Genomic DNA, 72,089 nt, shown 5'->3' on the forward strand with positions numbered 1-72,089 from the left:
TCCTGTCGTCTTATTTCTCTTTTTTCTCTTTATTTTCTCTTTCTGTTTTTACCAGTAGTTTCACTTTGTATTCACCTTCCCCCTTTTACCGTAATCTACTATATAATTTTATCCCGCCTATATATGCTCAACAATACGTAACCCACTTCCCACCCATAACCAAAAAATTTTATTTTCCGCTTTCAACACTACCGCTGCTATAATATCCACCGTTTCTAGTTCAATAACAGCTGCTTTCATGTATTTAACAACCATTTCGGCTAGTTCTAATAACTTTAACTTTATTTCCACTTCGTTTTTCGCACATCACTGACCATTTTAGCCGCTCCCCACAGGTTTTAACGTCATTATTTCTACAATTGTTAGCCCCATTTTCGTAATCTTTCACCACAGCACCACTCCTTTAATACGTTTTTTTCGAAATTTTCTCGAAACTTTCCCGAATTTCTCCGCCTTTTAACGTGATTTAGCGGCAACACAACCACCTAACCTTTTTGCACATCGCTGTCAACCAACCCAAGTTCACCACAGGATCAACTTAACCAACACTTTTTCGCCTTTTTTCATACCAGATCTCCAATTGCTTTCTAGTTCGCCTTCATCTCTCCCCATATATTTCTATCTTTCTTTTTCATTTCAACCTCATGTTAAACTTTCCACCTTCTAATACCATGTCACCCTCACAACACCCCCGCAATGACCCCATTAAGTTTTATTTACATTCCCTCCGCAAACATGCCTTCACCCTAGCCAGATTACGCTCACATATTTTATTTTCTCAGGCTTGTCTGACATTTGGCATAACCCCCAAAGGCCTCACACTTAAAGTTCCCATCTCTGGCTGCAACCCTTCTTTCCATCAGTCCCTATACCAGTTCCAAACTGAACAATCCATTGCCCTCACCCACCTAATCCTTCACCTACACATCAACTCAGCCAATGAACACACCCGTCAACTCCTATCCTTAATAAAAGTCCTCAATCTTTCCTCTCCCACATCCACACCGGCTATTCAAAGCATCCTCCTACAGGCCAACCGCCAATTAGAACAGCATGCCACCCTTCACCTCAAAAAACTATCCAATCTCCTGGTTTCCCACCTCCGGAAAGGCAACTCACTCACCCTTCACAACCTTTCCAGCAAACCTCAACCACCTCTCATTGCACACAAACCCAGTCTCTCCCATCTACTCAATCTCCCACTTCCAGCTCCACTCCCGCCAAAACCTCAAAATTCCGATCAACACAATCTGGCACCACAACACCCTAATTCAGTAGTCAACCTTTCCTCCAAACCTCTCTCCCAATCCGAAACCTCTGTCCTATCCAAAGGCCTCACCTTCAGCCCCACTCCCAGATTCAACCAAACAGCCCTCGTCAAAGATTTACTATCCTACACTCGTACTCTCTGCTGGAAGTATCACTTTGCCACGAAGAAAAATGATCCTAATCCTACCCCTAATGATCCAACTCCCCAAGACGCTATCAAAATTGAACCTTGCCTGGAACAGTTCCGTCCTCCGTCACAGCGGGACCCACCTCCTCTTCCTCAAAATCACCCTCTCCAAACCTTCCAGGAATTTCTGACTTCCAGCCTTGCCTCTCAATCCTTCTTAAAAAACCTTAATCCTACTCCCAACATCACCACTGCTGAAGCCCAGGCTATCCGTAATCTGAAGGCTGACCGGTCCATCGTCATTCTTCCAGCGGACAAGGGTTCCACGACCGTGGTACTTGACCGTCGGGAGTATGTGGCTGAGGGACTGCGTCAGCTTTCAGACAACACCACATACAAAGTTTGCCAAGGTAATCCCATTCCTGATGTCCAGGCAGAGCTTCAAGGAATCCTCAGAACCTTAGGCCCCCTACAAAACCTTTCACCTGACTCCATCAACCTCCTGACCCCACCGACACCCCGCACCCCTACCTTCTACCTTCTTCCTAAAATTCACAAACCCAATCATCCCGGCCGCCCCATTGTAGCTGGTTACCAAGCCCCCACAGAACGTATCTCTGCCTACGTAGATCAACACCTTCAACCCATTACATGCAGTCTCCCATCCTTCATCAAAGACACCAACCACTTTCTCGAACGCCTGGAATCCTTACCCAATCCGTTACCCCCAGAAACCATCCTTGTAACCATTGATGCCACTTCCTTATACACAAATATCCCGCACGCCCAGGGCCTCGCTGCGATGGAGCACTTCCTTTCACGCCGATCACCTGCCACCCTACCTAAAACCTCTTTCCTCATTACCTTAGCCAGCTTCATCCTGACCCACAACTTCTTCACTTTTGAAAACCAGACATACCAACAATTAAAGGGAACAGCCATGGGTACCAGGATGGCCCCCTCGTATGCCAACCTATTCATGGGTCGCTTAGAGGAAGCCTTCTTGGTTACCCAGGCCTGCCAACCCAAAGTTTGGTACAGATTTATTGATGACATTTTCATGATCTGGACTCACAGTGAAGAAGAACTCCAGAATTTCCTCTCCAACCTCAACTCCTTTGGTTCCATCAGATTCACCTGGTCCTACTCCAAATCCCATGCCACTTTCCTTGATGTTGACCTTCACCTGTCCAATGGCCAGCTTCACACGTCTGTCCACATCAAACCCACCAACAAGCAACAGTACCTCCATTACGACAGCTGCCACCCATTCCACATCAAACGGTCCCTTCCCTACAGCCTAGGTCTTCGTGGCAAACGAATCTGCTCCAGTCCGGAATCCCTGAAGCATTACACCAACAACCTGACAACAGCTTTCGCATCCCGCAACTACCCTCCCGACCTGGTACAGAAGCAAATAAACAGAGCCACTTCCTCATCCTCTCAAACCCAGAACCTCCCACAGAAGAACCACAAAAGTGCCCCACTTGTGACAGGATACTTTCCGGGACTGGATCAGATTCTGAATGTGGCTCTCCAGCAGGGATACGACTTCCTCAAATCCTGCCCTGAAATGAGATCCATCCTTCATGAAATCCTCCCCACTCCACCAAGAGTGTCTTTCCGCCGTCCACCTAACCTTCGTAACCTCTTAGTACATCCCTATGAAATCCCCAAACCACCTTCCCTACCCTCTGGCTCCTACCCTTGTAACCGCCCTCGGTGTAAAACCTGTCCCATGCACCCTCCCACCACCACCTACTCCAGTCCTGTAACCCGGAAGGTGTACACAATCAAAGGCAGAGCCACGTGTGAAAGCACCCACGTGATCTACCAACTGACCTGCCTACACTGTGATGCATTCTATGTGGGAATGACCAGCAACAAACTGTCCATTCGCATGAATGGACACAGGCAGACAGTGTTTGTTGGTAATGAGGATCACCCTGTGGCTAAACATGCCTTGGTGCACAACCAGCACATCTTGGCGCAGTGTTACACCGTCCGGGTTATCTGGATACTTCCTACTAACACCAACCTATCCGAACTCCGGAGATGGGAACTTGCTCTTCAATATATCCTCTCTTCCCGTTATCCACCAGGCCTCAATCTCCGCTAATTTCAAATTTCCGCCACTCATACCTCACCTGTCATTCATCAACATCTTTGCCTCTGCACTTCTGCCTCGACTGACATCTCTGCCCAAACTCTTTGTCTTTAAATATGTCTGCTTGTGTCTGTATATGTGTGGATGGATATGTGTGTGTGTGCGAGTGTATACCCGTCCTTTTTTTCCCCTAAGGTAAGTCTTTCCGCTCCCGGGACTGGAATGACTCCTTACCCTCTCCCTTAAAACCCACATCCTTTCGTCTTTCCCTCTCCTTCCCTCTTTCCTGATGAGGCAACAGTTTGTTGCGAAAGCTTGAATTTTGTGTGTATGTTTGTGTTCGTTTGTGTGTCTGTCGACCTGCCAGCACTTTCATTTGGTAAGTCACATCATCTTTGTTTTTAGGTATATTTTTCCTTCATGGAATGTTTCCTTCTATTATAACCATATATATATATATATATATATATATATATATATATATATATATATATATATATATATATATATATATATATATATATATATATATATATATATTACTAATGCAGGCTGTCAGAGCCAGTGGCTGCTTCTTCTGGCAGAAGGGATGAAGGGGAAATAAGGGATGAAGGGAAAGGAACTGGAGAGCTTTAGGAAAAAACGGTACAGTTTGAAAAAGTCATTGAGAACCCCAGGTCACAGGAGACATACCAGACATCCCGAAGGAAGGAAAGACTGATTGTTGGGAAGGCACCAGATGAGATTTGAAAACCTAAGAGGTTAAAGATGGAAGATAGGGTAATATGCAAGAAAAAGATTATTGCTAAAACATAGTGCACAAGTTAATAAAAGTGTAAAGCTAAATGCATCGTATGCAACAGAGGTGGGAGGGGGACGGGAAAAAATAGACAGATCAGAAAATGAAAACTAAAACAGAGTATTTAATATGAGGAAATGCTGATTCAGAAGAAATTAATGTAAATTAAAGACATGGGGAGGGGGGGGGGGGGGGGCAAGAACCAAGGACATGCTGTAGCGACAGTTACCACTTGCAGAGTTCTAATGAACTCGTGGGGGGGGGGGGGCAGGAGGGGGGGGGGTAGCTAAAAAGGCACAGAGGTCATAATGGTCAAGTTTTAGAGCATGCTCTGTAACACCATATTGTGAGTTGCCAGTATACACCCTCTGCCTATGCCCACTCATCCTTACTGACAACTTGGTGGTAGTCATGCCAATGTAAAAGGCCGAATAGTGTTTACATAACAGCTGCTATATGATGTGTCATTACACAGGTGGCTCTTCCTTTGATAGCATATGTTTTGCCAGCTACTGGGTTGGTGTAGGTGGTGGTAGGAGGGTGTTTATGCCAAGACTTGCAGTGGGGACAGTCACAGGAGTAGGAACCATAGGGTAGTGAGATGGATGCAGAAGGAGCATAGGGTCCAACAAGGGTATCGCAGAGATTGGAACAACGAAAAGCTGTTCTAGGTGTGGGGACAAAGTCTCAGACAGAATGGATCTCATTTCAGGGCATGATTGTAGGTAGTCTGGCATGTTGTTGCAGTCTGTAGTTTGCTTGGCAGATAATACCATCCAAGGAAACATGAGGGGCATCTATCATCATTATCTTACCAGCAAACAAAGGTAGTACTTGACTGAAAGAAATATGTTAATGAAGGTCTACACCAGCTATCTGATAGTTCTGCATATGGAATCACCATCAAGATCCCATACCTGTGATTCAGACTGACCTGCAGTCCCTTCTTAAAACCTCAGACCTCTAACTTCAATACAAAGAACCTCTTACCCCACCCAAACCAGGCAACCCCACCTTTTTCCTCCATCTTAAAATCCACATACACAATCATCCTGGCTGTCATATCTGCTGGCTTCAATGCATGTGTGTTTTAGCTGATCAGCACCTGCAACCCATAGTACCAAGACTTCCCTCTTGTACTGACACCAACCATTTCCTTGATCATCTGGAATCCATTGCCATTTCTCTCCCACGCACACCTTGCTTGTCAACATTGATGCCACCTCTCTCTATACCAACACCCCCAAGTACACGGTCTGTCTGCTGCTGAACATTTCCTCAGTCAGCACCCACCTGATTCCAAACCTATGACACAGCAAGATGGTGGACCAAGTGAAAACACGGATTGAAAATGCTCTCGAAACGACAGTATTGCGGAAGCAGGCGGTTACCTAAAGAACAAGGAGATTCTTAAAGTGGTAAGCGATATAACAAACTCTTTTGATACAATAACAAATCTAGAGAAAGATAAGAATAAGGAAAGTAACGATCCTGGAAGTGAGGGTACGGAACCCCAAACAGAAGACACATTGGAGGAAGAATGCAGCTCTGCCTCAGGACAAGTGGCACCATCTGTTGGTCCCACTCAAGATTGCAAGCAGCAGCAGCTGCAGCCAGCTACTGCCATCTGTTGGCGGAACCCAAAGTTTCCACATTTCAGAGCAGGAAACATCGCGCACACAACAAAACGAAAACATGAACAGTGAAAACAAGGAGCTGTCAAATATGCAAAAAAGCATGAGATATACAATGGACTTCATAACTAACAAGCTAAGTACAATTATAGAGGATAAAATAAACTTGACCCTGAACAGGTCTATATACAGAGAAAATGAGGTATACAACACCGAAAATGGACAAGAAAATTACTATAGTTGCCAAATAGAACCAGACTAGAAACTGGTAACTAGAAACAGAAATAATCAATCCATTGCAGAAAAAGGATACTAGAAGACGACTTGCAAGCTGCAACCAAAATGGTCTGGCTTTACCTAGGCAACTTTAAGGGAAACGCCACAACAGAGGAGGTTAAATGGTAGTTCAAGAGAAATGGAGTTAAAAACAATGTCCAATGTTAAGAACTACTCACACTAGAGAGGAAACAAGGCCTTCAAAATAGGATTCCCATTCAAATTCCTCAAACATATAGAGTGACAAGAGTCCTGGATGATAGGAATAATCTTAAGACGTTTCCGTTTTCAGATGACGTGCTATGCCGAAGGGGAAGAATTACAATAAACTCACAAGTGTTCTTGTATGGATTATCAAATGTTTGAAAAACGCCCTGCCTCTCTTCCCAACAGAAACTTTCCTAACAGAGGAATAGAACATACAAAGACATTACGGAATACATTCATTCAGCCATCAGGCTGCAGGAAGACCAGCAGGAGGGGTCTCAATTTTTCTCAAACTGAGCATAGGAGCAATAAAACAAATAATAAAAGAAGAAAACACAACCATCATAAAGACTAACCAACTCTCAATCATCGGCATGTTCGCACGACCACACATTTCAACAGAGGACACAACTGAAAGAATTACAGAAGCACTATCACAAACAAAAACAGATGATAGGATAATTCTCACAAGGGACATCAATGCTAGGATAGATTAACTAACGTTAAAAATGGAACTGATTAAGGAGACACTAAAAGAAACTTGATACTCTCTCATTAACGATCCCAACATGAAAATTTACAGCACCATAGACCTAGTCTTCTACAGAGGAACAGACATCAAGTCCCTCAACCAAAACACACTATGGAACTCAGCCATGGCTCCAACTAAAAAGCATCTACCAAACTCGACAACCTTTGAAATCACTCGCCGAGAACAAGTGCCAGTACCACCAAAGAAGAAAATATCTAGGAAATACAATACGCAGAAACTTTGACACAACACTGAAGAAATAGACAAAGCAAAACAGTTAATACAACACGAATTAAATACAGCAGTAGAAATATGCACGAGAAATCTACAAGCCTGCCAAACTCAAAAGAAAGAAAGAAAATCGCAACCATAGTTTAATAAGGACTCCTATAACGAATGGAAAAAAAACCCTGGGATACAAATCACCCAAACAACACGTTCCAATGTGCCAAGCAAATATGGAAATGTAAGACACTAATGAAGAAGACGAGGGCAGAGTATACTGAAAAAGACACCAGGAGGCGTGAAACAAGCACCCAAACTGCCCCATTCATAGCGCTCAGGAAACCCCAAGTCCCAGTAATTGATACTATCTTAATGGAATCGTGGAAAAGCCACTTCAAAAACATCCTCAACCATCAAACTCAGCCAACAGCTTTTGGACTAACTCCAGATACAACAACGACAAATCACACCCCCATAACAAAACAGAAAATACTCGAGACAATAACAACAGCAAAAAATGGAAATGCCACAGGCCCACAGCATCTATATCTAACATTTCATGTCATGCAACACTACTGGGTTGAACTAATCATCCAATGCATCCACTCTGGGAAAATACCGGAGAAATGGAGGTCATCATTAATCAAGGTGATGTTCAAAGGGAAAGGAGATCCCTGCGATCCTGACTCACAACAAGGTATAGCACTCGAAAATACATCCTTCAAGATATTCATGAAAATGTTAAACAGACTCACAAAAATAATAGATTCACAAATACCATATAATCAATTCAGCTTCTGAAATGTAAGTAACAACAGAAAAAGTCAAAGCTCACTACCCGAAAACGATTGTAGGCATCAGGAAATCAGCACCCTCAAGGCTAACATATGTATTAACCAAGGAAAACTACTTCATCAAAGACATCAAAATGCAGTATTTGCTGCCAAATACCAAGCCCTACGAGAAAGCATGTCAAACCCTCACTGAGAAGTTCAGAACCATCTGGCTCAATTTCTACTCCACAGATGTCATAATGACAGACGAAAGGAAACAAGCAAACTACAAGCTACGACACGTAGTAACACATTACACCACGCATGGATTTCACCATAGACTCTGCCAAAACAAGAGATTTCACCAGCCGAACAAAGACTGTGTTAGTGATTTGTGTAAGAAACATTGTGAGAAATACCATGCTCAAAACTGCAAAATGAGGAAAACCTCTATTATAAAACTGGGTCTGAAATAACTATTCATTGGTAATTTATCCTTGCACATTGTGCACTTTTCAATTAATAAACTAAACTTATGACATCCTTTTTGCTCACCTTAATCAACTTTACACTTACCAACAACTACTTCACCTTTGAGGGGCAGACAAACGAACAGATATGGGGTACAGCCAGGCAACCAATATGGCTCCTTCCTAGCCAACTTTTTCGTAAGTCACTTGGAGGGGACTTTTCTGGTCTGCTTTAGATTCATTGATGACTTGCCACATGAACTCTAGGTGAGGCTGACCTGTTAAATTTCCTGGAATCTCTAAATACCTTCTGCCAATTAACTGTCACAGGATACTATTCCATGTTACTTTCCTTGATGTTGAAAAGTACAGTTTGCTATTCACCAAAAGATGATATGCTAAATTGCAGTCAAATATAATGAAAAGACTGTTACAAACTGAGATTTTGGCCAAAGCCTTCTTCAGAAAAGAAAACTCTCACATTCACACAAGGAAGCCCATGTGACCACTATCTCTGGCCAGTATGGGCAAAATGCAACTGTTGCATTGAATAAGACCAACAAACTGGAGTGGGGTCAGGAAGGGAGCGTGATAGCAGGTCAAGAGGGGGAGGGGAGAATGCTGTCTGACAGATCATGCAGGGAATAGATGGCAGCAGGACAAAACATGATAAAGCAGGAGCTGTGGGTGAGGGAGGGGAAGGGAAATTGGGAGCAGAAAAGGAGGGGAGCAGACAAGGGGAAAAACCCGATGGGTGCACTGGTGGAGGGCAGCACACATTAAGGGTTAGAGGACATGAACTGAGAATATGGGACAGGGCAGAGGGAGCAGAAACTGTTGCGTGGGGGTAGAGGGGATAGTAGGTCACCATAGCAAGTTCCCATCTGCACAGTTCAGAAAAGCTGGTGGTGGAGGGAAGGATCCAGATGATCTGGATTATGAAGCAGCCACTGAAATCAAGCATATTACACTGAAGAGCCAAACAAACTGGTAAACCTGCCTAATATCATGTAGGGCTCCCAGAGCATGCAGAAGTGCCACAACACGACTTGGCATGGACCTGACTAATGTCTAAAGTAGTGCTGTAGGGAACTGACACCATGAATCCTGCAGGGCTGTCCATAAATCCATATGAGTACGAGGGGATGGAGATATCTTCTGAACAGCACATTGCAAGCCATCCCAGATATGCTCAACATCATTCATGTCTGTGGAGTTTGGAGGCCAGCAGAAGTTCTTAAACTCAGAAGTGTGTTCCTGCAATCACTATGAAGCAGTTCTGGATGTGTGGGGTGTCGCACTGTCCTTCTGGAATTGCCCAAGCCCGACAGAATGCACAATGGACATGAATGGATGCAGGTGATCAGACAGGATGCTTATGTATGTGTCACCTGTCAGAATCATATCCAGACAAATCAAGTGTCCGATATCACTTCAACTGCACATGCCCCACACCATTACAAAACCTCTACCAGCTTGAAAAGTCCCCTGCCGACATGCAGGGTCCATGGATTCATGAGATTATCTCCATACCAGTACATGTCCATCCACTCCATACAATTTGAAAAAATGATTCAAATGGCTCTAAGCCCCATACTATGGGACTTAACATCTGAGGTCATCAGTTCCCTAGACTTAGACCTACTTAAACCCAACCAATCTAAGGACATCACAGACATTCATGCTCGAAGCAGGATTCGAACCTGCGACCATAGCAGCAGTGCAGTTCTGGACTGAAGGGCCTTGAACCGCTCAGCCACAGCAGCCGGCATACAATTTGAAATGAGACTCGTTTGAGAGGCAACATGTTTCCATTCATCAACAGTCCAATATCGGTGTTAACACCCAGGCGAGGCATAAAGCTTTGTGCCACGCAGTCATCAAGGGTACATGAGTGGTCCTTCAGCTCTGAAAGCCCTTATCGACACACACTTGCTGATGGGCAAGCAATGAAATATGCAGCAATTTGCAGAAGGGTTGCACTTCTGTCCCATTGAAAGATTCTGTTCAGTCGTCATTGGTCCTGTTCTTGCAGGATCTTTTCCCAGATACAGTGATGTCAGCGATTTGATGTTTTTCTGGATTCCTGATATTCACAGTACACTTGTGAAATGGTCATACGAGAAAATCCCCACTTCATCGCCACCTCGGAGATGCTGTGTCCCATCGCTCAGTTGCTGACTATAACACCACGTTCAAACTCACTTAAATCTTGATAACCTACTACTGTAGCAGCAGTAACTGATCTAACAACTGTGCCAGACACTTGTCTTATACAGGCATTGTTGACCAAAGCAGTGTATTCTGCCTGTTTACATATCTCTGTATTTGAATGCACATGCCTATAGCAGTTTCTTTAGCACTTCAATGTATGTTTAGCTCCATTTTGTACCACAGGATGGTCCATTTTGCTTTTGGCTGCAGTTTGGCAGTGGCCATTCATTCTGGTGGACAGTTTGTCGGTATTCATACCAATATAAATAGATGTGGAATTATTGCAGCAGGGTTGGTATATTACATACCCAGTTTCGCAAGTACCCTGGCCTCTGAGTAGGATAAGCATGTGACAGGACTGAGTGGATTGGGCAGGTCTTCAGCAGGGATATGATCCCTGTGGCAAGGGGTTGAAACTGGAAGTGGCATAGGAGTGGAATAGAATGTTGTGGAGGTTGGATGGGCATTGGAATGTCCCTTGAGGAGAGGTAGGAAAGGTCTTGGGTAGGATGTCCCTTATTTCATCCTACTGTTCACCATCAGTAAGCAGCAACAAGCCCAAAACATGGTCACGATGAATGCTGCTGAAAAATATTATCAGGAGTATGACTGGGGTATATTGTCAGCAATATTCAATTTGTATTGCTTATGTGAACACACACTAACATGTGCTGTTTGAGGCTTTCCTGGTGTTGCGTCTGCTTGATAGGCTCCTGGGAATTACACTGGATAATATTGTAAAAACCACAAATATTTCAGCGAGACAACTGCCTGCCATCTTCAGGTGCTACTGCCGTGTCACTGAGAAGCTCGCCAATTTATATGTTGGCTTTCTAGAACAGCACAGGCGCCAGCGGGGACACAACGTCATGAAAGACCAATCGTAGACAGCGTCGAATACCAGAGCCCTCTGCTGGAGAAATGGGTCAAAGTCTGCGGAAGTGCACCATGGCGCAGGAAAATGCAGCCGGGAGCGACGGAAACCGTTTGCACGCATGAGGTGTTGGCACGCGATTTAAGCATCTGCACTAAGGTTTCCCATCTGCGTTGACTCTGTGCAGTTGCTAATCTGTGGCTGACGATTCCTTAGTGCCGCCAAGTCTGACTCCCAGGCTTTGCTCAGTGCTCTGGTGAAACCCCGCGTTTCTGTTTATTAGGTCACTGATTATAAGTATTTCGACCGCCTCTTTGATGATAGAGTCCCAGTATGTGGAAGCATACAAGAGGATCTTGGTTTCTTCATAGTTCATGCTGTGTCCTGTGTCAAGGCCGTGTTCAGCAACTGCATATTTCTCTGGCTGACCCAACCTCGTGTGACGTTTATGCTCGTCGCATCTGTCTTCAATCGTACGACACGTCTGGCCAATATAAGACTTCCCACAGTGGCACACGATTTTATATATTCCTGGTCTCCTCAGGCTGAGGTTGTCTTTAACAGAGCCCAGCATTGATTGCACTCACGCTGGAGGCCAGAAAACACATTTAATTCAGTATTTCTTGAAAATTCTACCCATATTAAAAGACACGCCACCGACATACGACCCGTTTCTCCAGCAGAGGGCTCTGGTATTTGACGCTGTCTACGATTGATCTTCCATGACATTATGCCCCACTGGATCCTGCACTGTTCTAGAAAGCCAACGTATAAATTGGCGAGCTTCTCAGCGAAGCAACAGTAGCACCTGAAGATGAAGGCAGTTGCCTCGCTGAAATATTGTGCGGTTCTTACAATATTATTCGGCGTAATTCTCAGGAACCTATCAAGCAGATGTAGCGCTGGGAAAGCCTCAAACAGCACATCTGGTACCTCTAAGGGCAGGAGATGGTTAACACAGTACGTGAGTTCGATAAACTTTGCAACAAAAGGGAGAGACTGTTGTGCTCTCTCGGGTTCATACTGAGATATCGGGACCAGCAAACTACACCGACTTTTGCCAAGTTTACCCATTACGTGGACTCTGCAGCGGCCAGGAGAATTAAACAATGAGCAAGCAGGGCACTGGTGAGAGAAAGAATATGTTATACTAGATGAGTATTAGATCAAGTCTCCAGAAGCCTGTTCTCATTTCACCTGAAGATCTCGTCGTGTCTCTCAGCAGATTCCTGGGAGTGGGTGGACAGCTCTACCTGAGTGCGGCAGCAAATCGTGGTGCGTCATACAACTTACACACCGGTAATTGCAAGAAGAGAAATTTTGCCGTTGAACAAGGTGTTTTAAAACTTCCAAATGATGCTGCTGAAGAAATAAGGCGAGAGGCTTGCAGATCAATAACCAGGATACCTGCACCCAAGCAGAACGTCACCATTGAAGAAAGAAGAGTGCTCCTTTCTTTAAAAGAAAACAATGATATAGTAATTTTACCAGCTGACAAGGGTAACGCCACTGTTCTTCTGCCTGCTACATCTTATTTTGGCAAGATGATGGACTTACTACAGGATACAGCATATCGTCGTCTTCAGAAAGATCCGATGGATGCCGTACGATGGAAGACATCCCCTCTCCTAAAATCCAGCCAACGTCCTGACCATATGAGGAAGAGTTTAAGAGAACGAGCACCAGTTCTGCCACGACTTTATGGCCTGCCAAAGATATATAAGGAGAATGTTCCGCTTCGCCCTATCATCAGTAATATAAGTGCCCCAACATACCACCTAGCTAAACATCTGGCTTCTCTTCTGAGTCCCATGGTGGGGAAATGTGAACACCATATTCGAAACTCAGAAGATATTATACGGCGACTGGAGAACCTGCACCTTGAATCTACCGATTTACTAGTGAGTTTCGATGTGGTTTCTTTGTTCACACGAGTGCCTCTGATGGACTCATTACAACTCATAGGACCTAAGCTGGAAGAGGACACCTTACACCTTTTCAATGACCAGTATTTTGAGCAGACTGACGGTGTTGCTATGGGTAGCCCTCTGTCTCCCATAGTAGCTAATCTTCTTATGGAAGATTTCGAGGACAAAGCATTTCAGATGCCTGTTTTGAAACCCAAATGTTTTTGGAGACATGTAGATGATACGTTTGTGGTATGGCCGCATGGGACAGCAACACTTCCTTCTTTTCTGGAACACCTGAACTCCCTCCATCCAAGCATCTGTTTCACCATGGAGGTAGAGAAAGATGGTGAGCTCCCGTTTCTGGAGGTTTTGGTTCGTAGAAAAGGAGACTGCTCCTTGGGTCACAGTGTGTTCCCGAAGCCTACGCACACAGACTTTTATTTACAAGCTACGAGCTGTCATCATCCCTCACAGCGCAGCGGTGTATTACGGCTGCTAGTGCATAGGGCTAGAGCCATCTCAGATCAGGACAGCTTATCAGCAGAGCTTAGCAACCTCCACTCCGTGTTTGCCCAGAATGGGTACTCTGAGAAGCAGATCCAGAATGCATTTCGACCAGCACACTCCCGACCTCGAGAACAGCCTGAAGAAGCGGAGAACACCACAGGGTTGGTTTTTCTACCGTACGTCGGTGCCGTGTCTTAATATGGGCAGAATTTTCAAGAAATACAGATTAAATGTGTTTTCCGGCCTCCAGCACAAGTGGAATCAGTGCTGGGCTCTGTTAAAGACAACCTCGGCCTGAGGAGACCAGGAATATATAAAATCATGTGCCACTGTGGGAAGTCTTATATTGGCCAGACGTGTCGTACGATTGAAGACAGATGCGACGAACATAAACGTCACACGAGGTTGGGTCAGCCAGAGAAATCTGTGGTTGCTGAACACTGACTTGACACAGGACATGGCATTAACTACGAAGAAACCAAGATCCTCTTGTATGCTTCCACATACTGGGACTCCATCATCAAAGAGGTGGTCGAAATACGTATAAGCAGTGACTTAATAAACAGAGACGCGGGGTTTCACCTGAGAAAATCCTGGGAGTCAGCCTTGGCGCACTAAAGAATCGTCAGCTGCAGATTAGCAACTGCACAGAGTCAACACAGATGGGAAACCTTAACGCAGATGCTTAAACCACGTGCCAACACCTTAATTCATGCGCCAACAACTCACGCACATGCGAACAGGGTCCGTCAGTCCCCGCCGCATTTTCCCGCAGACCGCACCCCGTTTCTCCAGCAGAAGGCTCTGGTATTCGATGCCATCTATGATTGGTCTTCAATGACGTTATGCCCCCACTGGCGCCTGCGCTGTTCTAAAAAGCTAACATAAATTGGCGAGCTTCTCAGCGACGCGATAGTAACACCTGAAGATGGTGGGCAGTTGTCTCGCTGAAATATTGTGCAGTTTTTACAATATTATCCTATGTAATTCCCGGGAACCTATCAAGCACAAACTAACATACTAGTAGAATGACAGTAGACAAGTTCACAATGGAATTATTGTAGAGATATTCATAGTGTAGTCCCCAGGAGTCAGGATGAAAAATAATCAGGCACACTTTCTGACGCTAACCCTGGCTCTCGGTCTCAGGTACTTTGTTGGCATCCGCTTGAAAATCCTATGGAATGCACTCTGTGACACTAACACTGGAGCTGATGATCAATAGTTCACACATTTTGAAGCTCAGCTCTGTCAGGTCAGACGGTGAGTGTAGGGACTGTGTCCTCCTCCAGTTCAGTGGGGCTGATGTTACATTCACCTTGGTGACACCAGGATCCAAGTCAAGGATAGCACAACAGGTGGACAGCATGTTATACTTTGCCACCTTCTCATTGTGGCACCAATCGCACTGGAGGTGGTCACCAATATCTAGGTATTAACTATGTGGGCCTGACCATCTTTTGACTGCCACAATGTCAGGCTTGCAGAGCTCTTCCAGCATTGGCAGGTGGGGGACTATGGAAATGTCAAAGCCCCTCTGTGCAAGTCCATGCACGGGATCCTTTACAACTGCATCATCCTGTTACATCCTGGACCCCATGTCTGCCCACAACAGCTCTACAGCTTGCCCTGAATCTGGTGTCTTGTCACTTGCCGCTAACTCCGTGACACCTTAATTGGTAACATGCTCATTGGGGCGCAGATGACAATGATATAGTCACGCCCAGACAACAGTCAACTGGTGTCAGCAGACACCAAGAGGGCCGCTCCATTGAAGGTGACATGTAGGTGAGCCACCACATCTCCAACTTGCACTGACATCTTCTAAAGGTGGACTTCTCACTCCAGCCCCACTACCTTGCATTGTACCTCACCTAGGACGATGTCGTCCATGGCCGGCTCTACCATTTGCAGAGCCAGGGGTCTTGATTGCTGGAGGCTGGCCCTATCCAGTGGGCAGATCAAATGCCAAGCCCATGTGGGCCACAAAGGTGTGAAAGTTGCCAAACGAGGGGGGGGGGGGGGGGGGGTGTCTGCTGGGAGGCAGAACCATTTCCTTATGGTTACACACACCAGTGTCCGCAGACTTCAGGACTCCAATCCGGATGCGACCAATACAGGCCCGGCAGCAGCACTTGTACCAGTGTGTAGAGGCACTGTTGCAGCTTCAGAGGAGCCCAGATGATGATGATGATGATGATGATGATGATGATGATGATGATGATGATGTTTGGTTTGTGGGGCGCTCAAATGCGTGGTTATCAGCGCCCGTACAATTATCCAATCGTTGCTCAGTCCAATTTCGCCACTTTCCTGGATGATGATGAAATGATGAGGACAACACAAACACCCAGTCATCTCGAGGCAGGTGAAAATCCCTGACCCCGCCGGGAATCGAACCCGGGACCCCGTGCCAGATGATGAGGTCCAGCTGTTGCTGCAGACGGCAATGATGGCTCCAGTGGCACTGACCAGAAGAGGCGAACTGCAACCCCAGGTAGTGGTAGGTCTCACCCACACACAGGGCCGGAATGGTGGTGCTGTTAGCTGTGAAGGTGACAGCATCATCCACCTTCACCTTCTTCCCATGGCCTCAGGCCAAGAGGGAGAGGGTGAAACACTTCCGCGGGTTGGCATTCGGCCCTTTATGGGTGAGGGCTGCAGTAGCAGTATCACTGAGGGTCTGCAGTCCCTTCTTTGTCGATGCGAACAGGGGGGATATCGTCAGTTAAGGCCACAGCATTGACTCTGCGACCAAGGATCAAGGCTCCGATGTGGGAAGACAGGTGATCTAAAACGGTGTCAATGCCCATAATGCCCCCTCCAGGAGGGGGGAGAGAGCGTTCCCCTGACGGACACCCCTTGAGCCATGCAAGGCTGTGCACACACCTTTAGACTTTAAAATATACTCATTTGCTTTGCACTATACAATTGTAGTGTGGGAAATATGTTCCTCACTATCTAGCTAACTTGAGCTCAACTGATGCCATGTGCTAACACATGCAGGACTAGGTCTGCAGAATAAAATAACAGGACACAGAAACATTCTTGTGCTTCCTTTAATGGAATTGGAAACAACTACATGTAATATGTAGCAAGATTATATTGGATAATGTACTAATTTAAGCTGTCCCAGGAAAAAACACAACTCCTCTCCTCTCAAATGCTAATATTTGCATGCACCTGGATTTTGTGTGCAAAGAAAAGTACATACTAGCATGAAGGTATCTGTATCATTTAACATAATACCCTTCTGTATACGCATTATTACACGGGAGCTGTCTATTTGGCTTAGAGAAAGTAGATGTCAAACTGCGAATAAGTCGTGGTGGATGACACAGTGGGTGCTTGTAGCTTGAGATGTGGCCACCGTTTGTCACACATGACCTTATCGACAAGGCACTCAGCAATTGATAACTCACTAACATGGTCATAGTGGTCTCTGTAACTTAGATAAATATGTAAGTGAATAATCATAACCAGATTGGGCGCAGTCAGTGTTATTGTGATAGCCAGAACACACCATGCACTCAAATTACGAGGGGAGGTAGACAAAGACACCACAGATGATTATTACTCTAAGCTCAGTCACATGCAACAGAAGCAATACAATTAAATACTCTCCCTACAGTAGGAAGGGAAATGGAATGCTATCCATGATGGTACAGTTACACATTAATACTGTAATGTATTTGAGACAAAGAAAATAGACAGGTAAAAGAACAAGCCACATGTGAATTTTGCTCTATAATAATTACAATGTAACCAGGCAACATGATTTAAATCCTCTCGTTACTGTGAAGATTGAAATGACTGGTTATTGCTGAAAGGGCAGTCCCATTCTGGTGCACATGTGCACTCCCCTTTAACAATACACCTGTAGAGATGTGATACAGTCCATCATGCTGTGAACATTAATACAAGCGATCCCATGAGTCAGAGGTTGTAAGCTGTGGAAATGAAGCTGCTTGGTAGTATGTAAGGATCAACTGCAAAACCTGGTTTGTATCAAGATGCTCTGCATCTGTGCGAAAAGTGCTAGTCAGGGAGAGCTTTCTGCTGTGTGCCTTTCTGGGAAAAACCTCTCAGTTGCAGCAGGAAGTGCAAGACAGGGACTCCAACTCTTGGGTCCACTTTTGCTCATAGCCCGATCTGGCGCTGTGCAATGAGTCATCTGCTGTTGCCATCTGTTGAAGTGGACTGTTGGGGTGTATTTGCTGTAATACATCGCCACAGTAGTACTGCGTGAGTCAAAAAGAAAGAACATATTTCAGTTGTTGTTTATTACAGACAGACTACAAAAGACAAACACATTACACATGGCAATGGGCAGAGAAAGGTTCAAAGTTTTGACACACTGTGGTGTTTGTAGGAACATGCTGACTGTACCACAAGAGAAATCACTTTGTGTTGGACAACAAAATCTTTTTCACCGCCTTTGGCCTCCCAGGTCAGCAGACCTCAGACCTTGCAATTTTTTTCTGTGAGGGACTACATAAAACATAGAATCTTTGTCCCACATAAGGCCACTACTCTTCAAGAGCCAACAAACCCAATTTTTAAAGCTTTTGATTCAATAAGCAGGGTCCTATTGATTTGTGTGTGGAATGACACTGACTACCATTTTGATGTTTCTCAAGCAGCGCATAGTGCTCATGTTGAGTGAATGGTACAGTGTTTGTATGAACATAAAACTTTGAACCCCCTTCTATCCAGTGCCATGCACAAAGCGTTTCTATCTTTTTGAAATTGTTCTTTGTTTTTGAGCAATCCTCTACGGTTTCCTCATATTTATATACCTATCCTTGTACTCATTGCTTTTATGAGATACATCTCACAATAATCTGCAATACTATGACTTTGTTGAGTTCTCAAATGTACCATTTGTTGGTACAATGTTGTTCATGAACAACATTAGTGTGACTTTTTGAGCAGCAGCTTGACACGTCTTCCACTATGCATTTACTATCAGCTAGGCATATAGAAAAACATCTGTCAGTTGTGTTATCAGTAGACAAGAACATATAATTTTTATCTGGTTTCTTTTAATTTTTTACATTACTATCAGACAGAATTCTGTACATATCTTCTCTCTGTGGAACTGAAAACAGTTTTTGGACTCAACCCATGATGTTACAGTCTCCAATATTCCTCCATTTATGGATATCACATTCAAGACATTTTAAATGTACACTACTAATTATTTTGTGAGTACATGCATATAGGCAAATGAAGTTTTCATTTACACAGCAGTGCGCCTAAATAGCACATGGTCAGCATGTCCAACAGATGTGGGGATTGGTTGGTTGAGACCAAACTGTGACGTCATAGGTCCCTTGTTCCTGGTAAAATAATTACACAAGGAGAAGAAGAAAAGAAAGGCGTGCAGCACAATAACGGGAGAAAGTAAGAACCAGAAGAATGACAGAAGGACAACCAACACTACTATGGACAAAACAGGAAAAGAAAAAGAGGGAGCAGTAAGAAACAGGTAGAAGGGGGTAAAAACAAGAGAGCAGATGACCATGGCTTGCCGACCATGAGAATAAAAAGGAAAAGCCAGCCACTCTGCGACGCATTAAAACATCCACCCTAAAATCATTAGAGTGGAGAACGTGAAGGGACAAAGGACATGCGCTAAAACTGATAAAAATTGATAAGACCCACCGTCACGCATAAAACGTAAAACTAAATTATCCTATGAGGTGCTGTCAGCTAAAATTAAAGGCAACAAGTCCAGTAACTGAAGAGTCCATCGCAGGGCAGCCAAAGGAGGACAGCTCACCAAGATATGGGCCACTGTCAACTGGGCACCACACTGACACCGAGATGAGTCATCACGGTGCAGGAGATAGCCTCGTGTTGCCCAAGTGTGGCCAATGTGCAGCCAGCAGAGAACCACAGAGTCCTGCGACAGGCCCGCCACACATTCGTAGTCTCCTTAATGGCACACAGTTTGTCGTGTGTGCTGATGGTACGCCATTTCATCTCCCAAAGCCACAAAAGCTTGCGGCGTAGTACTGAACGCAGGTCAGTTGCAGAAAAGCCAACCTCCGTAAGCAGTTTCCGTGTAACCTGTTTGGCCAGCCTGTCGGCACGTTCATTACCTGCGATTACAATGTGACCTGGGGTCCAGACAAACACCACTGAACGACTGGACCATTCCAGGGCATAGATGGACTCCTGGATGGTCGCTACCAAAGGATGGCAAGGGTAGCACTCGTTGATAGCTTGTAGGCTGCTCAAGGAGTCAGTACACAGAAGAAATGACTCCCCAGGGCACGAACAGATGTGCTCAAGAGCACGAGATATAACCACCCGCTTGGCAGTGAAAACACTGCAGCCATTGGGCAAGGAATGCTGTTCAATATGTCCTCCATGGCACACGCGAAGCCGACACGAGCATCAGTCATCGAGCCGTCGGTGTAAACCACATCGTGGCCTCGGTACATCTCAAAAATCAAAAGGAAGTGGCATCGGAGAGTTGCAGTGTTAACCGAGTCCTTAGGGCCGTGTGAAAGGTCCAAGCAAAGCCGTGGCCCAAGTGTACACCATGGAGGTGTACGTGAATGGACCTCAAGTATTGGTGGTAAAGGGAAGGACTCCAGTTCGGAAAGAAGGGATTGGACATGAACTACAATTGGAAGCCCTGACCTAGGCCACCAATGCGGGAGATGAACCGCCGTGGTTGGGAAAAACAGACAGTAATTTGGATGTGCAGGAGAATGACGAATGTGTGCAATGTAACTGGCAAGCAGTTATGCATGCATAACCTTCAATGGAGGGACTCCAGCCTCTGCAAGGGCACTGGTCACTGGACTCATCCTGACAGCTCCTGTCGCTAGGAGAATGCCACAGTTGTGCACTGGGTCGAATAAACGCAATGCTGAGGGCATCGCTGTACCATAAACCAGACTCCCATAGTCAAGGCAGGATTGAACAAGGGCTCTGTAGAGCTGCAGCAGTGTACAGTGATCTGCACCCCAGTTGGTGTTGCTCAGGCAGTGGAGGGCATTGAGGTGCTGGCAGTACTTCCACTTAAGCTGATGAATGTGAGGAAGCCAAGTCAATCGAGCATCAAAAACCTGTCTTAAAAATCGACGTGTCTCCACTACGGTGAGTGGATTGTCATTACCGTAAAGTTCTGGTTCTGGATGAACAGTACGGCGCTGACAGAAGTGCATAACACATGACTTTGCAGATGAAAACTGGAAACCGTGGGTTAGAGCCCATGACTTCATCTCGTGAATAGCTCCCTGTAGGTGCCGCTCAGCATCACCAGTACTGGTGGAGCAGAACGAAATGCAGAAGTCGTCTGCATACACAGAAGGTGAGATGGACGGCCCTACAGCTGCTGCTAGACCATTAATGACCACTAAAAATAGAGACACACTCAATACAGTGCCCTGCAGGACTCCATTCTCCCGCATGTGAGGGAACTATGGGAGGCACCAACTGACACTGAAAGTACGCAGCAACAGGAAATTCTGGATAAAAATCTTGAACGGGCCTCTGAGAACCCACTCGTATAATGCGGCAAGGATACGATGTCGCCAGGTCGTGTCATACGCTTTTCGTTAAAAAAAAAGTGGCAACCAGGTGCTGGCGACTGGAAAAGGCTGTTCGGATGGCAGACTCTAAGGACACTAGATTATCATTGGTAGAGCGACCCTAGCGGAAGCCGCCCTGACATGGAGCCAGTAGGCCACTTGAATACAGGACCCAACCCAACTGCTGACACACCGTATGTTCCAGCAGCTTTCAAAGAATGTTGGTGAGGTTGATGGGCCAATAGCTATCCACATCAAGTGGGATTTTACTGGGTTTCAGCACCAGAATGATTGAGGTCTCCCACCACTGCAATGGAAAGACGCAATTGCACCAGATCCAGTTCAAGATGACTAAGTGGTGTCGCTTGTAGTCAGATGAGAGATGTTTAATCATCTGACTGTGGATCCGATCTGGCCCAGGAGCTGTGTCAGGGCAATGTTGAAGGGCACTAAGGAGCTCCCACTCTCTAAATGGGGCTTTATAGGATTCACTGTGGCATTTACTGAATGAGAGGACGTTACCTTCAGCCACCATTTGAGAGTGCGAAAGGCTGGGGGTAATTCTTCGACGCAAAGGCTCGAGCATAGTGCTCAGCAATCGCGTTTGCGTCGGTAGATAACACGCCATTTATGTTGACATCGGGAACACCTGCTGGGGTCTGATATCCGAAAACACATTTGATCTTTCCTCAGACTTAGGAAGGTGACGTATGGCACTCAATGGTCGAGACATATCTCGACCAACACTCCTGCTTCCGTCGTTTAAGTTGGTGAACGTGAGCACAGAGCCATTTAAAGGGTATAATGTGCTCCAGAGAAGGGTGCCACTTATGCCACTGTAGAGCTCGCTGACGCTCCTCAATTGCTTCAGTGTCTTCTGGAGATCACCAAGGGACTGCCTTTTGCCAGAGGCATCCTAAAAAGTGAGGGATCGTGTTTCCTGCCACAGAAATGATTTTTGTAGTGAATTTCATCCATAGTGGATGCTGTTTAACTCCGTGACTGTTCCTTTATAGCTTGTGCCCATCCTCAGGTGCTTATATTGCTGGTAATCACTGTATAAATACAAAAAAAATATTTGCTTGTGACTAAACAGGTACAAGTGGGATAATTGTAAGTGGTAAGGCAGCATTTGTCAAAATTATCTGTACTTACATAAAGATGAAGCATCATTATTATAGTTACGCTGTGGTGATAGTTTTTCCACTTAGTTGGACACTTATTTCCACATCCATATTTCAGTTTTATAAAGTTTAGCTGCATGTTTCACTATTATGATGTGCACTCACGAAATACACTGTGTTTGTATACAAACATGTGGGCCGTGGTCAAAGAACTCAGATGTAGCAGGTGCAAAGGTGCTGCACATACAGAAACATGTAGGTTATAGTTAATGAACTTAGCCACACGAAGTGCAAGGGTGCTGCACATATAGAAACTTAGGCTATTATAGACTGCAAAGCTTTTCGATACACATCATGAAATTTTTTGATCCACCTTTTTGTCAGAGTACTTAGATCTAGGAAGTACAATGATGTTACACACATGAAATTTTGAAACCTATTGCAAATTATACAATGACAGTTACAGTTTGTGTTTACCATGTGACTTATAAATTCTGATAATGACACTAACTGTTGTGTGACAGCGACATCTAATTTCCACAGAATATTACTTTGTTATTATATCAGAGGATAATTAGTTTTTGTTTTTCAATATTTCATGAAATATGTTGTTTGCAAGCTCCACTTGCTCATTGAGAATAAGGTCTGGTAAGTTAAAGGGGGGGATATAAATTTCTAGTTCTTCGAGCAAATTCATTTTCTTTCCTTTGTTCATAGTGTGTAGTATTTGTTGGTTGTCTGTAATAGCTGTGGCTGAGTGACCATGGTCTTTTAGACATATTGCAAAGATGGATTTATCAAAGTTATATAGCCAGAAGGCATCCATATGCTCATGGTATCTTATAGTGAAACTACTTCCAGTTTGTCCTACGTAGAACTGTGGGTAATTGTCACATAAAAGTTTATAAATACTTGATTTGTGGTGGCACTGGTTATTTGTCTTACTGTTGTGGATGATGTGCTGTTGTAGCTTCTTGTTAGTGCTGAAATAAATCTGAATACCAGTTTTCTGTAAGAGGAAGGCATGTTTGTTGTTTATATTAGATATTGTAAGGTCAAGAAAACTGATGCCTTTATTTAATTTATGTTCTACAGTGAAGTTTACGTGCATGCTGCTGAAGCCTTTAGCTATTTTCTCAATCTCCTCAGCTGTACCATTGTACAAGATAATGGTATCATCCACATACCTTTTGTAGTATATTCTTTTATTTTCAAGTACACTACCTGATCTGAAAAATTTATTTTCTACACTAAAAGGTATCAGATAGATTATATAATGGTAAGACAGAGATTTAGGAACCAGGTTTTAAATTGTAAGACATTTCCAGGGGCAGATGTGGACTCTGACCACAATCTATTGGTTATGACCTGTAGATTAAAACTGAAGAAACTGCAAAAAGGTGGGAACTTAAGGAGATGGGACCTGGATAAACTGAAAGAACCAGAGGTTGTACAGAGTTTCAGGGAGAGCATAAGGGAACAATTGACAGGAATGGGGGATAGAAATACAGTAGAAGAAGAATGGGTAGCTTTGAGGGATGAAGTAGTGAAGGCAGCAGAGGATCAAGTTGGTAAAAAGACAAGTGCTAGTAGAAATCCTTGGGGTACAGAAGAAATATTGAATTTAATTGATGAAAGGAGAAGATATAAAAATGCAGTAAATGAAGCAGGCAAAAAGGAATACAAACGTCTCAAAAATGAGATGGATAGGAAAAGCAAAATGGCTAAGCAGGGATGGCCAGAGGACAAATGTAAGGATGTAGAGGCGTATCTCACTAGGGGTACGATAGATACTGCCTACAGGAAAATTAAAGAGACTTTTGGAGATAAGAGAACCACTTGTATGAACATCAAGAGCTCAGGTGGAAACCCAGTTCTAAGCAAAGAAGGGAAAGCAGAAAGGTGGAAGGAGTATATAGAGGGTCTATACAAGGGCGATGCACTTGAGGACAATATTATGGAAATGGAAGAGGATGTAGATGAAGATGAAATGGGAGATACGACACTGCGTGAAGAGTTTGACAGAGCGCTGAAAGATCTAAGTCGAAACAAGGCCCCAGGAGTAGACAATATTCCCTTAGAACTACTGACGGCCTTGGGAGAGCCAGTCCTGACGAAACTCTACCATCTGGTGAGCAAGATGTATGAAACAGGCGAAATACCCTCAGACTTCAAGAAGAATATAATCATTCCAATCCCAAAGAAAGCAGGTGTTGACAGATGTGAAAATTACCAAGCAATCAGTTTAATAAGCCACAGCTGCAAAATACTAACATGAATTCTTTACAGACGAATGGAAAAACTAGTAGAAGCCGACCTCGGGGAAGATCAGTTTGGATTCCGTAGAAATACTGGAACACGTGAGGCAATACTGACCTTACGACTTATCTTAGAAGAAAGATTAAGGAAAGGCAAAACTACGTTTCTAGCATTTGTAGACTTAGAGAAAGCTTTTGACAATGTTGACTGGAATACTCTCTTTCAAATTCTATAGGTGGCAGGGGTAAAATACAGGGAGCGAAAGGCTATTTACAATTTGTACAGAAACCAGATGGCAGTTATAAGAGTCGAGGGACATGAAAGGGAAGCAGTGATTGGGAAGGGAGTGAGACAGGGTTGTAGCCTCTCCCCAATGTTATTCAATCTGTATATTGAGCAAGCAGTAAAGGAAACAAAAGAAAAATTCGGGGTAGGTATTAAAATCCATGGAGAAGAAATAAAAACTTTGAGGTTCGCCGATGACTTTTTAATTCTGTCAGAGACAGCAAAGGACTTGGAAGAGCAGTTGAACGGAATGGATGGTGTCTTGAAGGGAGGATATAAGATGAACATCAACAAAAACAAAACGAGAATAATGGAATGTAGTCGAATTAAGTCGGGTGATGTTGAGGGTATTAGATTAGGAAATGAGACACTTAAAGTAGTAAAGGAGTTTTGCTATTTGGGGAGCAAAATAACTGATGATGGTCGAAGTAGAGAGGATATAAAATGTAGACTGGCAATGGCAAGGAAAGCGTTTCTGAAGAAGAGAAATTTGTTAACATCGAGTATAGATTTAAGTGTCAGGAAGTCATTTCTGAAAGTATTTGTATGGAGTGTAGCCATGTATGGAAGTGAAACATGGACGGTAAATAATTTGGACAAGAAGAGAATAGAAGCTTTCGAAATGTGGTGCTACAGAAGAATGCTGAAGATTAGATGGGTAGATCACATAACTAATGAGGAAGTATTGAATAGGATTGGGGAGAAGAGAAGTTTGTGGCACAACTTGACCAGAAGAAGGGATCGGTTGGGAGGACATGTTCTGAGGCATCAAGGGATCACCAATTTAGTATTGGAGGGCAGTGTGGAGGGTAAAAATCGTAGGGGGAGACCCAGAGATGAATACACTAAGCAGATTCAGAAGGATGTAGGTTGCAGTAGGTACTGGGAGATGAAGAAGCTTGCACAGGATAGAGTAGCATGGAGAGCTGCATCAAACCAGTCTCAGGACTGAAGACCACAAAAACAACAACATGCGGTTAATGCAAATATCTACAAGTATTCCTGCCAAACTACTGCCCAATATGGTGGTGTTGTCACCTGCTCAACCATCACATCAATGTTACCGTGTGGGAGAGATTCAATAGTGACAGCAGAAGTGAAAGTTTCCCAGCCTGCCTCGTTTAAAGCAGGCGACCGTGGGCCTGACATCGGGGCAGTGGCAGGAAGATGGGGAAGTGGCCACCACCACACAGGTCATCATGTACTCTCCAGTGGATAGATGGGGAGAAGTCCTGGGCTGAAAATTGATAAATCAATGGCCTAGTAACTACCACGAGCCACACTGAAATGTTTAGTGGCCCCAGTATTTAAGAGGCAGAGGGGTACTGCACCATCTGGAGGAAGATACACAGTGCATTTATCTCCCACATCGTCCTTATTCTGACAGCCACAGCATCAAGAGGGGTTTGAAGGGGCACAGTTTAACTACACACTGAGTTTAGGACATAAATGCAAACTCCACCCGACACACTGTTATAGTTGCTACAGTACCTGTAGTATCCCTTATAGTCACGGAGGGCAGCAGTCCGCACTGCTGGGAACCAGGTTTCCTGGAGGGCAATCCAGAAAGCAGGTGTAAAGCTGAACAGTTGCTGTAGCTCAGCCAGGCTGTGGAAAAAACAGCCACAATTCCACTGGAGGATGATGTCATCGTGAGACTGGGAAGGCACGAAACATTCAATGAGGCTTTTTTTTTGTTTAGGGCACTCAACAACTAAAGTCATTAGCGCCCAGTCACAAACGTTAGTGCACTAATAGCGTAGAAAATAACAAGGGGACAACACCACAAATTACTTAAAAAGACGCACCTAAACAAAATAAAAGAGTTAGATCTCTTTGGACAAGTCTGTCAATGTAATAAAACTAAGGACACAAGCAGCTGCTCGAGCGTCATCAGCTAAACGTTCCTGTAAGGTAGATGGTAGACACAGGACAACACGAGAGTGAAGAAAACGGGGACAGGACAACAAAACATTGTGCACTGTCAATGGATGAACACAGAGGCACTGCGGGGTGGGGTCACTGGACAACATGTAGCGGCGTCTAAATCGGCAACGCCCAATCTGCAACCTGGCGAAAATGACCTCCACTTGCCGGGAAGGGCATGAGGAGGTCGTCCAAGCCGTTGGGATCGGTTTGACGGCCCTAAGCTTATTTTCACGGAGAGAGGACCAAGCCTCATGCCACAATGATGAAACGCGCCGACAAAGAACCCCACTAACATCAGTTGATGGGACACAAAAGGAAGCTGTCTGAGGCATGAGGACAGCAGCCTCGGCCACAGCATCAGCAGCTTTGTTCCCAGGCACACCAACGTGGCCAGGAATCCACAAAAAAAAGGACATGAGCACCGGTATCAGCTAGGGACTGAAGGGGCTGTTGAATTCGTTGCACAAGAGGGTGGTCCAAATATGGGTCACGGAGACTCTAAATGGTGCCCAAAGAATCAGAGCAGATGGCTTAGGGAGAATGACGATGGTGGCGGATATACTGAACAGCCTGATAGAGAGCAAAAATCTCAGCTGTAAAGCTTGAACACTGGTCAAGGAGCCGGTATTTAAAGGTATCATCCCCAACGACAAAGGCACATCTGACACCTGCAGTAGTCTTGAAGCCACCTGTGTAAATAAAGACGTTATTTGCGAGCCTCGAATGAAGTTCGACAAACCTCGAGCAGTATATCGAATCCACGGACCTCTCCTTTGGGAGTGAGCTGAGTTCAAGGTGAACGCGAACCTGAGCCTGGAGCCAAGGTGGCGTCGGGCTCTCACCCACTCGAAAAGTCGTAGGGAGGGTAAAATCAAGTTGCTGAAGCAGGCAACGAAAGCAAACTCCAGGAGGTAACAGGGCAGACACATACAGTCCATATTGGCAGTTGAGAGAGTCGTCAAAGAAGGAGAAATATGATGGGTGGTCGGGCATTGACATCAATTGGCAGGCATACCGACAGAGCAACATATCGCGCCAGTAGTTTAGCGGTAATTCGGCAGCTTTGGCATACAGACTCAACAGGGCTGGTGTATAATGCTCGAGTCGCCAGACGTAACCCCCGAAGCTGGATAGAGTTCAGATGGCCTAAGATGGACGGCCGGGCAGAAGAGATAGACAAAGCTCCCATAATCCACCTTTGATCGGACAATGGACCAATATAAGCGAAGCAGGATCATTCGATCCGCTCCTCATGATGTACCGCTGAGAACACGGAGGACATTTAGGGAACAGGTACAACTAGCAGCCAAGTAAGACGCATGTGGAGACCAGCAAAGTTTCCTGTCAAATGTAAGACCTAAAAATTTTGTTGTCTCCATGAATGGGAGAGCAACGGGACCAAGATGTAAGAATGGTGGAAGAAACTGTAACGCCAGAAGCTCATACAAACCGTTTTCTCACCAGAAAAACGGAAGCCGTTAGCGACACTCCAGGAATATAGTCACTCCAGGAGACACGTTCTCTGAGCACTGCAGTAGATCGTAAAGTCGTCCACGAAAAGGAGCCTGAAACGTCATCCATTATTGGATTGATAGCTACGGCAAAAAGGGTCACGCTCAAAACGGAGCCCTGGGGCACCCCATTCTCCTGGCCAAACGCATCTGACAAAACAAAACCCACACACACCCTGAATATTCGATCCATTAAAAATGCATTAATAAAAAGAGGGAGGCGACTGCAAAGGCCCCAAGTGTGCATGGTACGGAGAATGCCCACCCTCCAAAAGGTGTCTTAAGCCTTCTCAAAATCGAAGAACACAGCCACCGTCTGGCGCTTACGCAAAAAGTTATTCATAATGGTCGACAAGGTAACTAGGTGGTCAACAGCAGAGTGGCGCCTATGAAAGCCACATTGGACATTGGTAAGGAGGCATCGAGATTCAAGGAGCCAAACCAATCGAGAATTTACCATGCACTCCATCACCTTGCAGATGCAGCTGGTAAGGGAGATGGGGCGATAACTGGAAGGAAGGTGTTTGTCCTTTCCTGGCTTGGGTATGAGAACTACAATTGCTTCATGCCAGCGTGTGGGAACATGACCTTCAGTCAAGATTCAATTATAGGTGCGAAGAAGCAAACCTTTACCTGCAGGAGAAAGGTTCTTCAGCATCTGAATCTGGACACCATCGGGGCACGGGGCAGAGGATCAGGACCGGGCAAATGCACTTTCGAGTTCCCACATGGTGCAGGTGGCATTGTAACTTTCGCAATTCAATGACTGGAAAGAAGGTGGTCATGCCTCCTCTGCCTGTTTGTGGGGGAGGAAGGCAGGGTGGTAATGGGCAGAGCTCAAAACCTCCGCGAAATAGCGGCCGAAGGCCTTTGAGACACCCTCAGGATCCACAAGGACTTCATTTGCAACAGTCAGGACAGAAATCGGGGAGTGGACCTTGGTGCCAGATAGTCGGCGCAGGCCACCCCAGACAACCGAAGGAGGAGTAAAACTGTTGAATGAGCTGGTAAAAGCCACCCAGCAAGCCTTTTTGCTTTCTTTGATAACACAACGACATTGTGCACGGAGTTGTTTGTAACTGATACAGTTCGCCATCGGCACATTTGGAAGGTAACAGCTGAGGCAATCACCCCTCCCTGGGCCTGGCCTTTACCAGGGGGTACGTGTGTGCCTTACTTGTCTACCCAGGGCGAGGAATTACACGTTTCCCCATCACCGGCTATGCGTGCGACTGTGTGGGTCATCCTTCAGACACGCACAGGAAGGAAAGAAGAGAGGAAAGAGAGAGGGATAGAGGGATAGAAAAAAGAATCTCAAACACCGAAGCGGAGAATAAGACACGGAAAAGAAGACAAGGAGAATAGGGCGAGGAGAATGACGCAGAGATAGAAGTAAGGGCACGAAAGCAAGGGGAAGAGCGAACGTAGAGAAAGACCAATACAGGAAGAAAGAGTGAGGATGGAGAAAAACAAAGCAAACAGGATCCTGGAGTTTTGAAACGTCCGTCTCTGGACGAAGGCTTGACACATTACTCCCTAGAAGAGGGAGTGTTAAGGGGAGGGAAGGTAAGGGGGGGGATTGGGGATGAGGAGGGATGGGGGAGGTGGGTAGGGCAGCCCAGAAAGGAAGGAGAACTGCACTAGCTCGGGGCCTCGTGCTCGCCACGTACGTATTCACAAAAGTCGTGGATGCCCTTGGGGGTCAATGAGGCTGCTTACACCTCAGGGCCACCTGCTGCCAGACTTTTTTCCTGAGTGGTCTATATCCCTTGTGTCCGAGGGTCTGGCAAGATCTAGGTCCTCAGCGGATTCCAGAATCTTCACCTTATCCTCAGACACAGAGCTTGTAGGCAGTGGTGGTGTGGGTGCCATCGCAATTCCCTTGGTCTTGGGGACCTTCTTTTTGGATTTCTCATGCTGCTCCTCAGGTTTCCTTGGCTGGGAGGACTTCGGTAATTCAGTCTACAGGACTGAGAATGAGCGTGCTGCCCTACGACCAGCTGCCTTTGGGCTCCTCAGCCATTGGTGGGTGTCATCTTTCCCATTAGCAGAAACCTGGGAAAGGAGTGACCCAAGGGACCCCTTCCTAGCGAGAGAAGTCGAAGAAGACTTACACTTCTCCGACTCAGAAATGGGGACTGATATCCTTGATGGTTGGGGCAGGGGGAGGGGGGGGGTTGGTGTTCCAGATAAAGGTGTTGCGAGAGTAACAGGGAGGGAAGCACCCCCACCATCAAGGGGTCAGGTGTAGTCTTCTGGTTCTGAGAGGCGACAGGAATGCAAGGCAACTGTTCTCATAGCAGCGGCGTAAGAGGTGGTCATGGCCACAGGATGTAGGTGCTCAAATTTCCTCTTAGCCTCAGTGTAGGTCAGTCAGTCCAGGGTTTTACATTCCATCATTTTCCTCTCTTTCTGTAAAATTCTGCAGTCTGGTGAGCAAGGTGAATGATGCTCTCCGCAGTTGACACAGATGGGAGTCTGGGCACATGGAGGTTTGGGATGTGATGGAGTCAACAATCTCGACATGTGATGCTGTAAGTACAGTGGGAACACATATGGCCGAACTTCCACCACTTGAAGCACCGCGTCGGGGAAGGGATATATGACTTGACGTCACAGTGCTAGACCATCACGTTAACCTTCTCAGGCAATGTTTCGCCCTCTAAGGCCAAGATGAAGGCACTGGTGGCAACCTGATTATCCCTCGGACCCCGATGGATGCGCCGGACGAAATGAACATCTCACCACTCTAAACTGGCGTACAGCTCGTCGTCAGACTGCAAAGGAAGGTCCCTGTGGAATATAATACCCTGGACCTTATTTAAGTTCTCATGAGGTGTGATGGTAACAGGAAGACCAACTTGTCACAACCAAGTAATGCCTGTGACTGGGCAGAGGATGCTGTTTTTATCAAGATGGACCCACAGTGCATTTTGGACAAGCCCTCCACCTCCCCAGACTTGTCCTCCAAATGCTCCACAAAAAACTGAGACTTCATGGACATGAAAGTTTCCCTATCAACTCTCGTAAATACAAGGTACCAGGGCAAATAAGCTTCACTGCCATCCTTAGCCTGGTGTTCCTCCCATGGTGTGGTCAGGGAGGGTAATGATTTGGGGTCATATTTCTTAGCACTGAAGTTAGCCTTTGCCCACTTAGAGACTGCTGGTGGTGGACCACCAGCAAGAAATGACGTACTACATTTCATGGTGTGTCATCCGCCCTGATGCCACCCACTCTGACCAGGGGCCCTCCCCATGGGTGTCACGCAACCTCAGCAAGAGCCACCTGGCAGGATAGCCATTGCTGGGAGTCTTGATGCCCCAGGGAGATGGGCTCTACTCTTTGGCATATGTAGGGAGTTAATGGCACAGGCATCAGCAGAGCGATCCCTGTGTTGTAAGGGGGTACAACCAACAGGGTATATGGTGGCCCCACTACAACGACTGGGTACCATGCTGGATATGAGGTGCTAAGAAGTCCATGGTCATCATCAGCACAGAAAGCGAAACTGCACAGTGCATGGTGAAAAACGCACCCAGGAAGGTGTCCTCACCTAGGAGATGGAGAATGAGAGTGACTGCAGTGTGACAACGAGAAAGTGGGCTTAAGATATCAATGCATGATGAACACTATGCGCTCTTCCCCAACTGGCTCGCTCTTTGGGAAGATTTAGAAAGATGGAGGTCAAACCCGACAGGGGACCATCACATAACGGCTGAAATGTGTGAAACTCCTTTTAGTCACCTCTTATGACAGGCAGGGATACCTCGCCATGTCGCGCTCCTTTCATTGTGCCTATCTGTGACTCTGCATCCCCTCTATATGGTGAGTAGCAACATTGGTTGTCTTCAGTCCAGAGACTGCTTTGATGCAGTTCTCCATACCACTCTATCCTGTGAAAGCATCATCATCTTCAAGTAACTACTGCAACATACATCTTTCTCAATTTGCTTACTGTATTCATCTCTTGGTCTTCCTCTAAGATTTTTACTGCCTCAGAATGTGTTCTACGAATCGATCCCTTCTAGTCAAATTGTGCCACAAATTCCTCTTCTCCAAAATTCTATTCAGTACTTCCTCATTAGTTAGGTGATCTAATCTTCAGTATTCTTCTGTAGCACCACATTTCGAAAGCTTCCATTCTCTTTTTGTCTGAACTAGTTATCGTCCATGTTTAACTTCCATACATGGCTACACTCCATACAAATACTTCCGGGAAAATACTTCCTGACGCTTAAATCTATATCTGATGTTAACAAATATGTCTTCTTCAGTAGCATCTATCCTTTTCACAATATTGATGTAAGAAGTAAGAAACCATTTGTCTAAGGGTTTAAATACACTGCCATCGTCGTCAAAACTGAAGCAATGGAATAGTGATAATATTATGAAAATGGTAGCTGCTACTCACAATATAGCGGAAATGCTGCATTTCAGATAGGCACAACAAAACGAGTGTCAAACCTTTTGGCCAAAAACTATCAAACAAAGTTTTTGGCCAAACAGCCATTCTTCATAGTTAGATCAATCACACACACACACACACACACACACACACACACACACACACACACACAGAGACACAGACACAGACACAGACAGGTCATGTGTGCGAGTTGCAATTCTGTGCATTTGTAAGTTTTGTCTAATTCTGATGAAGGCCTCTTTGGCCGAAAGCTTTGTTTGTCAGTCTTTTGATTGTGGTTCTCTGCGTCTCAGCATCTCCGCTATAGGACGAGTAGCAACTATCCTTTTCGTAACATTGTAGTTAAGACTGAGTGAGAGATAGAAAATTAATCCGCACACTTCCACTGCATGGAGTTTTCTTTCTCATGGCAGGTTTTAACAGAAATTCTGTACATTTGTATCTAAAGAAAATATGTAGCTAATGTCCAGTAGAATTTTTATTAGAGTATCGTATGAATATTTGAAATAAATTGGTCAAGAGCTTTGAGATTTTTGGAAACAATAGTGTGATGATATTGTATATGTTGGTGTATTCCAAATGTTTCAACTTTATATCTAACAGAACTGTGTGCATGAATTGAAGTACAAATTAAATTGTGCAGTTATGCTTTTTGAATGAAAAGCAAGCTTAATATATTCCGTATTATGGGTAATAAAACATTTTGTTATCAATAATTATGAACAGTATTCTTAATGTCTTGTGAAATGACCACTGTAATCCACAGATATGAAAATGAAGTAGTTACTCATGGTGGTGACTCACCAATGTAAGTAACCTAACAAACTTAGAGTATTTGGATGTGCTTACTTCACAAGAAGAGGACAAGGATAATTTAAAATGATGGTAGATACTCTGGTGAGGAGTCCACTTCAGAGCAGTTTCCCATACCTGGTATCTCCCTCCTGAGCTTGTGATGGCACCTTTCTTCTGACATCTCTCTAGTCCCTAGACACTAGGTATATAATTATTCAGAATGGGATATTTCTGAAGAGAACAAATTCAATACTACTAATATTGAATACCGAAAAAAAAACTGGATATAATATCAAAAGTTGGCAAAATATCACTGTAGGAATGTCATGTGACATACAGGTCAAATTTCTATTGAAACTGTTCAGTAAACATAGTGGAGATTTTTATTTTATTATATTTTTTTCTTCCAGGACCTCAGATTCATTGGCTTTGTCCACTCTGGTCAATGTATCACTATAGCCTTCATTCGAAAGAAAATGTAGAAAATATTGGAAGCTGTGCTGTGGCAATTTTAGTGACATTTTTAAACAAAACAGTGGAATCGCAAATGATCTGTGAAGAATATGAAATGATTTCAGTTTCAGCACTCACAATACCTTGCTCTACATTGCTATTTTATGTGGCATACAGTAAAAAATGCCTTTGCTGGCAGTGCCCTTGTTCTAGATTTTGGCCAGTTAATCTACAAATACTGTATACACTACTCATTAGTCTTCAGCATCATTTACATTGCTATTAGGACTTTCCGTAATATTGTTCTTGGGCTAAAGAACTTTGACAGTGTTATGTTGTGTTGCTGATCCAAGCAAATGTGTATCTGGTAATGACAAATGATTGTTGAAAACTTCGAATGTTAGTAAGGATTTTGCTAGAGTGATTCTCCCTTGACAGTTTTAAATATCTCTGGTCTCCAATGAGAGTTTCAGATACTAAATCAGACATTGCTGTAAGGTGCTTCTACAGTGATGAAGTAAATTTCACTGTTTATCCCATTTGCTCTGAACTGTTCTGGACTGATAGGAAGTGGTTTACATTTATCACACCCTGAATTAAAAAAAAAAAAAAAAAAAAGTGATATGTAACCTTAAACATGTATCAGTACACATCAATCATTGTGAGAGGTTACTGTTATTTGCATGTCGTGAATGTCCTGTAAATGCCTAATGGTCTGATGTTCATCAGGCATATACAGAACTCAATTTCAGGTCTTTTACTGTGCTTAAAAAACTTGATCTCATTTTTAACACACTTGTTAGTTTCGTTTGCCGGCTGCTGTGGCTGAGCAGTTCTAAGTGTTTCAGTCTGGAACCGCGCGACTGCTATAGTCACAGGTTTGGAATCCTGCCTCGGGCATGTATTTGTGAGATATCCTTAGGTTAGTTAAGTTTAAGTAGTTCTAAGTCTAGGGGATTGATGACCTCAGATGTTAAGTCCCATAGTGCTCAGAGCCATTTTAGTTTCGTTTTCTTTTTGGAGACCAATGCCTATGAAGCTGTCTTATCCCTGAAAATTACATGACAATTTTAGATCCATTGACATCCAAATATCTTTCTGCATCAGTAATAAGAATATGGATATAGGATGTGTTGAGTAACAATCTAAAACTGTGTTAAAATATCAAAGCTTTCAGGTAAGGTTCTTCTTCTGAAGTAGGACGCGCGCGCCCACACACACACACACACACACACACACACACACACACACACACACACACACGGCACTGGAGCATTACTGCTAAGGGGCCAAATAATGCCAAGTGTTAGCCAGACTTATCTCTCTCTCTCTCTCTCTCTCTCTCTCTCTCTCTCTCTCTGTGTGTGTGTGTGTGTGTGTGTGTGTGTGTGTGTGTTTTCTACTTCAGAAAGAGAACTTGATCTGAAATCCTTAATATTTTAGTGTTTTTGCTGTATTTCTTTTTGTGCTTATCTGTGACTCAACACTTCCTAAATGTGGGTAGTACCAATCCTTTCCATATTGCTGTTAATCCGTCCTGGGCTGCATTGTCTGTCTGTAGCAATAATGATACTCTTGTTCTGTATAATTTCGAAATTTTTTGTCCTATACTTGTTATACATTCAACTATGGCCATGTTCTAACACTTTATAATTTCCTTAATTTTGTAGATTTTTGAAGATGGTATTTTCGTCTGTTGAAACTGATAAGTGCTATAAAATATTCCAAATCTGCAGCTAACAACTGAATTTTATTTTGAAAAATATATGCCACAATTACCAAAAAATAACCTGGACGTCACTGTGATAGCTTGAGTGCCAGTTTTGCTACTTACTTTAAGCAAGTAGCTACTCAGTTACCCTTACATGGCTAAATGCACACTATTCCAATCCTCCCACCAAGAAAAAATTCCTAGCAGTACCAGGAATCGAACCTGAATCCCTCACATCCACCACCTGTGGGTCAGGGGGTTAGAATAGGCCCAAGGTATTCCTGCCTGTTGTAAGAGGCGACTAAAAGGAGATTCACACCTTTCGGCCTTTATATGATGGTCCCCTATAGGGTTTGACCTCCAGTTTTCAAAATTTTGCCAAAGAGCAAGCCACTTGGGGAAGGGTGCCTTACATGGTGCATCGTGCCCATTGTGCATTGAGATCTTTATCCCACTTTCTCCTCGTGGCATTGCAGTCTCACTCATCCTCCATCTCTTGGGTGAGGCCACCTTCTTGGGTTCGTTTTCCTCCACTTACTACGCAGTGTCGTTTTCTGCACTGACGATGACCACGGAATTATTTGCACCTCATATCCAGCACGGTAGCACCTGTACCTCATGTACGAGAGCTGATGGGGACTCCTTTGTCTTGATGAAGGTTCAGTTTTTTGTACAGCATTAGAGGACAAGTTTGGAGAGGTGGAGGGCTTGTCCAAAATGTGGTCAGGTTCAGTCTTGATAAAAAGGTATCTTCTGCCTAGTCAGACATTGCTCGCTTGTGACAAGCTGGGGGATGTTTCCATTACCATCATGTCTCATAAGAGCTTAAATACAGTCCAGGGTATTACATTCTACATGGACCTTCTTTCGCAGTACAATAACGAGCTGCGTGGCAACTTAGAGTGATGAGTTCATTTCGTCTGGCGCACGCATTGGGTTCCGAGGGATAATCAGGTTGCCACCAGTGCCTTCATCTTGGCCTTCGAGGGTGACACATTACCTGAGAAGGTCAAGGTGCTGGTCTCCCGCTGTGATGTCAAGCCCTATATCCCTCCCCTGATGCAGTGCTTTAAGTGCTGGAAGTTTGGCCATATGTCTTCCTGCTGTACTTCCAGCACAACATGTTGAGATTGTTGACGTCCAGCCCATCCCAATACTCAATGTGCCCCGCCCACCATCTGTGTCAGCTGCGAAGAACATTATTCACCTTGCTCACCGGACTGTAGAGTTGTCCAGTGTGAAAGGAAAATCCAAGAATACAAGACCCTGGACTGACTGTCCTACACCTGCCGGGGTGGCCGAGCGGTTCTAGTCGCTGCAGTCTGGAACCACGCGACCACTATGGTCGCAGGTTCGAATCCTGCCTCTAGCATGGATGTGTGTGATGTCCTTAGGTTAGTTAGGGGACTGATGACCTCAGAAGTTAAGTCCCATAGTGCTCAGAGCCATTTTGACTAACCTACACTGAGGCCAAGAGGAAATTTGAGCGCCTACATCATGGCTATGACCACCTCTTATGCCGCCGCTACAAGAACAGTTGTAACACCATCAGTTCCACGAGTTCCTGTCGGCTCTCAGAGCTGGAAGACTACATCTGCCCCCTTGATAGTGGGGGCACTTCCCTCTCTGTTATTCCCACACCATGTACCTTGGGAGCACTGTCCCCCTAACCACTGGGGACACCAGTCCCCACTTCTTAGCTAGAAAAGTGCAAGTCGTGTTCGGCTCCTCTCGCTAGGAAGAGGTCCCTTGGGTCACTCCCTACCCAGGCATCTGTTAGTGGGAAAGATGACACCCACCAATGGCTGAAGTGCCCAAAGGCAGCTGGTCGTATGGCTTCATGCTCATTCTCGGTCCCAGAGTCTGAATCAGTGAAACCCAAGGATCAGAGAGAGAAATCCAGAAAGACGACCCCACAAGACAAAGGGAATTGCGGTGGCACCCACACCACCACTGCACGAGCTCTGTGTCTGGCGATGAGGTGAAGAGCTGGTGTTTGTTGAGGACTTAGATCTTGCCAGACCTTCAGACATAATGGATATAACCTGCTCAGGAAATAAGTCTTGGCAGCAAGTGACCTCATTGAGTTTCATGACTTCCCAGTCTCAAGTTTTTTTCCACCACCTGGCTGAGATACAGCAACTGTTAAGCTTTAGACCTGCTGCCTGCATTGCTTTCCAGGAAACTTGGTTCCCGGCAATGCAAACCCCTGCACTGCTACAGGGGATATTACTGGAGCCGTAGCAAATATAATAGTGTCAGGTGGAGTTTCCATTTATGTCCTGAACTTGATATGTGGTGAATCTGTGCCCCTTCAAATTCCTCTTGAAGCTGCGGCTGTCAGGATACGGACGATGCAGTAAATAACTGTCTGCAATGTGTATCTCCCTCCAGATGGTGCGGTACCCTTGAACATCTTGGCTGCACTGATTGATCAGCGCCCTAAACCTTTCCTACTTGTAACACCCATAACCCCTTGTGGGGTGGCACCATGCTTACTGGCCATGGCAGAGATGTGAAAACTTGGCTGTTTCAGTTCGAACTCTGCCTCTTAAATACTGGGGCCGTCACACATTTTATTAGTGTAGTTACTCAGCCATTGATTTATCAGTTTGCAGCCCAGGACTTCTCCAATCTATCCACTGGAGAGCACACGACTACCTGTGTGGTAGTGACCACTTCCCCATCTTTCTGTCACTCCCCTGGCGTCATGCCCACGGAAGCCTGCCCAGATGGGCTTTAAACAAGGCATACTGGGTAGCCTTCACCTCTGATGTCATCGTTTAATCTCCCCCACGTGGTGCCATCGATGTTGTAAGTGAGCAGGTCACTACAATGATAGTTTCTGTGGCGGAAAATGCGATCCCTCATTCTCTAGGAAAAGACAGTTCCTTGGTGGAAGTGTTGGTGAGCTCTACAGTGGCATAAGCGACACCCTTCCCTGGAGCACCTAATAGCCTTTCAGCAGCTCCGTGCTTGCATTCGCTTACTTATCAAACGACGGAAACAGGAGTGTTGGGAGAGGTACGTGTCTACCATTGGGTGCCATATGTCACCTTCCCAAGTCTGGATAAAGATCAGACATCTTTTTTGGGTACCAGACCCCAACAGATGTCTTTGGCATTAACGTCAATGACGTGCTCCCTACGGACGCAAACGCAATTGCCGATCTCTTTGCTGAGCACCATGCTAGAACCCCTGCATTGGAAACTACCCCCCCAGCCTTTCGTACCGTCAAACAGCGGATGGAAAGGAAAGTCCTCTTATTCACTACACACAAGGTGAACCCTGTAACACCCTTGCACATTGCTCTGACACAGCAATTGGGCCGGATCAGATCCACAGTCCACATGAAATGTGTCGTCTGACCACAAGTGATATCTCTGTCATCTTCAACTGGATCTGGGGCAACGGCATCTTCCCATCCCAATGATGAGAGAACACCATCATTCCGGTGTTAAAACCTGGTAAAAATCTGCTTTATGTGGATAGCTATCAGCCCATCAGCCTCACCAACGTTCTCTGTAAGCTGCTGGAGCGTAAGGTGTGTCAGCGGTTGGGTTGGGTCCTGGAGTCACGTGGCCTACTGGCTCCATATAGGCAGGTTCCACCAGGGACGCTCTACCACTGATAATCTTGTGTCCCTCGAGTCTGCCATGTGAATAGCCTTTTAAAGATGCCAACACCTGGTTGCCGTCTTTTTTGACTAGTGTGAAGCATACAACACAACCTGCCAACATCATATCCCTGCCGCATTGCGCGAGTGGGGTCTTCGGGACCAGCTCCCGAATATTATCCAAAACTTCCTGTCGCTTCGTACTTTCCGTGTCCAAATTTTGCCTCCCATAGTTTCCCATATTCAGGAAAATGGCATTCTGGGGGGCTCTGTATTGAGTGTATGTGTGCTTTTTAGTGTCCATTAACGACCTAGCAGCAGCTGTAGGGCTGTCGGTTTCCCTTTCTCTGTGTGCAGATGACTTCTCCATTTCGTATTGCTCCTCCAGTACTGGTATTGCTGAGCAGTGTCTACAGGGAGTCATTCACAAAGTGCAGTCATGGGCTCTAGCCCACAGTTTCCAGTTTTCAGCGGGGAAGTCTTGTGTCATGTACTTCTGTTGGTGTCGTACCGTTCATCCCGAAGATGATCTTAACCTTCACGCGCTCGCGCGGGCGGGCGGGCGGTGAAGTGACCACCTTTGTGCAATTTCGCGCCATACTTACTCCACAAAGATAATGAGGCAGCGGGAGGGCCATGTATTCTCTAGTTTCACCTTTTTCCGACAGATGCTGCTCAAAGTTCGTCCAAGTCGCACCTCTCTGAACTTGTCCTGAGAGGCAAATAGGTCCGAACACGTTTGGCGGTCAGTTTACCGCCTTGCGAGCACTCACGGCACTTACAAACACGGTCAGTTATCGCCTTGAGAACGCTTACGAGACTTTATTCTACTCATCTACTTCGGAATGTAAGTATTTCTTTTTGTAATACCCCTATAATTCCTCAATTTTATAGACTCTTCCAATTCTCTAGTGAATGTGCATTACTTTCTACAAATTTTGCCATTCACAAATTCTGTTTTTCTTTCTACTTTAGCACTTCGTCATTCTAAGAAATTTCTGATGGCAAACTTAACAATTATTTTTATTTTTTGAAGGGAACGACAAAACCTTATGTCTGATGACATACATAGTCTTGGCTGAATTGGAGAGAGAGGAAGCAGAGGGGAAAGGCCATGAGGAATCCCTACAAGATTATGTTTCCGATGACCCAGATTATGAACAAGAAGGGATTGAAGATGATATACATCACAGTGAGTCGGAAATTGATTTGGAAAACGGGGGAGAAAATGACATAGATCAACAGCAGCTACCAACAAATGACATAAGTTTTTATATAGGTAAGGACATGGAAACTATTAGGGCTAGTAGTGCCAATATTACCAGCACAAAATCAAATTCAAAAAATATAATCAAAACTCTACCAGGTCCTAGAGGACAAGCCAGACAATGTGAAACTTGACTGGAAATTTTTCAGTGTATAACAACTCCCGAAATGGTAGAAGGGATCGTAAGGTACACGAATGTTTATATTGAAAGGAAAAAATTGGCACATCAAGCACTGGCAGAAGGAAGCAGTAACTCTGAATTACGTGAAAGGGATTATAAGCCGACGACAACGGCTGAAATGCTAGCATTGTTTGGTGCTCTGTTTTTGATTGCAGTCAAGAGGAAACTGTGCAAATTTCTCTGAATATTTCAATAGCAATGGAACAGGTCTGACAATTTTGCAAGCCAATTTCAGCCTAAATAGAATTAGATTTTTGCTACGAGCTATAAGATTTGATGACCTAAACACGAGATTGGAAGTCAAGCAATGGACAAACTTGCTCCTATAAGAGAAATTTTGTCTTCTTTCATTGCTAACAGCCAAAAATCACTCCGTTTAGGGGAATTTGTCACTGTTGATGAGATGTTGGTTGCGTTTAGAGGACGATGTTCATTCATCCAGTACATGTCTCAGAAATCAGCCAAATACGGGTTAAAAATGTATGCATTGTGTGATGCACGCACTTTTTATAGGCCTACATATAATTTAGAAGTGTACTGCAGAAAACAAATGCCAGGCCCTAACGTACTCTCCAACAAACCATACGACTTGGTCGCTAGATTGGTTGAATGCATAGAAGGAACAAATAGAAATGTAACAACTGATAATTATTTTTCAAGTTACCCGTTGGCTGAATACCTCCTTAGCAAAGGCCTCACTTTAGGTACAATGAGAAAAAATACAGAAATTCCCCAGAATTTGTGACAGTAAATGTAAATGCAGTGGCAGGAGACTACACGTTCAGTTGTCAAGATGACAAAACTTTGATTTCTATGATAAAAAAAAAAGCTGTTTTAGTGCTCTCCACAATGCGTGATACTGACATCATTGATGAAGATACCAAAAAACCTATATAAATCGCAGACTATAATTCAACCAAAGGTTGAGTTGATACTGTAGACCTCATGTGCTCCAGAATTTCAACATCAAGAAAAACACAGAGGTGGTCTTGCATGTACATTTTTCCGCTTACTGACTTGGCAGGAATAAATTAGTTATGCATTTTTCAATTCAACACAGGTAATAGGAAAGAAAAAACGGGAAGACAATTCTTACGTGCGTTATCTTTGGAACTGATGAGTGAAAACCTGAAAGAAAGAGCTAAATTGAAGCATTTACCAAAAGATTTGTTAGTATTTTTGGAAAATTACAGGGAGAGTGACAGTTTATCCAGCTGTATCAACCCCTACAAGGAGAGGAATATGTTATTTGCGTGGCTCAAAAAAGAATATAAAAACAAAGAGAGAATGCGGTGAATGTGGAAGAAATGTCTATGACATTCAACCATGACAGTTACGTGCAATAATTGTTGTCAGCCTCAAAACGAAAATGAAATGGATACAGACTGATCAGGAATTTTTTTTATGTGACGTTTTCAATCAAAAATTCTTTTTTCAAAGCAAAATTAGCTTCTCTTGTGAAGAGTTAAGATAGTGAATAATTCTAGTCTTAAGTATTACATTATATAGTCCCAAAACATAAAAAAACCTTTTATTTCATTTGGGTATTTGGTTTCCTTTTTGTATTCCATTGTATATTTTATTGTTAAATAAATAATTTTGATTACAAATATCCTATGTCAATATTTTATGGAAATGTGATCTTTAAAAACGCAAAACCTCAAGAGACTGATGAAAACTCTCTGTCGGCCGACCACCTGTGCAAGCGCTCGTGTGACTATTTCTAGAGTGAGCGCATGAAGGTTAATGACAATCCACTCATTGTAGTGGAGATGTATCAATTCTTAGGAGTGGTTTTTGACACCCAATTGACTTGGCTACCTCACCTTCGTCAGCTGAAGTGGAAGTGCTGGTAGCACCTCAATGCCCTCCGCTGCATGAGCAACGGCAACTGGGGTGTAGATAACTCCACACTGCTGCAGCTCTAGAGTCCTTGTTCAATCCCGCCTGGCCTTTGGGAGTCTGGTTTATGGTTCAGCAGTGCCCTCAGCACTGCGTTTACTCGACCCAGTGCACCACTGTGGTGTTCACCTAGTTATGGCAGCTTTTAGAAAAAGTCCAGTGACCAGTGTTCTGGTGGAAGCTGGAGTGTCTCCATTGCAGATCCGATGTGCACAACTGCTCACCAGTTACATTGCAGATATTCGTAGTTCTCCTGAGCATCTGAATTACCATCTCCTTTTCCCACCCCTGGCAGTCCACCTCCCGTATTGGTGGCCCAGGTCAGGACTCACGATTACGGCTCATGTGTGATCCCTTCTCTCCAAACTGGAGTCCTCTTTACCACCTGTACTTGCAGTCCATTCATGTACACCTCTGTGGTGTACACCTCAGCCGAAGTTTTTTTGTGGACCTTTTGCATGGCCTCAGTTAACCCCGCCGCTCTCTGCTGTCACTTCCTCTTGATTTTTGATGTGTTCCAAGGCTCTGAAGTTTTTTTTACACCAATGGCTCAATGGTTGATGGTAATGCTGGCTTCACCTATGTCCACATAGGCCACATTGAACAGTGTTCCTTGCCCACTGGCTGCAGTGTATTCACTGCAGAGCTTGTGGCCATATCTCGTGCACTTTAGTACATCCGTTCCTGTTCTGGTGAGTAGTTTTTTCTCTGTTTAGACTCCCTGAGCAGCTTACAAGCTATCTAGCAGTGCAGTCCTCACCATCCTTTTGTAGCGACCACCTAAGAGTCCATCTCTGCCCTGCAGGGGGGAGGAGGGGGAGGGATAGCAGGGTAAGTATGGGTGGGGGATGGCAAAGTGCTACTGCAGGAGCACAGAAGAACAACGGAGAGGATAGGGCAGCTAGGTGCAGTCGGGAGGTCAGATGGAGGGCAGGGACGAAAGATGAGACAGCAAAAAAGAAAAGAAGTGAAAGGACTGGATGCGTTGGTGGGATAGTGGATTGTGTAGTGCTGGAATGGGAACAGGCAAGGGGCTAAATGAGCAAGTACAATGACTAAGGTTGAGGCCAGGAAGGTTATGGGAACACTGGGAATATTAGGAGAAGAGTTCCCACCTGCGTAGTTCAGAAAAGCTGGTGTTTGTGGGAAGGATCCGCATGGCACAGGAGGTGAGGCAGTCACTGAAATGGAGAATGTCGGGTTGGGTGGCATGCTCAGCAACAGGGTGGTCCAGTTGTTTCTTGGCCATATTGTGTTGGTGGCCATTCATGTCGACAGCCTGTTGGTTGTCAGCACAGTGATTGCAGCTTAGCCTGTAGATCACATGACTTGTTTCACAGGTAGACCTGCCTTTGAAAGCATAGGCAATGTTAGTGAACGGACTGAAAGAGCTGGTCGTGGGAGGATGTACGAGACAGGTCTTGCATCTAGCTCTGTTACAGGGACATGAGCCACAAGGCAAGGGATTTGGAGCAACAGTTGTGTAGGGATAGACAAGGATATTGCGTAGCTTCGATAGCCAGCAGAATACCGCTGTGGAGTGGGGGCTGAGGGGAAGAGGACGGTTCTCAATTCAGGGCACGACGAAAGGTAGTTGAAACCCTAGCAGAGAACATAATTCAGTTGGTCCAGTCCTGGCTGGTACTGAGTCACAAGGGGAATGCTCTTCTGTGGCTGGACAATGGGACTTTGGGAGGTAATGGGTGACTGGAAAGATAAGGCAAGGGAGATCTGTTTTTGTATAAGTATGGGGGGGGGGGGGGTTCATTACAGTGAGTAAAGGCCTCAGAGAAACACTGTGTATTTTGGGAGGGGCTGCTCATCACTGCAGATCCAATGGCCGCCGGTGGCTAGGCTGTATAGAAGGGACTTCTTGGTATGGAATGGGTGGTAGTTGTATTGATGGTGGTTGGCAGATTTGATATTTCTTCTTGTATACAGTTTTACACAAAACTTCGTCCACAACAATATGCTGCTTTGTTTTCTTCTTTGCAGTCAGTTTGAACAGGAAACAGGGAAGTTTTATACAATTAGAATACTACTCTGGAATCTGATTCACACAAAACTTTGTGATACCACCTGTTCCCAGACTAAAATTATGAGAAATTGGGGGGGGGGGGGTGGATGGATAGAGAGGGGATGATGATGATGATGATGATGATGACGACGACGACAAGAGATGAGACATATCTAATTCTGATACATACTAAACAACTGCTGTGTATTGACAAGTTTGTTAGTGTGATAATATATTTAGCTCATACAATTCATTATAAAACAGTGGTAACTACACAGTTCAATTTATTAATTACAAGAGAGTATAGTAATATCATTAATAGACACCGAGTACTCAGATTGCGCAACAAATCATGTCTAAACCTAAATGAACAATGTATATGAAAGTGCTTTTGCTTGATCCAAGTTTCCACATGAGAAACCTTTTCTCAAATATTAACAGTGTTTTATTACAGACTGAACAACTTATATTCATGTGAACAGAGCTGATTTGTTGGAAGTAAGGCTTAGCAATCAAAATGTAATACAGGAACAGACACTCTTTCTGCAAATACAGCGTCATCACTGAAGTTCATTTTTTAACACTTTCAAAGGTTCGTTCACTTTAACTTTGATGGGGGGAAACAGATCGGATCATATGAACATAGCATTTTACCATACAGGGTGAGCAATTTATGACCATTTTTAGTACTGGTAGCTAATTTATGCTATTTTGAAGTTGGTATATTCTTTGTTGAAGTATAAAATACAAGTTCAATCCAAGAAGCTCTATTCCCCAAGTCTGAGATATGGGCAATGAAAGTAACATTTTCTCTGTCCCAGGTTTACCTGTGTTCATTTCATCATTAGCAAGCACAGCAATGATGGTTCACAAAGAAAATTTATTTGTAACAGGCGATAGTACGCGAAGTCTGACACTGGTGACAATGCGGCATCACCATTTGAAGAACAAGAACAGAAACTCTTAAAACTGATTAAGTGTTCATAAGAAATACCAATGCACTTCTAACAATACCAGAGAAGGAAAGCACTTCTGAGCCATGGTGGCTCATATCGACAGTACCACTCTGGTGGTTTATCTTTCCTGCCATGGTCAGGGCAGTAAGCAGCGCCCTCTGGGGCCTACGCGAGGAGTAACCAGGCGAGGTCCTGTGCGGGGTGTGCTCCAGGACGTGGTGGAAGACTGTTGTCGGGTTGACGCATCGAGTGTGGGACCAGACCTATCGCATGGAGATATACAAGTTGGCTCTGAACGGAAGGTGCTGTAGAAAGCAGCGGGAAGTGGGCATCCTGTAATTTGTGTGACGGATTAACGATTTTTGCATTGGAGGTCCCAGTGGTTCCCGAGAGTTGCGGTGGCTGCTTTCAGAGAAGAGAATTGGTAAGGGCTTGTCTCTACGCTCTTTTCCATACAATGTTGCTGCCTGCCATTATAAACAGGTGAAAATCAGGAGCTTGTATTGACTATACGGGAACTGGTGATGTAAAATTACATTTGTGATTGAGTCTCACTTGTACTTGGACAATTTAGAGGCAAAAACTGTGGTGGTTTTATTAGGTCAGGTTCTTTGCTGTGCAATTAAGGGAGTCAGGGAGCACCATTATGTTGGTATAAGTGATACATTCTCCACGTTTTGTCTATGACTTTGCGAATCAAAATCGTGGGGGAGTACACGTGTGAGTAATTTGCTATTGTATTGATGATTATGTTGTAAAGACTGTTTTCTGGTGTGTCAAATCACGCACTGATTTGTAGCCAATCTAAGCAGAAGTTACCATTGCTACTTGCTTATGTGCTACTGTCCTTATGATTGGCATTGTCTTGATTGTTGGTGTGCTCACGCTTAAAAAAAAATTGATGACTACTATTTATAAGTGTTGTCTAGTAAGGAAATTGCTTAAGCTTTTATCATATGCTTGTCTGTTTGCCTATCACATTGGCTTTCTATGCAGCAACTGATGGAATGTGTGTGGTGGTTCAAGATTGTAGGCTGACTAGTATTTGAACTGGTGTTGAGGTTAAGGGCGAGATCAGCATCCCGCAAACCCGCACGCTGCGCATGGTTAAATGTTCTTCTATTGGGGAGCCGGCTCTCTGTTCTTGGATTTTGTAAGGATACATGACGAGTGCATCGCTGTAGTTTTTCACGTGCTAAATTGGGGGGTGTTGGTGCCATCCTAGGGCTAGACTGGTTATGTAAGTTATGTTGAAAGGGAATTAACTGTACCTGACTTGCGTGTTCAATAAATGAGTGTCTAGTCAATGGTGATGCACTGTTCTATTGCTAGCCTACCCTTGCACTCCACAGCCTATTGAGCTGCTTTGTGTCGAAATTGTGTTCAGAATACCCCTCTGACCTGACACCTCAACTTCTAATTTTGATAAGCATAAATATCAATATCTGCAAGGTGGGCAACAGTTTGTAAGGGCACAGAAAAGAATAGTAATATAACAAACAGTGGAGAATCAGTGAAGGGTGGAACACTTTTTACTTAGGCGCACAGAAAATAAAGCAATGACATGCATTATTAAAGTTTTAGTAAATGATGACCACCTACTGTGTTTAAGATATTGCCTGAAGAATTCAGTAATCAAATCATACAACAGTTAGATCCTTCTTCCACAATAAGAAACAAATTTGTCGATCATCATGAAAGGACATTCTTCAGCACAAACTGAACTTAAACCCTCAGTGAGACAAATGGATGAGGGACTGTTTTATGTCAAATGTGTCATATCCTGATAGTGTTGCACATAGTACATTTTGCAAAATGTAATTGCACATTACGATTTTAAGGGTGGAAATATACATTTCTTTGCCACTTTGATTTATTATCAAAACTGAGGATTTTGTGAGCTGAATGAAAGTTATAAATTAACACTTTCATTTGTCTTGGCAAGATATGGGTTTGTCTTGGGCAGCAGTTATTCTGCACATGATAGCCATGTATTACAAAGTTCAGACGATACCAGCAGTAAGGAGGGACAATCTCAAAAGCCCAATCTTTACATCAGAGCAACAAGGCATGAAGGAGTTATGTATACAAGTTATAAATCTGGCACGCAAAAGTAGAAACTGAGGAGCATTATGTAGATAAGCAAACTTAAGAGAATGTGCACAAGTTATGTTCTCAATTCCTGAAAATTGTGTTCTCGTAGCAGTATCAACAACAAAAATTCAGAAGTAGTCTTTTTCTGAATCTCATTTCAACACCAGCATCAACTTCAATAGGCTGGGAATTGTCTTAAATGATTAATTATGTCATTTTATGCTTTTAATATATGTTTTTTCCTCATTAATTTCAGTATTCTTTTATAAACACAAATGGATTTCATATAATTTGAAAACCCACTCAAATGTGCCATTCGAATCATGTGATGCACGTGACGGTCATAGTGCCTCTAGCATTTCGTGGTAAATTCTAGAGTCACCTCTAATTCCACCGTCTCAAACACATGTTATTTTAGAGGTAAGTGTGGTATAGTAGAACTGTGTCTACTGCCCTACAATTATTTGTGTGCAGGATGGACAGGTATCTGACAGATCAGCGCGAGCAGGTAGTCACCGAGCCCGCCTAAGAAGTTACACGGCCCGATCAAGGAATAAACACGTAGTACTCTGTGCGACGTAAAGCATTGTGTGAACTTTTGAATGTTGTTGAAAGAAAAAAGGGATTTTTATTGCTTCATTCTCTCACTGTCTTAAGGTATGGACAGTTGTCTTGTTAAACTTTAAGAGATTTATAGACTGTATTTATGGAAAGATGATTGTAATAGCTTCTGTCAGACCAGAATGTGTTGAGCTTATGGGAAATGTTTTAGTGTATGAAAACTTGTGTGTTATGAAAATACAGTGAGACTGAGTTCAAAGTATTCTCAAGTGTACCAAGTTATTTAAAAGTATACAAAATTCCTTTAGAGTATCATCTATTCTTCGGAGAATGAGCTGGGCAGAATATTGCACCCAGCAATCCTGAAAGAAGATCGGCAAATCAACTCCAGTAAGTTCGAAAGCCAAGGGGGAGTTGGAGTCTTTCACACCAGCACCAAACTGCCACCCTTAATCACCGGAAACTGCCGGAATGTGGCGACCAAAGTGAGCAGAGCATGAAAAGGAGGAATTTTCTTGAAGAAGATGGAGATAATAAAAAGTTGAGAGCTGCCATAGCAACACACAATAACGAGATGAAGAAATTGGTCTGCAAGATCTGATGAAGATTTGGTCGTGGGGAGGAAACAATCCTCTCACACGCAGTAACCAGCCAATGCCGATGCAGTAACCAGCTGATGCCAACGCAGTTACAGTAACATGCCATCAGTGCTGGTTGCTATTTGAGTTGCTGACTTTGCAACCGCCGACACGACGACCAACGTTTGATGCTGCCAGCACCTGTGTGGTTCACCGGTGCCATTCCAACACCTCACCGACTCCGCCTACAATCCTATGCCAGATGAGCTCAAGATGATAACTACTTGAATGTGAACTAGGCTGGTCATTATTTACAGAGGTGATATTTTTTTTTAATGATTACAAGTTCGAAAAAATTTACAACTATGGAGAAGGAACAACAACCTACAGAGACTGTAGAATCAGCCATGGCATGACTGGACAAAGACATGCCAGATTTGTATGAAGTAATAAACTTAATCAAAGCTCAGAGTGTTCAATTAAATGCAGTAAATACACAATTGAACAGCAAATTACATGCTCAGAGTGAGGTTTTAAGTAGCCAAAGTGAAATCTTGAACAATGAAGCAACAAGTTTAAGCCTGCTAAAGACTGAATTTGATACCCTGGATTATGAAGTCGGGGATTTGAAAGTAGATTTAAAGAGTGAACTATCCAGTTCTTTAAACACTCATATTACTCAATTATTTACTGAATTTAACCAAAGACAGAAAGAGAAATTACAGAATTTGACCAAGAAACTAGAATTTGACAATGAAGACCAGTGTAGTAGTGTAGAGTCAGAGTTTAATGAAAAATTACGATCATTTCAAAATGTGTGTAATGTTACATTCAACGCAGCGAAACAAAGATTACATACTTCAAACGATTCCATTGAAAGACAGGAAAAACTGATCCCTATTGTCCATTCGCGAATTTCAGGGGTCAACACTAATGTAGATGTGGTAGAGAAATTTTAAGGGGAAGTTAGCAACCATAGACACCATAAACATAAGTGGTCTGGAGGAACAAGTATAGGAATTAATCGACCAGAAAGTTGCTGAGAGGGAAAAGATAGATAACGTTTCATCACATTTAGTGTCTGAACATGATAATACTAAGAAAGGCATAGATGATTTGTGGGAGGAATTTTTTAAACTTATCCAAAACAAAGTAGAGAAAGGGGTAGCTTCACAGAATGTAGTGTTGACTAGTAAAATAGTAACAGATTTACAATGGGAAGCAAATTCTGGACTCGCCAGACAATTGCCCAGTTTTAAACAAGATGGAGATGTGCACCCAAACCATTTCTTAAAGCAATTTAATCAGGCCTTACCAAAAAATAGGGAAGATAAAAAGTGTTTGCAGTAGGTTACCTTTTAGGAAAGGCTTTCAAATGGGGCACAATGAATACAGAAAATTTCTCGTCTTTGGTGGACTTTCAGAGAAAGTTTAAGAAGAAATATTGGTCATCTAGTGCCCAGGAGAAATTAATATCGGATTTATGGGACCCAAAGTATTACAATAGTACGTGGAGTACAATGAGAAAGTATTTTGACTGGCATGTAACAAGAGCTAAATATTTACATAAACAAATGGAAGAGAGGGTTTGGTATGGATTTTGATAAGACAATTACCCACTTATACTAGGAAAAATGTTATGTAGCAGGTGGAAGACAGTAGAAGAGTGTACAGGATGGGCGTATGGGCAGGCAGTGGGTGTTATGGAATGATTAGGATTATTTTCAGAGAAAGACCATTTATTGGCGAAAGCATGTTGAAAGGGGTTACATAGGCCTAGGGAGGTGAGGGTGAGCCAGAGCTTATGAGTTTGGTGAAACATTGTTCGCTACTACAGGGCACGCATCCTGCTCATGGGTGAGCAAGAATGCCAGAGAGCAGGTCGGCAACAGGCGGCCGAGTATATTTGACGCACCACGTGGCTTCCTCCGCCCTGATTGGTCAGGACCAAGCAAACCATGCAGGCGGCATGGAACTTTCCAGAGCGTTGCCTGCTAAGCGACGCCTGAGGCGGTATTACTACGTAAGCACACGAGAGGGGCGCGTGTCCACGGCAACACTGCCGGCCGTGGCTTGGCCACAATGGAAAAATGAAGTTACCGTTTGGAGGCTCATATAATAAAGTAAAATCTCCTATTATCTGGCTCATCCTTTACACTCCTCCCCCTTCCGTGGGAGCGGAGAACGTACATGAATTCGCTCAATGTAATTATTATTTAATGTAAACAAATTTAGCTTGCGAAACAAAGTAAACATCACTTGATTAAGAATGGCCCTCATGGAAGACGGCAGAGGTCTTAACCTATGGGAGGGTGTAGAGACTCAAGACGACCTAGAGGTCGCAAAGGGACTTACATCAACAATACTGTGTGTATACAAGAATCATGAAACATCAAATCATCATAAAATATCAAAACAAAATGAGAACAGAACATAACAGTGTGAATTAGGTAAACAAGCCACGTGTTCTTGTTGCTAAGATGAAGTAAAAATGTCTTTTTGCTTTTGTTTAAATGAGTTGAAAATGTAAACATATCACTACTGATGAGTCACTGCGGGGGCGAGTGGCCCGAGGCGGCGTGGCGTGTTGTCCTCAGCGGGCAGCGCGCAGGCTGCCAGCGGGAAGGGGGCGTGGCTGTGGCCAGGTCCATGCACTGGAACTCGTTGCAGTGAGGGTATGAGGGGAGGTCCACACGTTTCAAACATAGTTGAAAAGGGAGTTATCACTAAGGGAACACTTCATTACACTACACTAGTTTTTCCACATTAGTTGATATCAGACTTGCACCTCTTAAAACTAAGGGAGGGCACATGCCTGATAGGTTCTCTGCTTAATTGCTTAGTTTAGTTTGTGGCTGTTTGCCATTCATTTAAGTGTGCCAACAGGCGAACATAAGAAATTTGTCCTTTTTCATGTTTTAGCAGGTCCTCAATTGACAATAGGAGGTGATCATTTGATTTATTAGATAAAGCAGGCAAATCAGTTGACAGAAAAATCACGAATGGGCTTTCAAGTATAAAAAAATAAGTAGATGAGCACGAATATTGAGTAAGCCGTAGTGGCATGAAAGGTTATAAGTGGTGTTCCAACAGGAACCATTTGCTGAAGATCTGCGCATAGGCTATGTCAGAGTCGCAGCTGACTGCAAGGCCGAATCTCACGCTGCGTCAGAATCGCATGCGGCAGATAACTTCCAAGGCCAGCGCCGTGTCAGAGCTGTACGCGGCAGCTGAGAGGCAAAGCCGAGGCAGCTACAACTGTCAAATGCCGCACGCAGGGCACATGTGCACTGCGCAGTAAGCATCAGGTGTAAGAGCGAGAGAGATGAAGCTTACCGACACTGATGCACTGCGCTGTCTGTGTTTTACACTCTCCCCACACATTCTTGGGCTCCTGCGTCTGATAAGCGTATTTATGGGCTTCGAAGTGACGAATATTAATGTCACAAAAAGGGGGCATACTGTCACTGAATAAAGGGTAGTAGATATGCGTAATTGATATGGTTTCTTCACAGATGACCAACAAAACAGAAGTGGGATTACACGTGACATCAAGCTAGATGAGTTGTTACAGTGGGTTCTGTTTAAAATTACATTATGCATTAGTAAATTGGTTCACAAGTGACAGATACGTCACAACCCCGTAACATAGGTCCTATGAAATCCATTTTAGCCCAAACATAATTGTTACAAAAACATGAAAATATAAAAATGAAGCACTCAAATATCATATTACATTTCTAAATATGCTATATCAATAAGTAAACAAAGTTAAAAGCATATTTAGGCTGACCATCCAAGTGTTATAACGTTCACATTTTGAGAGGGAGTTTCTCATGTTTCAATGTGTTTGTTAAACACCATCAAGTGAAATTGACAAAGAAAAGTGACACTTGTTTGGTGCAGGTGGGGCGTAGATTGTGTCATTGGATGTCAACGCTGTTGCTAACAAGTTGAGAAACAAAACTCGACGAAAATCTAGAGATTTCCACAGTGGACACAGAAAGTGTAAGGGTTTGAATTAGAAAAAACTACATTGAGTGTAATTTCTGAAGGACTTTTCCTTTATGAAGGTATAGTGCATGGTGCATCGTTGACAACGGTATCACCTACTTAACTGTGTATATGACAATTCTGAGACTTCAAGATAGCTCCTACATATTTCTTCTTAAAACTCAACATCTCTCATATATATAAACTTGCCGTCTGTGACTCCATGGTGCTGGCCTCATTGGACCCAGCTGGTTGCTTAAAACTCCGTCTATACTTCGTTATATCGCAGTGTCCTGGGACACATCATACAGTTAAATGCTACTACTTCAATAGTCTGTATTCCTTCGGAAGATACAACAGAAAAACAGTGTCAAAGAAGCCTCAATGTTTCGAAAGGGGATTTTCACTTACTGGCAGTTTAGCTGCAGGCTGGACGCTGTTCATGTCTGATGGTGCCTGATTAGCTATCCTCAGAGAGCACGAACACCATTTTCGTGAACTCTTCGACATAAAAGATTAAAGTTTGTGTTAGTACACATGGGATGAATAGTTTTGGGTTAGGATATGTTGAAAGTTGACAGATGAAAGTGGGTAGGACGGACTATGCCGCGAAACTGAAAAGTGAAGAAATGGCACAGACAGCTAGGGTTCTGCGCGATCGCCATTTGCGTCACGTAAGGTATGTGCCCCTGTGGGTGGTGCAAGACTCTTCATGTGTTGTGTTGACAGAGGAAAGATGAAAGTGGGTAGGATGGACTATGTCGTGAAACGGAAAAGTGAAGAAACGACACAGACAGCTAAGGGTCCGTGCAGGAGCAAACTGCGTCATGTAAGGTACGTGCCCCTGCGGGTGTGGTTCTCTTGTTCATTCAACAGACTAGGTATATGGCCAAAGCTTGCTCATTCTGTGGGCGTGATTCACTCTGTTTATGTTACCTAACACGGGGGTAGGCATGTGGTATGTCCCTCCAGATAAACATTCAAATACAAATGAAAATAAAACACTGTTACATCTTAAACTGCCCTTCCAAAATAATTTCTTACCTAATGCATCATTACTACTAAACACTTAAATAATTGGCAATACTCGGGAACTTATCTTAGCATACTTGAAATCCTACAAAATGATTATCCTTATCAATCTAGTAACACAGTGACACATGGAAACACTAGGTTGATACAAATACCAAATTACTGGTGCTGGCACACTCTAGCTAAAACTCTCTAAACATTTGATAATAGTAAAAATAATACATCAACATAATCAATTGGACATAATCAATTGGCAACTCGTCATAGTGATACAGCAGTGGCAAAAGCAAAACAAAAGTAGAAGTTCAAAATATTATTTCCTTTACATAAGACTTCATTATCCTCCAGTTCTCCAGTTATATTTTGTAGCAAAATGAATGTAAGTATCCTCTGGTATTCCTTTATGCTCTTGTTTATATTTTCATGCCAACTGATAGTCTTTGGTACTTCTACTTACAAAAAACTGTCATTAAGTCATGGCAATGTTGTGTGTAATGCTGCGGAGTAGTGTAATGTCATTTTAATACTTCCTTTAAGAAGATTCCGATGAAAAATGATTTTATGTCTCCTTCTATGAACAGACCAATAATTATTAAATATGTTATATGCTGTTCCCCGTATTGATTTGTATTCGCAAATATTGGTGATTATCTGTCACCCAGTCAATCATTCAAGGATATTATTGTTGTTCCTTTTGTTAATTCTCTCACCTACCTGCTTCCATATATTCATTATTGGCGGCTCGACGAAGCTAGTTGCATCTCCAAGACATCAATATAGCTTACCTGCTAGTGCTTTTGTTTTTAATAAAATTAGAGTTCATTTGCCATATATAAAGTGTGCAGTGAGCGAAGTAAGTTCCTTACTAATGTGCATAAAGTTATTCAAAGGGTTCATTATATAATGGTTAAGAATCTGTGTTGATATTCAGTGCAGCTTGAGGTGCTAAGGTGCTACACACATCACACTCTTGAGATTGTAAGTTGCTGGCAGCACAGCTGACAGTACGGCTGCATCCAGTTTCACTGGTTCGGCGGCAGAACAGGCGTTCAAGCTCGGTCCGTTGTCTTGCTACGCATGGAGTTTAGGCCCTCGGTACTGTCACAAAACTTCCTTCCAGAGTTATCTTATGTTATTCACGACAGTTATGCATGGATGATATTTTCAAGGAATTCATAACTCAATCATTGAAATTCGCGAAATGATCATGACCCATTTATTTATTTATTTAGATACCCTGTCCTACGATTTATGTAACTGGTAGGTTTTAGGCTTGTAAATAAACTGTATTTTGCGATGGAATTCCAAATCCAACTAATTGGCTAACACGTTTCCCACACAACAGTCGTTTACAGGACAGATATAGCGGCAAGTGCCGGCTTCCTTGACGCCATATAGATCCTTTTATTAACTGTGGTGGTGATACAACAAAGCTGGAGATCAATCTAAAATTCCAACGTTTGCTAATCCTGTTGGTTTAGACAATGCATCCCAAGAAAAAGTTCTCTCACGATTTTGTTCCTTACTGAAAATTCAAACAGACAACACAAATAGATCCCCATCTTTAGATCAGACTAGTAAAATCTGTAGGGCAATATTAAGCTGGTGAATCTATTTCTATAACTATCCATTTAGGTTTGCTGTTTAAACTGCAACGTACAAATGTACGAAGGAGTAGAGTGGCTCAGGCACGTGGCCTGCAGGGCGAAGGGAGAGTGTTGAGGAGGGGCGGGGGAAAGGTGCAGATGCTGCACACGCCAAAGACAGAGGCAGCGGGCTGGGAAAGGGGTAACTGTATGGCTGCTCTCGGCCACAGGAGGGAGGGAAGGGAATGGGGCCGCTTCGTCAGCTGACAGGGAGGGGCGGGACTCACCGCATGTGAATAGCTGTAGACAACAGTGGCGGTATTTACGAGACTCCTTCAGTGGGACCAAGAAAACACCTTTTGTCCGTTCAACATCGCATCATGAAAACAATAAAATAGCACTTGAGGAAGACTCCTTTTACTTTAGAGTAACATATTTGTTGTTTAACTTGGACGTACCTATTCTTGTTGTTATCGTTGTGTGATCATTTAGCAAAACATACATGTAATACGGCATATTTCAAAGGAAAGGTAGATGGCAGCATGTAGTCACTGATCGACTGGCAGTTACAAAGGTGTGTTACTATCAAATTTTTATGGCAAAGCTTTGACAGCTGTGTTCATTCACTATTCCTAAAGCAACAGGTGAAGTGTGAATCCATTTAAGATATACAAGAGTAACCAAGTCATAATTCAGCATATTCTATTGGCAAGGACTACTATCCACTTAATTCCACGATTAAAGAATATTTGTGTTTCTACTTCTCGACTGCTACGACAACATTGCTGGAGATGTTAAATGATTACATAACTTCAATCACTTCCATTAACATGTGACATCATAAATTCTATTACCAATGGTTGCCAATTCTTATGTCTACTTATAACTAACATGCACAACTTAATTAAATGTATAGTAATGACGGTGTTTTCATCAATTAATTCTCTTGCTGCATGCAGCACTTTTCCAACCGTTTACATACCATCTCAGATCTACTCTCTCGAACGCAAATAATAGGGGTTTGACCTTAGAGCGTATCTACGTTGCTGTCTAGGCAGTTGTATTACCTTCTTTCTTGCTTTTTTTGGGTGCAACTACTGGTGTAATAGGCCTGGTTTCACTGTTAGGTGGGGGTGGCTCGCATCCTTTATACAGTTTCCATCTGTCAAAATTAACGATCAATGTGCATTCTGCTAATTGAATTTCCGCATTTACTGGTGAAGTAAGCCGGATGATACGGTTCGCTCCTTCATAAGTAGGTGAAAACTTTTTGGTTCTTCCCTTTTTTACTACTGGATTGCTCAACATAACTAGGTCTCCTACCTTGTACTCGCACATCTTTGCTTTTTGATTATTTCTCTTTAACTGTTGGGTGGTGGCTCAGGCGTTGTTCCCTCTTTTTTCCAAATGGCTTTTAGACGTTGTGCTAGACCTTTCACATCTTTGGATTTAATTCCAGGGGGCAGTCTTTACAGCAGGTACCAGAAGCCACTTACCCCTGGGCAAAAAGGCGAATTCATAGGGCGCCAGGCGGCCATATACTGCTTCATAAGGTGAGTACCCTGTAGCTTCATGGACATGGCTGTTATATGCTGATGTAACATACTGAACATACTTGTCCCAGTTAGAGTGATGTTTATTAACATAGTAAGACAGCATACACAACAGTGCGGTGGACTCGCTCCAGGCGACCGTTCACTTTTGGATGGAACGGCGTCGTTCGCCACTTTTTAATTCACAATAATCTACAAACTTCAGTATACACTGCAGACACGAAATTTATACCTTTGTCTGTGAGTACAGCTTCAGGGCTTCCATATGGTAACACCAAATGGGTGACAAAAGCACGCGCTACTGTTTCAGCGGACATATCTGGTATAGGAATGATAATTGAGAACCTAGAGAAATTATCTGTAAGGGACAGAATATACTGATTACTTTGGGGGCTCACAGAGATAGAACCGACAATATCTGCTGCGACTACTGCCCAGGGGTTGCGACTACTGCCCAGGGGTAAGTGGCTTCTGGTACCTGCTGTAAAGACACTTTTGTTTTAGGTGGCAATGACCTCTTAACGCAAGGTAGACAATTTTGAATATACTTTTGCACGTCTTTCTGTCTTCCTGCCCAGAAATAACGGGCGGCTATTTGGCAATTTGTGGCGCGTAGGCCATTATGACATGCTTGCAGGCTATCAAGACATTGTGCAATAATCTTGGAACGTAATTCTTTTGGGATTACTGCCTGTTTACCCAAGTCGGTCTTTCGATATAAAATTCCATCTTCAACAGAAAATTCAGGCAAAGCCACATATTTCTGACATTCGATGTCTCTTTGCTTTGCTTCCCTTAATTCTTAAGTATAAACGTCATTAGCTACAACCACTCTGACTTTTTGGCTTAATGTGTCGGCGTTTTGATGTAACTTGGCCGGTTTGTGTTTTACCTCACTCTAATTCACTCAATTTCAAAGCCCAACAAGTTAGCCTACTACTAGGATTTTTTAAGCTCCACATCCACTGTAACGCGGTGTGATCAGTGATGACAGTGAATTTTCTCCCATACCAATAACATCGGAAATAAGTTACACCAAACATGAGTGCTAGAAGTTCCTTCTCAGTTGTGCTGTAATTTGACTCTGCTTTATTAAGCTGTCGAGATGCATAACCAATTGGTCGTTCTTTGCCATCTATCCCTTGTGATAGAATGGCTCCTACAGCATAATCTTAGATGTCCACTGACAGTATGAATGGTTTTTCAAAATCCTGGTACACTAGTACAGGGGCTCTAGTTAAAACAAGTTGAATTTGTTGCATAGCTTTATCACATTCTTTGGTCCAAATAAAACCAACTCCTTTTTTCAATAAATTAGTCAGAGGCTTAGTAAGGGTAGCATAATTATTCACAAAACGTCTGTAGTAGTTTGCAGGGCGTAAAAATGACTGTAGTTCCTCGACATTTGACAGTGTCGGAAATTCCTTTACTGCGGTGGTCAAACAGGGGTCCAGTTTGACACCTTCTCCATTTATTATACGACCTAAATATTGTACTTGTGATTGGGTGAAAGCACACTTTTTTAATTTTATACTCAAATGAGCCCTTTTAACCTTTGCAAAACATCACTCAGTCTTTCTGCATGTTCTTTTATCGTTTTAGAAAAAAATAATAATGTTATCTAAATACACCAAGCATGTTGTGGGTTCCAACCCACGCAGCAGAAAATCTGCAAATCTTTGAAAAGTGGCAGGGGCATTTCTCGAACCAAATGGCATCCTTACAAATTCGTACAATCCTGTAGGTACAACAAAGGCAGTTTTATGGCAGTCCTGGGGTGCAACAGGTATTTGATGGTACCCAGAACGCAAAACAAGGGTGGTAAAATACTTACAGTTGCCCAATCGGTCCAATGTTTCATCAATGCGTGGTAACGGATAAGTGTCTGGTGGTTACCCAATTTACTGCCCGCATATCGACACACAGGTGATAGGCTTTCTCCCCATTTACTGATTTCTTTGGCACAACGACCATGGGAGACACCCACGCACTCGAGGAGGGTTGTATGATTCCTGCGCTAATTGCTGCTGAATCGTATCTTCAACTACAGACTGCAAATGATATGGTATATGGTAAGGTTTTTGTGCAATTGGCCGAGCTTCTCCAGTCAGAATTTCGTGCTGAACCAAATTCGTAGCTGGTAGAAACTGCCTCTCTTCAAACAACCACGAAAATTCCTCTAATAATGGCTGCAACATCCTTTTCTCCTCACTGTTGAAATGACCTAACTTCTCTGCTAACTGACTCCTTAATGTCAATGCAACATATCGCACTTCTAACTGAAGATTTCTTTCTTCTCCTTCCTTTCTCATCTTTACTCGCTGCTTCTCACTTCCTCTTATTTCCTCAAAAATTTCCTTCGGTATCACATCTTTTACACCAAAATTATCTATACTTACTGGTATCGCAAAACCCTTCTGTCTCCTTTCCAGTCAGCAGATACTTCTCTTTATATGTACTGACTGGCAATCTAAAACATCATTCTGGGTGAGCGGGTCAACCAGAGTGTCTCTCTTAGGCTGTTCTTGATTTTTGACATCTATCCAGATAATCTTTCCACTTCCGCCTTATATCCTCACAGGGTTAGTGGTTTTTATCGCCCACATCTGTGGTTTTATGGGAGACTGAACGGCGCCTTTCACAGCACCCTCACATCTGATGGGGATGCACACTGCCAAATCGGTGAATTGCTTCGCCGAACTGCAAAGTTCGCGTTCAATAATCCACTATCCCCTGATAACGGTGTAGGAAGTCATTCCCTAGTATGATATCAAATTCACCCTTCTTTAGTCATACTACTTCCATCTTCTGTCTGTATTTACTCTCGTCCATTTCCAGATTCACTACACACGAACCTGCAGGGACAATTACTTCCTCTCCAAGGCCGCTGATATGGTACTGGGGTGGCTGTAACACCCTTTGATCATTTTTCTCCACAAACAATACACTAACTTGAGCACCAGTATCAATTAAAATTCTAACTATTTTGTTCCCGAGTACGCCAACTACACTAATGTGTTCCACATCTTTACATTTTTCGGTCCTAACCGGGTGTATTATTTTTGTCAGGGGCGCGGGTGGGAGGCGGAACCTGCCCCCCCATGCGTTTCCCTGATTTGACCCCGCGTCGCGGCGATCACCGCGCATCTGATTAGAAAATGGTGACTGAGGCAAACATTAGCATGGCCTACTGTCTGGCAAATGGTGCAATACAACGTGCGACAGCACACTGCCGTATGGTTGGGCCTCCCACAATGCTGACAAAATACTTCTTTTGCTGGGACCGGTAGTGGGTCCAGTGGGCGCATTTCGGCAGCGCAAAAACGCAATACCTCTTTGCGTACCATTGCCAAACAGCTTCAAACAGAGAAGTGGGGGAGGCTGCTTTGACTTCTTCTCCGATGCAGGGGTCAATACCGCAAACAAATGCATCAACTGCATGCGCTTCCGCTTCTGAGCACAAAATGCTGTTTTCACTGGTATTTTCGCCTAGCTTATTGGTACGACAAGATACTACTCGTATGCAATCTGCAAAGGCATCAAAATCGTCATTAGGCTTCTGCCTAAGGGTTGATAATTGATTTCTGTAATATCCGGTACCTCTGGTATCAGAATAATGCATAGTCAATCCACGGGCCAATACTTCAAATACATGCGTGTCATGCAATTCGTCCACCGTTTCTATAAACATTCGGGCTTCCCCCGTCAACTTCAGTCTGGCTACATTGACCAATAGATCATCCGGCCAGGCACACGTGCAACCCACATAACGAATATTTTGTAGGAACATAGCCACATTTTCGTGGGACTTCCCAGAAAAAGTGGGAATGAAATCAGCTGCAGGAAAATTGCTTACGGTCGCCTTGTTAGCAGAAATAGTGGCGTTAGCAATAGAGACAGAATTACAAGTATGGACGTTTGCGCACTACCTTCCAGCGTCTGTTTTAAGATGCTGTTTTGTTCAAGTAGCTCCTGATTTTGTGCGAATAACTGGCGCATTTGTGGATTTTTGGCCTCAAGCGGGTCTTGCGAGGCAGGTGCCCCTTCTGGAGTATCCCGTTCTGTCGCTCGTGTTCCTATCGGCATGTTTACAAATTTATGGGATGTTAGTGACCAAAAAAGTAATAACTGTTACAAGAAAAGGACGGCCACAGAGTTTCCTAACCCAACAGCGGATGATCGCTGAAGCTAATGTTGAAAGCATCGCGGCGACTTACATGGCGATAGAGGTGGTGCGACACATTGGTGATGGCGACGGCATGGTGCAGTGGCTGTGGCAGGCGGTGGTTGGCTGGCAGCAGTGGCGGCGGAGTTGTCCGGACCCTCGGGCAGTGGCAAATGTGTTCGCGGCGGACGGCGCTGGATCGGCCGGTTTGCGATGGCGGCAAGCCCCTGGTGCGTCGGTGACAGCGGCGGACGATTGTGGTGGATAACGGCGGGCGGCACGTCGACGGATGACTGCGACCCAGCTGGTCGCACAGGGCAGGCCCCTCGAACTCAGGCAATGGGCAGCGCAGCGGCGTCCAGCTCACATGGCCGACTAGCGTGGGCTGCCTCGCTGCAGCGCACGGCCGGGTATATTCAACGCACCACGCGGCTTCCTCTGCCCTGATTGGTCAGGACCGAGCAAACCATGCGGGCGGCATGGAACTTTCCAGAGCGTTGCCTGCTAAGCGACACCTGGGGTGGCTTTACTTCGTAAGCACATGAGAGGGGCGCGTGTCCAATGTGCCCGTCCTCGATGCTGACTTCCTGTTACTAGACTGTGGGATGAAAGAATTTAGAGACAGCTAACACTGCCAGCCGTGGCTTGGCTGCAATGGAAAAATGAAGTTACAGTTTGGAGGCTCATAATAAAGTAAAATCTCCTATTGTCTGGCTCATCCTTTACAAGAGATATTATCCTTTGTAGACTCACTTTAAGACACAAAAAAGACTGAAATGAAAATGTGCATCAGATTGAGAATCAAAATTAGAGGAGGAGTAATATTCATAACTCTAGTAATTTTGAAAGACACTAGACAAATTTGGCTACTGTACAGATATAAGTGGTATGGGGGTAATGGAAATTGTCAGAAAGGACATCCACCTACGAATATAGGGCTCAAAATGGAAATGTCACACCAAAGTTTAGTAACTAGCCAGTGAGGAAAACGTAGGGCGATCTGGACCCAGGGCCAGGACTCAGGTTGTAGAGAAACATTAAGAGGCCTACCTCAAAATGAGTATGTTTCCTTTACGCATAAAGTACCAACAAAAGAATGGTTACTACTAAGAAGAATCTAGCATAGGTACAATTAATCCACAACCGATTATAGTTGGAAAAGTAGGAGATTCTCAAGTGGACATATTTATTGATTCTGGTGGTGAATTATCACTTATTTCTAGTGGATTCTTTAATACATTAAGAACTAGCAATAACTTAGCCGTACTACCAGTAACTGGAGTATATATAATCGGTATAACTGGAACTAAAAGTAAGGTTGTTAAATATGAAACCGAAGTAAGCTATAACATCGGCAAGATTACATTCCAGCAAACACTTCTGGTAGTAGAAAATATTAATAGAGAGGTATTATTTGGTTTAGGTTGGCTCTTTGAGTTTAATGTTATATTGAATTTTGAAGAGAGCTGCCTTTATTTCGGACTCAGGGAAGATAAACATTGTATTAAGTTTCTCGCAGACAGCTATGTTGATACAGAAACAACTTAACACCAGAGTATACAATTAACTGTGACAGCTCAATTGTGACTGGAGATGGAAAACACAAGTTATACATCACAATGAGCTGACATACAAAATAATGTAAATGGATCCCCAATATTAACCAACTATCAGAAAGCATATTTAGCCAAAATTCTATTAGAATACAAGATGGTATTTTTGGATAGTACAGGTAGTATTAATGACTACATATGTAAGTTTAAGATCAAAGATGATGTACCATTTTTCTGTAAACTGTACCTGTGAGTTTAAAAGAAGCAGTTGAAGTAAATAAAATGGCAGATAATAGAACACCATACAAGTGTTATAAATAATCTCTTGGCAGTTGTGAAAAAGGCTACAGGCAGTGTGCGGCTCAAGCTGGATGCGCGCATCCTGAATAAACATATAGAAACCGAAAGAGAGAGACCCGCGAACATCGACCAGTTGTTATACAAATTCGAGAAAGCACAGTACTTTAGCTTGATGGACCAGACTGCTGGGTACTGGTAGATCCGGTTACATCAAGATTCAAGGAAATATACAGCATTATTTTTTGATGGAAAATCATATCATTAAAATGTGTTACCATTTGGATTAACTATTTCGGTATCAGTGTCTATACGCGCACTGGCAAAGCGATAGGTAGAGTGTTACTAAAGGATTTAATTACATATGTAGTTGATATATTGACAACATCACCCACCTGGAAAGAGCATTGCCAAACCTTGAAGAAACCACTTAAAAAATTTAAAGAAAGAGGTATTACAGTAAAGTTGTCCAAGTCACACTTTGCAAGCCAAGAACTAAAATTTTTGATTATTGGGACATATCATAGGTGTATAAGGAATTAAGCCCAATCCAGAATGTATAAAGGCTATTAAGGAGTGTCCACCACCTAGAAATATAAGACAATTTAAGGGATTTCTTGGAATGGCAGGGTATTAAAGATGTTATGTACAAAGTAAATAGTTTAACAACCCTTAACTTCTGCATTTATTACAAAAGGGAGTACCATGGTGTTGGGACCAAGAGGCACAGGAAGCATTTGAAAAGGCAAAGCAAGCTATATCAGAATCACTGATACTGTATCATCCAGTAATGGGTGAACCATTTAAGATTTCAACCGATGCATCACACTATGGCATAGCCGCAGACCTGTTCCAAGGTGAATGGGGGTTGAACAGTATAGACCATAGGTCAATTTTTTTTGCTAGCCGGAGTCTCAACAAACATGAATTAAATTATATGGCAACAGAAAAGGAATTATTAGCCATACTATGGAGTATACAAAAATTCCAAACAATGATATGGGGATCCGAAATATATGTCTATACAGATCACCAAGCTATGTCATTTCTAATGACAATCTACAAAGTAGATTGATGCGGTGGATGTTTCTTCCAGAGTATGACATTAAGATCCATTATATAAAGGGTTCAGAGAGTATTGTACCCGATGCTTTGTCTCTGGTACCAGTAGGGATGAAAGAATTAAAACGTTCAGAAGGACCTGTCTTAATCTTTGCAATTAATTTTCGAACATTACAATATTCACACAACAAAGTGCAGGAGATAGCTCAGAAAATTACAGAGAACATCCAACATAACCCTTATTTTACAGATATCTTTGCTATCTGCATTAGGAAATCAATACCACCTAATCAACAGGGAAGGGGGAAGATTGTGCAATATAATCTGTTCCGGAGAGACAGTAAGACAACTGAACGTTGGCGTTTATGTACATCAAGTCTAGTGGAAGATGAGTTAGTGTGACATTCATAAGGGTTATGGACATTTCAGTATGAAGAAATGCATTGCACATATGAGTAAGTTCTATTACTTTAAAAGGCTGGGACATAAAGTGGCATTAGTCATTAAGGCTTGAGATTTGTCAGAAAGTAAAAGAGGCTAACTCTCATGTTAAATATAAGATGTACCCAATTATTCTTGAAGTGTTACACGATCTAACTGCTGCAGATTTCTTTGAACAAATTCCAAAAGGAAAAGGAGGAGTGGCCTACATTTTTGTCCTCAGTGTTGGTCAAAGTATGTTAAATTCTATCCAATTAAAAAAGCAAACACACCAACAGCAACACATTGTCTACAACAGTACTTTCTCGAAGTAGGCAAACCAAAACCATTTCTTTCTGACAACAGACCTCAGTTTACTAGTAACTAGTTTAAAGAATTTTTAGCATGGGAAGGGATTCATCAAATACTAATAACCAACTACAATCCTCCTCCTAACTTGTGTGAAAGAGTTATGAAGGAAATTGGGAAATTATGCCATGAAAACCATACGTCATGGGTGAGAAAAATTAGAGATTTAGCTTATTATAAATGAGTTGGCTCATTTATCAACTGGACTAACACCATTGGAAGTAGTAGGTAAATCCTTTATAGGTGAACCACTTATTACATGTTTTACATGGCCAGAACAAACTGAATCGAATGATTAGACCTCATAGCAACAAATAGACCGGAACTTTTCGACTCCGTGAATGTAGAAGAGGGTATCAGTGATCATAAGTCAGTGGTTGCATCAATGACTACAAGTGTAATAAGAAATGCCAAGAAAGGAAGGAAAATATATTTGCTTAACAAGAGTGATAGGGCACAAATCGCAGAATATCTGAGTGACCACCATCAAACGTTCATTTCTGAGGAAGAGGATGTGGAACAAAAATGGAAAAAATTCAGAAACATCGTCCAGTACGCCTTAGATAAGTTCGTACCGACTAAGGTCCAAAGCGAGGGGAAAGATCCACCGTGGTATAACAATCATGTACGAAAGGTATTACGGAAACAAAGAAAGCTTCATCATAGGTTTAAGAGTAGTCGAATCATAGCTGATAAGGAAAAGCTGAACGAAGCGAAAAAGAGCGTAAAGAGAGCAATGAGAGAAGCATTCAACGAATTCGAACATAAAACATTGGCAAACAATCTAAACAAGAACCCTAAAAAGTTTTGGTCATATGTAAAATCGGTAAGCGGATCTAAATCCCCTATTCAGTCACTCGTTGACCACGATGGCACTGAAACAGAGGACGACCGAAGAAAGGCAGAAATACTGAATTCAGTGTTCCGAAACTGTTTCACTGCGGAAAATCGTAACACGGTCCCTGACTTCAGCCGTCGCACGGACGCCAAAATGGAAAATATTGAAATAAACGATATCGGAATTGAAAAACAACTGCTATCACTTAGTAGCGGAAAAGCATCCGGACCAGACGAGATACCCTTAAGATTCTACAGTGATTATGCTAAAGAACTTGCCCCCTTTCTATCAGCAATTTATCGTAGATCGCTGGAAGAACGTAAAGTACCTAGCGACTGGAAGAAAGCGCAGGTCGTTCCCATTTTCAAGAAGGGTCATAAATCAGATGCGAATAATTATAGGCCTATTTCGCTTACGTCAATCTGTTGTAGAATAATGGAACATGTTTTGTGTTCTCGTATTATGACGTTCTTAGATAATACAAATCTCCTTCATCATAACCAACATGGATTCCGCAAACAGAGATCATGTGAAACTCAGCTCGCCCTATTTGCCCAAGAAATTCACAGTGCCGTAGACACTGGCGAGCAGATTGATGCCGTATTCCTGGACTTCAGGAAGGCATTTGATACGGTTCCGCACTTACGTTTAATGAAAAAAAATACGAGCTTACGGAATATCGGACCAGGTTTGTGATTGGATTCAGGATTTCCTAGAAGAAAGAACTCAACATGTCATTCTTAACGGTTCAAAATCTGCAGATGTAGAGGTAATTTCGGGAGTACCGCAAGGAAGCGTGATAGGACCTTTTTTGTTTACAATATACATAAATGACTTAGTTGACAACATCGGTAGCTCCGTGAGGCTATTTGCAGATGACACGGTTGTCTACAAGAAAGTAGCAACATCAGAAGACTCGTACGTATTCCAGGAAGACCTGCAGAGGATTAATGCATGGTGCGACAGCTGGCAGCTTTCCCTAAACGTAGATAAATGTAATATAATGCGCATACATAGGGGCAGAAATCCATTCCAGTATGATTATGCCATAGGTGGTAAATCATTGGAAGCGGTAACGACCGTAAAATACTTAGGAGTTACTATCCGGAGCGATCTGAAGTGGAATGATCACATAAAACAAATAGTGGGAAAAGCAGGCGCCAGGTTGAGATTCATAGGAAGAATTCTAAGAAAATGTGACTCATCGACGAAAGAAGTAGCTTACAAAACGCTTGTTCGTCCGATTCTTGAGTATTGCTCATCAGTATGGGACCCTTACCAGGTTGGATTAATAGAAGAGATAGACATGATCCAGCGAAAAGCAGCGCGATTCGTCATGGGGACATTTAGTCAGCGCGAGAGCGTTACGGAGATGCTGAACAAGCTCCAGTGGCGGACACTTCAAGAAAGGCGTTACGCAATACGGAGAGGTTTATTATCGAAATTACGAGAGAGCACATTCCGGGAAGAGATGGGCAACATATTACTACCGCCCACATATATCTCGCGTAATGATCACAACGAAAAGATCCGAGAAATTAGAGCAAATACGGAGACTTACAAGCAGTCGTTCTTCCCACGCACAATTCGTGAATGGAACAGGGAAGGGGGGATCAGATAGTGGTACAACAAGTACCCTCCGCCACACACCGTAAGGTGGCTCGCGGAGTATAGATATAGATATAGATAGATAGTTGCTAAGAACTTAATTAGAGCACGACAATGAGTAAGCAAACCTAATGAGGCTATAGAACCTCAATATAAGGTAGATAATCTAGTCTTAGTGAAAGATCTTCAGAGCTCTGCACTGAAGAAAAACTCAAATTTTTTCAAGAGGGTGTGGGGCCTTACCGAGTACAATCAGTAATCCACCCAAAAACCTTATTTTTAGTGGATCTTACAACTGGAGAAGAAAAAGGAAAATATAATGTTAAACATATAAAGTGGTATACTCCTCAGGGACTTTAACATTCTGTGTTAATGGGCGCAGTGACGACAGTCAGTTCCCAAGTTGGGTTCGGTGTTACTTCCACATTAGTTTTCCCACACCGAATTCCCTCCAAATCTTCGACTATTCTATAATCTATTTATAATCTCTTAAACTATATTATCATATTAGTATTTAAGTGTCCGATTACGACTGCACAGTTATGACTAATTTAACGAGTCACCGTAACCAGTGACCTCTAAGGATGAGGTATAAAAATAACAGAATAACATTCTAGGAGAAGATATAATATAATGGTACTGTTTAAGAAGAATGATACCTAGATGACAAAGTGAACAGGGTATTTTATGTGTGTATAAGATATAATGTGAGGCAGCTAACTGGTAAAATAATTATTTGGTTGTAGGGTATAATTTTCTATTTTTATAATTATTTTATAACTTTTGGTGAGATCATATGAATGGGGAGGGTTTGTATTGATTTTGAAAGGGGGTGGGTAGGTTAGGTACCCAAGGTTAACACGCATGCACACGCACAAAAACCCTCACACGCAAGTGTGACATTCTTCACCATTTGCCGTTCCATAGATCTTTCTTCGGGGACTTCAAAGGTGAAGGTGAGAATGTCCATTTTGCAGGAGACATTAACATCATACCTACTCTGGCTTCTCACTCAATTAACGACCAAGTGGGAATCCTGGGGAATGGGGTGGGAAGGGTTTCCTGCCTTTGGGGCTATCTTCTCTCTCTACTTCAATCTTAGTCATTTCTACTTTTTCCTTTCTTTCTTATCTTTTGAATACCAATCTACTTTTCCCTCTATTCATATGCATACACTCCTATCACTGAAGTCCTCCTCAATTTCCATGGTTTTCTATAACCTTTAACTTATTTTACATAAGCTGGTCAAAGAATCAGGCTACAGGACTACCTATACGCACACACACAGTGAAACACAAAGACACAAACAGAAAGAGAGTACAGTTTAAGGTACTGTGGGAACCATCATGTGTTGGAGGGGGAAAATCATGTGCCTAATGATAGGTATGCACACATGGTTATGCGAGTCGACAGATCCACATCACATTAAAGTATGTAAAGAAGAGTAGTCATGGTTATGTACAGGGATATTTATATAGGTAATAACAGAGTTTTCATGGTTATGATGACAGTGTAAGAGTCTACAGATTGCGCGCAGCAGTACCGTACATTAACATGCGCTCAGCAGCTGACCTGTCGGGAATGCTGACAATATGCTTTGTCAGTAGACACGCTTTTCCGGTCGCAGTGTGAGGTGGAGGAGTATGCGACTGGCTGCCGTCCGCAGCGCGCAGTATTAACTAGTGCGGCCTCTGACGCGAATGTGGCCCTTGCCTTAGCTCACCATGGAGCCTTTCGATACAACCGTAATTAGCCGGTGTTATGATGTCAGACAAAGTGATGATGGGTGCGCATAGCATGCGTGTTTTATAATCTGTCTTTGTTAATAAAACTGTTTAAACTTACTTCTCATGTTCGCATATTGCCATACCTCAAGGACCCACCACTTACAAATCCTGACAAAATATTCGCGTAATCATCATCTAGGGCAACAACACAAACTACCCCTTTTATAACAGTTTAACATCATAGTATGTGTACATTGGAGAAGGAGAACATGTTACAGCGTATATTTAAGTGAGCGGAACTGGTGTCAGTCTAACAATTATTCTGACAAATTGTAGGATAATGGATATATGTTTGGATTTGATGCGAGTCTAACGACTATGTGACGGTGGGACAAGCAGAGTATAAGTAAGATATAGATATATTAAATAATATTCCCAAGTATGGTGTCTCCTGGAATCTTAGGACTGGAAGAGAAATGGAGGACTCAAAAAAGGTTAAAGGAAGTAGTGCGAAGCAAGTGTGAGGGGTAAAGTAAGACAATTTATCCAGGTAGTTTTGAATCAGTGCACATAAAGATGTATACTAGGGCAATGGACTTTGATGCCTACTCATGAAGGATAAGGAGAGTGCACCCAGAATTAATCGGATGAAAAAGGGCAGGTAGGCAGACCCAAGGAAGGCTGACCTATACTATGCGGGGAGGGGCACCAAGAAGGGGACTGACTTGTACCATAGTGTATTAGGACTTTGTTTAAAGGGGCATACCTACCGAAATGGAAGGAGGAGGTGTTTTCATAGTATCAACCCGTATGTGAGGTATAGGTACTGTGCCTAAAGGAAAAGGGCAGTATTGGAACAAAAGTCACATTTTGGAGAGATTATTCTACTAAATTTGGATTCTTGTTTCCACTCACATTGTTATATTTGTGTGAAGTTACATGTGTTGAAAAGAACACTTATTGACCCAGAGTTCCTCCAGATTGTAATAAATAGTGAAAAAATCCATACTTAGAGAAACTAGTACGTGAAGTAAGAGCAAATAACAGCAATTTACGATTGGAAAGGGAACAGAAAGATCCTTGTCCTTTCAAAGTTTAAATTTATCAAATGATCAATGATAATAATGGTATTAAAATGGAAAAAGAGTGATATATTACACAATTGATAAAAGGAAAACTGTTGGAAGCATAAAGTAATGTTATATAAATACAATATTAATGTACATAATGAACATGTATAAAATACCGTGTGTTCGAATCTAGAGACACTTAATTCCACTGTCTGACACATTATTTTAGAGATACGCGTGGTAAAGTAGAACTATGCCTACTGCCCCACAATTGTGTGTGTGCAGGACAGAAGTGTATCGGATGGATGATCGGCGCGAGCAGGTAGTCGCCGAGCCCGCCTAAGAAGTTACACAGCCCGCTCAAGGAATAAACTCTTTGTATTCTGTGCGAGGTGAAACATTATTGTGCGAACATTTCATTGTTGTTGAAAGTAAAGAAGGGACTTTTTCATTCATTCTCTCTCATACTGTCGTAATGTATGGACAGTTGTCTTGTTAGACTAAGAGATTTATAGACCGTATTTATAAAAAGGTGATTGTAAGAGGTTCTGTCGGACCGGAAGGTGTCGAGCTTACCGGAAATGTTTCAATGTATGAAAACTTATGTTATGAAAATACAGTGAGATTGAATTCAAACTATTCTCTGGTGGACCAAGTTATTTAAACGTGTAGAAAATTCCTTTAGAGTAGCATTTATTCTTCGGAGAATAAGCTGGGCAGAATATGCCTGTGACATCACTGGCTAGCTCACTGCTCCTCCTGTCAATGTTAATTCACAGTCATGTTTCGTTTTGGAAAAAGGGTTACAAATGGTTTGTAATGCCATACTGTGCAAATACATCTATAAAAACTCCTGGAAAGTTTTTTTTGAGTGTCCCAGAAAATGAAAAATGCATAAAATATGGTTGCACTGTAGTGGCAAATTGCCACCATATAGATGGACAAGTTCACAAACTTTATTAAAAATGTGTTGCACAGTGAAGTCAACATTAATTTACCTGAGAGGTATGCTCTTGCACTGTTACAAGGAAGGATAGTGTCATTCAACAAAACTAAAGTATTAATGAAAACTGCTGTTTTACCCAATTAAATATAAATTCTTCAGTAGCTCAGTTGTTAAAGCAGTAGTCCATCGAATTTTAGAAGATGATGTATATAATAGATCACTGGTTCAAATCCAACCCAGAATAATATTTTAACTTCTTTATAAAATGACTGACAGCCCTCTCATATGAAAACCAAATCATAATTTTGAAGCTTCACCACACCGATCAGAAATAGAATATTGTTTTTTCCCTTGCAGTTTACATGCACTTACATTTGCAATTGCTGTTCGCACACGGCCTGTTCAGAAGGATATTTTATGGTTACCGTGACAACTCATTTTTTACTTTATTAGAAACATTTTTTAAATCTTTGTACTGTATGGCTAAGATCCTCATTGTTTAAACTTTTGAAAAAAATGGTTCAAATGGCTCTGAGCACTCAACTGCTGAGGTCATTAGTCCCCTAGAACTTAGAACTAGTTAAACGTAACTAACCTAAGGACATCACAAACATCCATGCCCGAGGCAGGATTCGAACCTGCGACCGTAGCAGTCTTGCGGTCCCAGACTGCAGCGCCTTTAACCGCACGGCCACTTCGGCCGGCAAACTTTTCAAGTTTCGTCACCT

Source organism: Schistocerca cancellata, chromosome 9 (assembly GCF_023864275.1).
Source record: "Schistocerca cancellata isolate TAMUIC-IGC-003103 chromosome 9, iqSchCanc2.1, whole genome shotgun sequence".
In the NCBI taxonomy this organism is placed as follows: domain Eukaryota; kingdom Metazoa; phylum Arthropoda; class Insecta; order Orthoptera; family Acrididae; genus Schistocerca; species Schistocerca cancellata.